At 41.1% G+C, this 69,850-nt stretch overlaps 7 protein-coding genes across 11 annotated transcripts in view; 3 read left to right on the forward strand and 4 right to left on the reverse strand.

Annotated features, from left to right (window-relative positions):
* The first annotated feature begins 4,654 nt into the window (after window positions 1-4,654).
* Window positions 4,655-8,173, forward strand: sftpbb (surfactant protein Bb). Of its 2 annotated transcripts, none has more exons than XM_054610977.1 (11): window positions 4,655-4,830; window positions 4,989-5,041; window positions 5,399-5,473; window positions 5,845-5,967; window positions 6,073-6,201; window positions 6,305-6,385; window positions 6,477-6,660; window positions 6,767-6,909; window positions 7,136-7,216; window positions 7,551-7,661; window positions 8,082-8,173. In XM_054610977.1, exons 1-11 carry the CDS (start codon window positions 4,779-4,781, stop codon window positions 8,118-8,120), a joined length of 1,071 nt encoding a protein of 356 aa, XP_054466952.1. In that variant the 5' UTR covers window positions 4,655-4,778; the 3' UTR covers window positions 8,121-8,173. The 2 variants fall into 2 exon arrangements, with proteins under 2 accessions (XP_054466952.1, XP_054466951.1); XM_054610976.1 differs by having other exon boundaries at window positions 4,693-4,830; window positions 6,073-6,207.
* A 618-nt stretch (window positions 8,174-8,791) lies between these two features.
* Window positions 8,792-14,693, reverse strand: usp39 (ubiquitin specific peptidase 39). 4 transcript variants are annotated; one of them, XM_054610974.1, is made up of 14 exons: window positions 14,615-14,693; window positions 14,006-14,113; window positions 13,633-13,711; window positions 13,426-13,524; window positions 13,211-13,343; window positions 12,598-12,750; window positions 12,280-12,505; window positions 12,065-12,139; window positions 11,696-11,763; window positions 10,994-11,182; window positions 10,046-10,188; window positions 9,737-9,872; window positions 9,514-9,600; window positions 8,792-8,881 (listed from the first exon to the last, which is right to left on the reverse strand). In XM_054610974.1, exons 2-14 carry the CDS (start codon window positions 14,094-14,096, stop codon window positions 8,828-8,830), a joined length of 1,533 nt encoding a protein of 510 aa, XP_054466949.1. In that variant the 5' UTR covers window positions 14,097-14,113; window positions 14,615-14,693; the 3' UTR covers window positions 8,792-8,827. The 4 variants fall into 4 exon arrangements, with proteins under 4 accessions (XP_054466949.1, XP_054466947.1, XP_054466950.1 ...); XM_054610972.1 differs by having other exon boundaries at window positions 14,006-14,100; window positions 14,615-14,681; XM_054610975.1 differs by lacking the exon at window positions 14,615-14,693 and adding an exon at window positions 14,462-14,548 and having other exon boundaries at window positions 14,006-14,100.
* Window positions 14,474-16,892, forward strand: c13h2orf68 (chromosome 13 C2orf68 homolog). Its single transcript, XM_054610979.1, has 4 exons — window positions 14,474-14,678; window positions 15,531-15,664; window positions 15,747-15,892; window positions 15,979-16,892. The coding sequence occupies exons 1-4, from the start codon at window positions 14,569-14,571 to the stop codon at window positions 16,099-16,101; spliced, it is 513 nt and encodes a 170-aa protein (XP_054466954.1). The 5' UTR covers window positions 14,474-14,568; the 3' UTR covers window positions 16,102-16,892.
* Window positions 16,893-24,888: 7,996 nt separating this feature from the next.
* On the reverse strand, window positions 24,889-29,784 carry mat2ab (methionine adenosyltransferase II, alpha b). Its single transcript, XM_054610940.1, has 9 exons — window positions 29,555-29,784; window positions 28,841-28,918; window positions 28,608-28,730; window positions 28,385-28,497; window positions 28,118-28,261; window positions 27,815-28,033; window positions 27,556-27,738; window positions 27,305-27,438; window positions 24,889-26,690 (listed from the first exon to the last, which is right to left on the reverse strand). The coding sequence occupies exons 1-9, from the start codon at window positions 29,643-29,645 to the stop codon at window positions 26,588-26,590; spliced, it is 1,188 nt and encodes a 395-aa protein (XP_054466915.1). The 5' UTR covers window positions 29,646-29,784; the 3' UTR covers window positions 24,889-26,587.
* Window positions 29,785-35,077: 5,293 nt separating this feature from the next.
* inpp5jb (inositol polyphosphate-5-phosphatase Jb) lies at window positions 35,078-49,150 on the reverse strand. The gene is made up of 13 exons (XM_054610966.1): window positions 48,884-49,150; window positions 43,587-44,086; window positions 41,863-41,970; window positions 41,482-41,590; window positions 38,736-38,852; window positions 37,839-38,014; window positions 37,556-37,667; window positions 37,112-37,221; window positions 36,633-36,840; window positions 36,164-36,301; window positions 35,963-36,046; window positions 35,777-35,881; window positions 35,078-35,595 (listed from the first exon to the last, which is right to left on the reverse strand). The coding sequence occupies exons 2-13, from the start codon at window positions 44,072-44,074 to the stop codon at window positions 35,263-35,265; spliced, it is 2,088 nt and encodes a 695-aa protein (XP_054466941.1). The 5' UTR covers window positions 44,075-44,086; window positions 48,884-49,150; the 3' UTR covers window positions 35,078-35,262.
* A 4,102-nt stretch (window positions 49,151-53,252) lies between these two features.
* selenom (selenoprotein M) lies at window positions 53,253-56,328 on the forward strand. Its single transcript, XM_054611357.1, has 5 exons — window positions 53,253-53,460; window positions 54,482-54,517; window positions 54,734-54,768; window positions 54,888-54,966; window positions 55,569-56,328. Exons 1-5 carry the CDS (start codon window positions 53,365-53,367, stop codon window positions 55,797-55,799), a joined length of 477 nt encoding a protein of 158 aa, XP_054467332.1. The 5' UTR covers window positions 53,253-53,364; the 3' UTR covers window positions 55,800-56,328.
* Window positions 56,329-56,530: 202 nt separating this feature from the next.
* The window catches only part of smtnb (smoothelin b), a 45,984-nt gene continuing 32,664 nt past the window's right edge, over window positions 56,531-69,850 (reverse strand). Inside the window, exons 11-20 of the mRNA XM_054611304.1 lie at window positions 63,878-64,063; window positions 63,538-63,613; window positions 62,377-62,556; window positions 62,064-62,126; window positions 61,867-61,951; window positions 61,598-61,774; window positions 61,379-61,505; window positions 61,058-61,209; window positions 59,316-59,493; window positions 56,531-58,187 (exon numbers count right to left, since the gene is read on the reverse strand). Of these exons, the coding sequence (XP_054467279.1) occupies window positions 59,346-59,493; window positions 61,058-61,209; window positions 61,379-61,505; window positions 61,598-61,774; window positions 61,867-61,951; window positions 62,064-62,126; window positions 62,377-62,556; window positions 63,538-63,613; window positions 63,878-64,063 (1,194 nt within the window). The 3' untranslated portion in view covers window positions 56,531-58,187; window positions 59,316-59,345. The remainder of the gene's footprint in view (window positions 58,188-59,315; window positions 59,494-61,057; window positions 61,210-61,378; window positions 61,506-61,597; window positions 61,775-61,866; window positions 61,952-62,063; window positions 62,127-62,376; window positions 62,557-63,537; window positions 63,614-63,877; window positions 64,064-69,850) is intronic.

Below are 69,850 nucleotides of genomic sequence, written 5' to 3' on the forward strand. Positions count from 1 at the left end.
CCCAGCACACTGCTGGCCTTCCTGACAAGCTTGTTCAGTCTCTTCTTGTCTGCTGCTGAGATGCTGCTGCTCCAGCAGACCACTGCATAAAAGATGGCTGATGCCACCACGGAGTTGAAAAAGGTCTTCAGGAGTGCTCCCTGCACTCCGAAGGACCTCAGTCTCCTCAGCAGATAGAGTCTGCTCTGACCCTTTTTATAAAGTGCATTTGAATGATTAGTCCAGTCCAGTTTATTGTTCAAGTGAACTGATCAAATCTGTTAAAGAATGAGTTCAGATCATTCACCCACTGTTGGTCCCCCACAGGTTGTTGGTTGGGCCCCTTGTGGCCAGACATGGCCTTGCCCTGATTACCTATTCTAACGTCTACCATCGAGGTTAATGTCTAACTTTAACCATCTCACAAGAGTTTCACACAGACACTGCGTTCAGTGGGTATATTCTAGCATCTACCAATTAACAGGGTTCCTACACGATGTCTAGATGGCCACTTTGTTTTAGTTAGTGGTAGAAATTATCTCATTAGTTGTCCCAGCTGAAGGCTATGAACTGTTTGTGAGAAAGGATACATTTTCTGTTGAAAACCTAAGTAACAAGAAGGCTGAGCCGACTGATGTATATTTAGTTCGGCCAGCGTACAACATAGTGCATTTTCACATTGCGTTAAATAACATTTACGTGTCTGGTGTTTGTATCCAAATATTGTAACTACAGAATGCAGCAGAGGGGAAGGCCTCTGGAAAACAATAATCACAGGTATAGTTTAGTGTTAGCCTGGCTGGATTGGTTACCTATTTGTCGTAGAATTCAGTTTAGAAATCTTTTAATTTATTTTAAATATATCTGATTATATTACACCTCATTCTGCACCAGGACTTCTCAACCAAATGTTGTAATTGTTGTCCAGACTCAGGACACAGCCATATCTGGTTCATTAATGTTTTAGCTTTAGTCTTTTCTAGTCAATGGACTATTTGATTGAGAGGCATGGAGCAAAACACAGAATGCATGAGAAAATCAAAGATGCTAAAACAGAAAAGCCAATTAGTAGTTCCCCAGTATTGCCTGGTATGAATCTGGGCTGTTTGGAGCAGATAAATTAAATAGCCACTGTCCAATAAGTGTATCATATGACAGAACGTTGTAAAGAATTGATTCTACTCCATGTTTTTGGGGAAGAGGTAGAAAATTGATGGTACGATAAAAGTTGATATAAACACTGACTTTCCTATTCCTGTGCGCTCCAGGAAGTATAAAACGCCTGCTTGCAGTCAAATACATTTAGATGAGAAGATTAGGCAAGACAAGATGCCAGAAGGTAAACATGCCAATAAATTAAAAAAACAAGGAAGAAAGGTTACTTGAATCTGAAAGTGAGAAGTGAGAAGTACTAATGTTCATAAGAGAAAAATAAAATCAAGGCACACGGATTTAGTATTTAAATATGTAAGTAAAAAAGCCTTTATGATTGTGGCTAAATGATTATAAACCTGGTTTTGTGGATAACAATTTGGAGATGAGTTTGGCATTATACGTTAAGATATTTCCTCCATGAAGGCTGTTCCATGATTTAATAGTTTCTGAACATGACTACTGTGTTCTGGAATTTTTTTATATTGTGTCTGCGTTTTTTGTTTGTCACACCTTTGTCATTCTCTTGGCATATTTTGTCTGCAGTTTGTTTTTCTTTCAGTTACACTACTGACAGTAACAGGAAATACAAGTCATCTAATTTATAATGGTTGTTTCCTCATATTTGGTTCTATCTGCCTTTACCTGAAGTAAATACTATTTCCTGCAAAGAAGCGACACATAACTGATAACTGACTGTGTGCTTTCTCAAGATCTAAAAATAACCTCCTAACTCTGTGTTTGCATATGAAGTTCTATTGCAAGATACATGAAAACTGGTAATAAGTTTACATTTTCATAATTCATTGCCTTCAATTTAGTTTGGTTTGCACATTTGGGACAGCATGGTGCAAATTGTTTGATCAGTGCTGTTTGATTCACTGTTATAATCCTTCATGTATTTGGTAATAGTCTGCTAGTTTGTAGTGTTTCCTTATGCATTAATGAATGAATGCTTTTCAATATCTTTCCAAATAATCCATGTCCAAAACCATTTTAATGTAGGTTCATAATAAACATTTGTATAAAGTTAATTTATGGACTGCAAAATACGTACATAAATTTGATTAGAAGTTAACATTTGTAGAATTTGTTTAGTTTGCACATTTAGGACAGTATGTTGCCAACATGCTAGTTCTGCATGCTTTGGATGACATTTTAAAGTTATGTTTCATCCTGTTATTGAAACAGCGTTGGTTGTTTCCTTATGTAATCCACCTAATCCAGGGTCGCGGGGGTGCTGGAGCTGATCCCAGCTGACATTTGGCAAAGGCAGAGTACATCCTGGACAGGTCGCCAGGGCTGACATATAGACAGACAAGCATTCACGCTCACATCCACACCCACGGGCAATTAAGAGTCATCAGTCAACCTAAGCTGCATGTCTTTGAACTGTTGGAGGAAGCCGGAGAACCCGGAGAGAACCTACGCTGACACAGGGAGAACTTGCAACTCCACACACAACTGAACCCAGGCCCCTCTTGCTGTGAGGCGACAGTGCTACCCACCGTGCAGCCCTCCTTATGTAATGCCAAGTGATCATTTTCAGTAAAGGGGGACAGAGAGGGGATGAAATGCAGCGGAGGCCCACAGACTGGACTCAAACCCGGGCTGCAGTAAGAACTCAGACTTGGAACATCCTCTGTATTATTTTTAACACCAAAAAATTTTTGCAGCCTCTTATTAATCCTGTGACTACAACAGTAAACAGACAGGGGATACAAAGAGATGATGCTAATTGAAACTGATCATTTAAATATTACTGTTTCATATTTCTATGAGAACAGGTAGCCTTCTGTTTATGCTATCAGAGAGGCTGATTAAATATATGGGTCAGAAATGTCCTTTCCTATTTAACTGAATCAATCTTATGTGGTGGCATATAAATCAATGTATGAAACAACTGTGTGTTAATGTTCATTAATTGATGATCCATTAAGCATTAATTAATTTCATTAGCTAAAAATTACTTGATCATGTCTAAATCGTGAGCAAAATAAATTTGTGGTTCTTCCTGCATTAATTCATGCATTAGTTGTACAATCCTTAACAATGTGTTTTCTTCCCTTATTATGTGAACTGAAAATGTTGCTCTGTCAGATCTGTAAGAGGACGAATAGGCTACTTGAGTGGGAACATGTTTAATTCATTTGAGAATACCTTTTTCGAAAGCCCACCATGAACCATCCTATCGGTGTTGTTTTACCTTTGACTATGAAATGCTTCCACACAATAAAAAAAAAAAAAACATTACATAACGTTGACTGATATTTTATCTAAATGTACATGTTTGTTTTCTTTCTTATTGGTCCCCAACTTCATATAGCTCAACCAAAGATAATACATGACCAAACAAGGCAGGTCCAATCTATTATTGCTGACCGGACAGCAATTACAACCAGATCAAGTTATTAATGGTTCTGATTATAATTGGCGGGACTTAATTATAGGGTCTGTCAGAGTTAGGAAAAAAATGGACTTGACCGTATGCTGCAATATCTGAGGTTTGCCTCTGTTTTAGTCAACTATCTAGCCTGTATTATTAGCTAGCGCACACATAAGTCATGACAGCGATTAAGCTAGAGAGGCTTTAAAATTCACCAACACAGCATCCTCCTGCCTGTTTCTTCTTACTAATGTAAATGGTTTCATCTACAAATGAATGCAGGATGTCTCAACAGAGCTATCGCTGACTATCGCGAGCTAAAAAGAAAGTGCAAATGCTCACTTAGTTCATTGACTAACAAAGTAACAATTACCGGTTAAAAAGGCCAGGTTTTAGAGCCATAAGTTGTTTTTTATTTGGCCATTGGCGCCACTTCCTGACACTAATTGAGAGAGCTGACTTAAGTTAGCTCTGCTGAAGATTGTTTAATATCGCTAGAAGTATGATGTTTGGTAAGTTATTGATGACAAAGATGCTTTCCTACATAGAGTACATATTGAATACCCTAACCCTGACCCAATGTGAGTTCAGTGACATAATGGACCTTCCTTCTTTTATAATTTCCTTGGTTTTAGGAATAATTCCTGTGTGCTGCCAGAAAAAAGATTGAGTATGTTCCAATGCATAGTATGTGGGCGGCTGTGGCGTAGTGGAGAGTAAGGTAGTTCTCCAATCAGAGGGTCGGTGGTTCAATACCTGGCTTTGGCAGTCGATGTGTCCTTGGGCAAGACACTTAACCCCAAGTTGCTCCTGAAGGCTTGCCATCGGTGTGGACTGGATGTTGCATGAATGTTAGTTAGAGTCTGATGGTGGCACCTTGCATGGTAGCCTGTCATCAGTGTGTGAATGGGTGAATGATATGTAATATACTACTGATTGTAAGTCGCTTTGGATAAAAGCGTCTGCTAAATGACTGTAATGTAATGTAATGTATGTTCAATGCAGCATGTCCCAATTGCATCCTTCATGCCACAGTAGGTACTTAGTTAGGCCAGCTGCAGTGTGTACTAAGTGGTTTTAAGTGGCTCAGGAGGTCCACACTCCGAGGCAGAAGGTGGCGGTGATGCACCCATAGGACGCACCTTATACGCTGTTTGCTCACCGCCCAGAAGAAAAACAGCAGCACGGATGTCATTATGTTTCTAATAGACCTATAGACACAATCATCTGCGCTTCTCATCGCTTTGTGCTCCTTCACACCATGGCAGCGTCCGGCTTCATCCTGGTGATCCTCGCGGTGACTCTGTGGCCCGGTAAGATGAACATGCGTCCCTGTCAACCTGACAAGATATCAGGTTGTTGTCGTGGGATTTATGACATGACTTAGATTAAAAACAGGGTGTAACGTTAGCTGTATACTGACCAGTGCTAAAGTATTAACATGTGTACGTGTTCTGTTTCTGTTTTAAAGGAGACTCCATGTTCATCACAGACCCGCTGTCACTTATCAGACAGAAATTGCTGGTAACCCAGATTTTTTTTTTTTTTCATTATCATCGTTTTATTAGATGTTTCAAAGGCCAAATCACCAATACTAGATTTCTTTACATTAACTTAACATCAAAATGACTTCCATTTATGTTTTTTTAAAATGTGTAATTTTATAATTGAGTGAAACATAATGAAATGTGTGTCCACTGCAGCTGTATTTTTGATTTCTTAGAAACCCATGAGGGTTGGGCACATTGTGTGCATGACGTCTATATCTCACTATTAAAAAAGGGCAGTTGTTGACGTTTGTTTATTTTTGAATGAAATTCCTGCTGTCCTGCATGTCTTCAAGCCCAAATAAATAATCTCCCTGTGGCTTTTCCTTATTAGACATTAGATATGTGTTCAGAGTGCAGCCAGGTCATCCAGCTGTCCGCCAACATGATTTCCAGCAGAGACACCAAGGTGAGGATGTTGATGCTATACTCCCCATAGTGTCGGTTTAATTTCACTTCCCTTTACTGATTTGGGGAATTGGTTATTTAGGAAACTGACAGACACACCCATCAGCTGGTATCCCTGTTATTTCTTTAAAAGTTCAACCTTAATATGAACGTTCACAATGAGGTAGTTGCCCATTTTAAGAACCTATGCAATGAGAGAAATGCCGACCTTCGAATGTCAGGGCGTTGAAATGTGACTTTCACCACAAAAGTTTACGTTTGTCCAGCTATTTTGTACATGCTTGCTTGTACTGTTACTTTACACTTTACCAGGTAGACCCAAAATATTCTTGCTATAACATAGACAATGCTCTAACTTCTCTCCCTTTGCAGGAGACTGTATATGACACCTTACATGCTCTGTGCCAACGCCTCCCAAAAGAACAGGCCTCAAAGTGTGATTCCCAGGTGAAGGCGTATTTGCCGAAAGCCCTGCATCAGACACATGGTCAGCTGGTAAGTTTACCCGCTTTTTAGGCTTCTTTATAGACAGCTGCGAACATAATTAACAATTTGGCCTTCAATGATCACCTTTTGAAGCAAGATCATGTGTTTATGTAGAAACCAGGAGAAACCTGTATGGTTTTTGGACTTTGTGCCGGCCACAAGGAGGAACTGCTTAAACTTCCCGACCACACCACCGATACAGACGCATCCGGTTCTGCACTCGGCTCAGCCACCAGAAGCCAAGTTAGTGTGAGAAAGCAGAAGTTGATGTAAAAATGAAAGTTGAAATAAAACTTTTTATTTTCATACTTTAAATGTCTCCCTTATCGGCGTATTCTCTCTCTAGGGGCAGTTCAACCCAGCTTGCACCCTGTGTTTGTATATTATCAAGAAACTGGAGACCCTGTTGCCCACAAATAGGACTGAGGTGAGTCTTTTTTCTCTATCACTTTGTATTAAATCCGGCACATATTCCTCACCATACGTCACATCATGTAAATATCTTCTCTGCCCTGCAGGATGCTTTGATGAAGCTCATGGGAGAGGTCTGTGATCTCGTACCACAGAGCTATAAGGACCGATGTGATGAGTTTGTCGAGAAATATGGCACACAGATAGTGGAATTCCTCTTGTCGTCTGCTGCACCTCACACAATATGTACCCTTTTGCACCTCTGTTTGTTCAAGGAGCAGCCTGCTCCCGGTCAGTCACATGTTTATAATTAGTACATTTGGCCAGCATTTGCTAATAGGTTTGACATGAAAAACAACCCTCTATCAACACGTTTAACGCTCCCCTGATTCCCCAGAGTTGTTCCTCCCTTCGGATTGTGAGTCTTGCCGCACGCTGGCTGTGCTGAGCCGACTGCACCTGGGTCTCAACGCCACCGAACCTCAAACTTCCTCTTTCCTCCAGTCTGTGTGTGACCATCACCCCAATGCCATCCCCAAGGTCTGACCCTCAGCTCCCACTCACTCTAAATATCCCTCAGTACTCAAAAACTAACAAGTCATTCACAAATCACTAGAACTAAAGAATGTATGGCCACTCCTTGTTTATTCAGCAAAATAAAATCCCTTTCCCAGTAAAGGGATTTAGCTGATTTTAATCAGGTAGACTAAGAAGAAAAATCTTTGTCACATTGCATAAAAGTAAGTCACTCTCGTGCTCTTTTCAGTGTGGGGCTTTCGCCGAAATCTACGGCTCCCGACTGCAGAAGGTTTTGGGAAACCAGATGGACACTCCACATGCTTGTGAAGTAAGAATAAACAATTTTACATAGACCTCTCTCACTGCAGGGACAAAGGAAAAAACTTTTTTTTTTTTTTTCTTTTAAGTCTTCACACAGTACTACAGATCCATAAGAGGATTTGTCTGCAGTAAATGGTGGAGCAACCATTGTTAGTGTGTCTGCAAATTTTACAAATTTGTATCACTTGCAGTAGTGTACTTTTTATGGTGTCTTAAAAAATGTACAAACATTTGTTGATTTACTTACAACAGTATGAGGGGCTCTGGTCAATGCAACACTAATCGCATTGAAGCCACATGAATACTCAAGAACATATTATTTTGTCCCATCCGTCCCGCAGAGAGCTGATCTGTGTGTTGCCGTGAAGAAGTTGGAGCCGCTGGGAAAGAATCGTTGTACCTGGGGGCCGAGCTACTGGTGCAAAGACATTGAAACTGCCCAGAAGTGTGGTGTAAGTTAATTTCAGGAAAATTGCAGTGTGTAATGCGTAATGTATTTCAATTAAACTGTCTTTTGCCATTTTTAGCAGTGGCCAACCAAATCATCACACATATTGAGAAGGATATTTCACAATCATCAAACCTGCTCCAGGCTTTTCTCACCTGCAAGACTTGATAAACTCTCAGCTGTTCTTCCCATTATTTTAATCTACTGTATGATTGTTCCAAGATGGAAAAACTAAGTCATACTGTACTTATAGTAATCAAGCAGTTTAACTATTCAGGTCAAAAGAAACACCTAAAAAGTACACATGGGTCTCTTCCCCCACTACGCTGGCCAACTGAATACTTGAAAAACAGTTTAAAGTACTAATGTGATTTTGTGAATAATCAATTTCTATTTCACACTCTGTTTCTGTCTTTATCTGCAGAACCAAGCCTTCTGTGAGAAGTACATGTGGAAGGAGTGAACCGCACTGACTGTTTGAGACCACAAAAAGAACCACTTTGTTTTTACAAACGTATTGCACTGATAAACTCTTCTTTTTTTCACTTTTTTACTTTTTGGCGAATTCAAATCATATGCCATTTTGGTCAATAAGCATTAATATTTATCCTGAAATTATTTGGTTTGCATGACGCGTCACAAGACTGAGGCTGGTATTCAGTCTGAAACATCAGTTTCTGCAGTGATTAACAGTTTTGTGAGCAGTATTATTCATTAGATTGCTAAATATGTCAGTATGAATGGGAAAATTTCAAAGGAACATCATTAAATAGGATGAGCTTGCAGTATGAATAAAAAATATTATTCCAGTATAATATACTATTTGCTTATTAATCTATGATCCCTGGTGCACATACAGATGACAAGCTCGTATACCTTCATTATAGTCAAAAGATTTGTCATTAAAATTCAACATAAAGACAGAAACACGTGTCCTGGAATTTGTTTATTTGGAAACATCCACATGGTAAAAACATAAAAACAGTGAAAAAAAATGATGGGAGTAATTTACATTTATTTGCTTCTTTTGTTTATAAAGAATACCTCCTGATGCTCTTTTACCTCTCACTCTATATTCCTTTGTTATCTTTAAGCACTTAAATACCCAGTTCATTTCCAAAATGAGGACAACGCTTCTTGCCGTTCAAACTGAGGAAACTGCTGCCTCACTTACACCCCTGTGTGGTTGTTTGTGTCATCGTCACTCTCTTGTCTCTTCCAGATCTAAGAGAAAAAGAAAAAACACTTCTTGTTACGTTCAAAGTAAATGTTTTACTTAATGATTTAAAACCGCAATCTGGTATGAAAAAAAAGTATTAAACTGATAAAGGTTTTTGAAAGCTAAGATTTATTTTTTATCTTTATACGGAAACTTGTAATAGTTTTATAATAATAATAATAACTATCAGCAACTATCACCACTGAAACCCCAGATTAATTTAATTATCTTCAGCAGCTACTTAGGGAGGTATGGTCTGTTTCTTCATTTGATAGTATTGAAGATATATTTACATTACTCTTTTATAGGAATATCTTTACAAAAAGCCATTGCACAACAGTTAAATTCATATATGCAAAGAAAAATAATGATCATAAGATTTGAGATATTTGTATGCATCGATGATTGCAAAAGATGATGCATGTTGAAAAGAGTAATATGATCTATTCATTGTTTTTTTCATAACACAACTATTACTCCCCCTTACAAGTTAAATGCACCTTTAATAGTCCATGTGAGTGCCATCAGATGAAGGGTGAGGAACTTTTAAAGTCACTTTAAGTCACAGAGACATATGAAGCCAAGCCTCTGCAACAATTACATTTCCGACATGCTCAGAATAAGTTGGAAGACTTGCCTGGATGTAGGCCTCTGACAGTGTAATCATCTGGGGGAGAATGTCAGTCACCTGCAGATCCTGCATCTCATACCACTTCCCAGTTCCCTGATTGAACACAAAGGGAGATTATTTTAAAGTTATAACACAACACTCCCTTGGTGAAATAGAATTTGATACATTTTAGGTTGTTTGGTACTAATGACACCAGAAAATATTTCAGAAATATCTGGCTGCAACCTACATGATGCAGAACATGTATTCTGTACGCTCCCTCGGTGGGTTTCCCATCATGCACTACGTTGGCGACTAGGTCATAAGTTGTGTTTTTCTCTGTCAGTTGAGCTTCTTCTGTCAAGTACTCACGGAGGTCTACATTCCTGTTGAAGCAAATACAAAGTGACAACGTAAACAAGTACGTATTCATACTAAGGACAAAATACACACATCACAGGCTTCTCACAAGAGCTACATTATAGAACCACTTCATGGTTCGGTTAGGCACTTTGAATGATGATATTTATTCATCTTACAGTATTTGAACAACACTTACGTGATGGGGAAGTTGACAATTGTCGGGTTCTTTTCCACAAAGAAGTTGTTCTTGGTGAATCTTTTGATGCAAAAGACGAGGTACGGGGGCAGTTTGGTCAGCTGGAACCTTTTGAGAAAATTCTCTTTGTAGGTTTTGTACTCCTGAATGTAAATGAGACGGGAGAGCATGCACATGTGCTCAATAAAAAACAAACAAAAATGAGAGTGGGTGGCACAGATATGATGTGGGGCTTATTGCCCTATGCCACACTGCATTTTGATTGTCTTTTTGCAAAGCACTGTTGTATTTATTTGTTGTCAAAAGTTAGTATTTCTTTTTTTGAGAAGATAGCAACTGTTGTCACCATGAACGATGCAAGTTATCTTCTACAGCACACGTCTGAAAGTGTGCCTTTCAAATAAAATTAACAGATTTAACGTGGAGTTGGGTCCACGAAAAAAAGTAGCTTGTCAGAGAAGAAGCTTCTTTTGATTCCTGTGTGTGCTGTTATGAGGGGATGGTACGTGGTCAGACACAGGTTTTCAAGATCTCAAGCATCCTTCTGAGAGGATTACCAAACATAGAAGCAAAAGGACAACATGGTAAAATGGGTTTGCTCGGCAGAGGACATAAAACTGCCCAAACTGACAGCGAGGGGGCAGTATACCAGCAAAATTAAGGAGAACAGGTATGTACCCGGTCATGTGTGAAACAGTGCATAACCTTAAACTGTTCATTTCTGGTGTGGCATCTGTTCAAAGTAGTTGTTGCTCTACCATTTTTTTTTTTCCCAGCTAAAAACACCATAGGGTGCGACTATGTCAAAATGTATTCAACCAGTTTTGGTCCAAAAACATTCATAGACACCAAAGCTTTCCGTTTAGATAACTGCTTTGCAACATTGCTTTAAGTTATTTTTCCTTATTTTTATTTTATATTGCACATTATATTTAAGAAAATTAGTACCTTCTCTGTGTTGCCATTGAACTTGCCCAGGATGTTGAAGAGCGGGACCTGTGGGATAATGAGCTGCTCCTTCTCATCCTTGTACAGTGGAGCTGTTGGGAGGTCAAGGGTCAGAAACAGGAAGGTGGACTCAGACATCTGCTCCTGGTACTCCTCTGTCACGAGCAATGCCTGTTTCTCCTCTGGTGTCTGGGAAATTAAAAACAAACAAAATAAAACGTTGATTCTATCAAAGGACTTAAAATCATGTTATCACAGGGATTCAACTGAAATAGAACACGCAGTAAACAATTGAATTATCTGTTAGCAAAGTTAGATTTAAGGGCATGAGGAAATTCACCCTTTGCCTTGTATCTGAATATCACATTCGCCACATTAGGCTATTTTTATTCCTCCTTATGTTGCTTTCATTTGGGATGAAGTTTATGACCAAGTGTTTAACATTGCCTCAGAGAAACTAAAAGCTTTATCAGAGAAACTTTTAAGTAAAATACATTTAATATTATGCCAAAACTCGTAGATTTAGCGTTCATTTTCACAAGAAAACCAATTCAGAAGGAAAAGAGACCATTCGAAAAGCATAACTATCATTTTATTACAAAACTGGTCAAATAATTGAATAAACCTGAGCTATTCAATTAGCAAAATCATTCATATTCTAGATGTCAATAAATGATTTCATAACACAAGCAATAAACTCACTAAATCTGGGTGTGGAAGTTTCTTCGAGAAGATACGCATGGAGCCTTGAAATGCTTTTGTAATGATTGCTATGGGGGCAGAAAAACAAAGATGGGCAGAGGTTAATGACATTTTTTAAACAATCAATAATATATGAAATTTGATATGCTACGACTAAATTGAATTAAATCCTAAAAGGGATTTGAAAGATATGAATACCATTCACATTTGGTATAAAACTGTATCAGTGTTTTTTCTTCATCTCAGAAATATTTACCATTAAAATACCAAATAGCTATCTAAATGTCACATTAAACACTTTGATTGCGTATATATATAATGAAACCTAACAATTAGGGATTAAGACATTTTGATTATCTTCTAACTCACATGTTTTTTTCTTTGTGCCTCCAAGAGCACCATGCAGAGCATTCAAGAACCACGTCATGAAGTCCACAGCATCTCCTGCAGAAAAGAAAACAAACAAACAATCAGCATCGAAACCTAGTTTCCAGAGAGCAGCTTGTGTTAAAAGCCTATCGGAGATCAGCAGTCAGAAGGATAGTACAGTACTGAGATTCAGTTTCTGGCAATAAAAGCATTACCTTGCTTGGTAATTTGGAAGTTCTTCTTGCTGCACAGCACAACAGCCTGCAGCATCTCATGTGGAGATACATGAGCCTTGAAGTTTCTTGGATTCCACAGTTTGCGCATCAGCTCACCAAACCTCTGCACCAAGAGGAACATGATGTCCCCCGGCGGCCTGCGGATTCCCCTGTAGTTTTCCTCCTCCAGGAAGTAGTTTCGCAATGGTGGAACATTGGAAAAAGCCTTGGTAGAAGAGGCCAACATGAAATGGATGGGATTGATGAAAACCTTTATGACAAAGTCCAGAGACGGTACACTGTGTCAGCTATTCATACCTGTAAGACCACATTGGCGTAGTCATTGGCTTTGATGTTGTTCAGCCCTACAATGCCTGGCAGGTAGGTCGTACCATCGTAGGCTCGATATAGTTTACCCTGCTTGTCCAGCCCTCCAATGTGCTGCTTGGTGAAAGTTGGTTTCAGCACATACTGTAGAGAAAGTGAGGAAAGTGTCAACAAGATTACAAACACAAAAGCACCGTTTGTTCAGTCCAGTAGTTTAGACGCAGTACCTTGATATTGACAGTGTGATACTGATTGTGACCCTCTGTGGTTGCAAAAAATATCAATTTATGCTATCGGAGCATGATGCTGTCTCATGCAAAGACGATATGAATATTGTCTGACTTGACTGTGGTGCAATCGTTCAAAACCAGGATCAGATGACAGTTAAAATCCTGATACAAAATCTGAACAACTCCTAAATATGTAGTGTTAGAACACAATATCAATAGTATAGGGATTCTTTACCTCTCTAAACAAAACAAGATTAAGAGTGGGATGGAAGTTGGTCAAATTTTTTAAAAAGTGAGGGTGCAGAGCATAACAATTAATTAAATCAAAGATATAACGACATGCCACAGGCTGGTAACAACATGACTTTACTTACGGTGATATCTTCTAGTGAAGAGTCAATGATTTCGTAGTTGTCTGGCAGACAGTAAAACTTGAGAGTGTGCAGATTGAGGAACACATGATGGGTGAACTGCACACTGTGGGTGTAGGCATGGGACTTCAAACCTCTACCTACAAGGATGCATACATGTTTAAATCTGTCAAAGCACAACACATTTTTGATCCCTGGTTGAATACCAGATATTTCACCTACCTTGAAAGTATTTCCCACATATAAGGCAGGCATAAACATTGATGTGGGAGAGAGAGATGGAGCAGAGTTTCTCAAAGTCAAAGTCCAGCACACTCCTAGGGGGATAAACAGACAAGCATGGGAATCAGCTGAAGAGCTAAAGAGGACAGGGCTAACTAGCATTTAGCACCAACACTAGCTATGCACATTCAACTTTGTCTTGCCTGTTTATGGTGTCAAGGTATGGACAGTGGCGACTTCTCCGGTCTTCTATTACACGTCCTCGGCCGATTTTTGCTGCCACTGCAACATCAAGTAAAACAAAACAAACAGAGTCGGACCAGATTGTGTTCAAGCAGTTGAAGGTAAGCTAGCTAAGCAGGCTAGCTGGCATAGCACTCAGGTTGTTTGACACATAGAGTGGTATTGGGTAGGTTCATATGTTTGAGCCAGTAACATATCAACACTGTAGTGGTGCTTGTTGGCCTGCCTGTGCGACTGAACAGATGAAATGGAGCTAACTTGTATCTGGCTCCTGGTAGCATCAGGCTAACCAAACGTAGCTCACACGTTACCAGTAAATAGACGCAACGTTACCTGTGCCTTCGTCGTCGTCGCCGTCCTCCTCCTCCTCCTCCTCCACTTCCTCCACTTCAGCCTCTCTTTCTCGCTTCAGAGAAATCATCATAGCACTTAGCTTGCGAGCTTAATGTCAAAACAACGGAGAGGGTGCAACTTTATTTGGAAGAAATGAATGGGGTCAAGCGCCGTGCGCGTCGAAACTCGCGGTGGTTGAGCGGTTGTACGTCGAGCTACAGGAGAGGCCACTCAAAAGTATCCCGGAGTTTGAGGCTAGCCACATCGACCCACGGGCTGCTCAATGGCAATACCAATTTCATGAAAGCATAACTTGGTGTTGTTATATTAAGTTCGTGTCAGTGTTCCGTTTGGCTCTGTCCAAACAAATGTTTTCTCAATGAAAACGATGTGTATTCTTTAAATATGTTATTCATGCGTAAACTCCGGGAGTGTTACATTTGGACAACAACTTACCATTAGCTAGCATGTAACGTTAGCTTTTTGTCAGTGGTGTCTGGGGATCTGCTTGTTGCAACCATAAGCTCACACATACTGTCACCGTATTGAAACTGTTGGTTACAATGGATATGTTGGGCGACGATGAAGCGAATGATCCGAAATACAAACCTGGCGGCCGCTTGGATATGAGCCACGGCTTCCTGTACCATATCCGGAGGAACCAAATTGCTAGGTGATTTCAGCAGCTACCGTTAGCCAAAGCTAGTGACGTTAGCTAGCACACCAGCCAGGTCCTCTCGTCCAGCCTCAATCTTCACAGTTGCCACTACGTAACCTTGTGTAGAAGTTGATCTGTTGGTGAAGGAAAAGCCAGTGGTGGGGTTGGGTAACTTAGTCGTTTACGCCTTCCACGAAAAGACAAATAAATGGCCCATTGAGCAAAGTTATGCTTGGTTTAATACACTGGAGGTAATATCATATAGCTGTTTAATTGGGTCTTGCAGAAATAGGCTGCAAGTGCTTATCTATCAAAGAACAGTCGATTCGGCTTTCAGTCAGGACCTTTATGATTTATGATTCATGAATAAATAAAAAGTACAAAGCGCCTTTAACCTCACATTCTGGTGTTTAACACTTTGCCTGATCTTTATTAATATATTTGTTTTATCTACTGGTTGGTTATAGTGTTAGATTTTTAGGGGTATGTAATGCATGACCTTAAGAAAGAATAAAACATTTGCCTTTGTTGATAACCACTGACACAGCATAGGTATATGCAGAGAAAAATCATTTGTTTCTGAAATGTATTGCTTTAAAGCAAATGTATAGAACAAAACATGAAACATGTTAATAAATAAGACTTATTGATTTATTGAATAGTTGTTTGTTTGTTTCAGGGATACAGGATTGATACTCACAATCCTTATGCAAACTGCAGTAATACAATAACAAAACCTTATTGCTGTTTAACTAACTAGGTGAGAATTTCAGAGATATGTAAAACTGCAATTTTATTAAAGGCATATGGTATATTGGTCATTTCCAAGCAATAACAAAATGTTGATTTTTTTTTGGGTTTCTCAAGAGATGACTATGATAAAGAGGTGAAGCAAGCCAAAGAGGTGAAGCAAGCCAAAGAGCTCCAGCGGCGGAGGCAAACAATAACCCCTAGACGACCCCGGCGCCCTGATATTCAAGTGTACCATCCTCGAAGCAGACGTAAGTTTGATGCACTTCGGTATTGTGTGTTTGCTAACAGTAAATCCAGTTAAGAATATGCATGTGTGTGCTCAATTTTCAGATGGATCAGAGCCAGGGGCCGGTGCTGAGGCTGAAGAGTCTAATGAGAGTGGGTCAAGCACCGAGACAGAGACCCATGGTACTGAACTCTTCTGGCTCGACTATCAGGCAGACTCTGGTACCCTTACCTCCTTCCTGGTGCACAAGGTTAATACAGATCCCTTTGACTGGTATTTATAGTTCTTCTATTTTACTTTGGTCTTAACTAGCTCATGTTCTCTCTGTTTCTTCAGGAGGATAAGCCGGAGAAGGTGGTGGATCGTGTCGCAGAGAAGAACATCCTGGATTCAGCAATGAGGGCAGCTCTAGAGGCTCGAATTCGGAAGGAAATTGACAAAAGACGAGAAAAACGCTGAAGGATATTTTCAAACAGTTGACTATAATCACAGAGGGGCAACGGGCAAAGAGGAGCAATACTTCATTTGCAGTTCTGCACTTCAACATAGCATTAAAGCTGTTGACAGTGTTGGGGACATAATGTGGACTCTGGGATCGTGTGCGGTGACTATTAGCAGAGATCCAACTTGATGAGCCACAATTAATGTCTTTTGTTTTTGAAGGAGAAGGAACAGCACTTATCAAAGACAGTATGGTTGGGTCTCGACTGTCAGGTTCATGTTTACTACATTTGTCTTGCCTCCTATTGTTACCTCAAACCCTTGTGCATAAGTTTAAGAACACTTTTTACACCTCAAGTTGACTGGACCTATGAACTGATATTGTTGCTTTCTAACAGTTAAAATTCAGAAAAGGATCAATATGCTCTTTGAAAGAGAACACTGTTAACCTCCCTCCTCTGTTGAACATGTTCTGTGTTCTTGTGTTTACAAAGATCTAGCTTTTATAAATAAGCGTAACCATTTTTTGGGGGTAAAATGCTGTGAACGTAACATCAGTCTATCAGTGATTCTATGTTTAGACATGTGAGAATATAGTTTTGTTTCGAGTGTGGCTGTAGCCATGATAATGTGTTCGTGTGGCAACAGTGTTTCATTGTTTTGAGTATTCTAATTTATTATGGATTTTTGAAATACTTTTATTTTTGATACTGAATATTTTTTGAGGATTCTTTATGTACAAAAAAATGACAAATATATAAAAGCCATTTATTTAGTCCAATTGTGTCTGGATGTGCACTTATGGACTTGAACAGCCATAACATGTGAATGCTTTTTCTTAGTGTCTTGATGTGTTGTAAAACACTCAAATGTGTGGGGAAAAATACTTTGACTTTCACTTCTATCCTGAAATATACATTTGTGGGAATACACATAGTATTGGGGATACAAAACCATATCAATTGCTGTTGACTGATAGAAGTGTTTCACATCATGTCCTCAGCAGGTGGCAGTATGAATCAGCGTTTCAAATCTACAGGCCTATCTTTTGTGTCCCAACTTTTGTCTCAATCGTTTATCAAATTTGATTTGTGTCTATAAGTAGAGCATAGTAACATATTAACAGTGTGTTCTAATTTTTAGGACAAAATAGCCAAACTGTCGTTTTCTATTCACAACACATCAACAGTTATCTCAGTCATTCTGAAATGTCACACAGGTTCTTCTGTGGGCAAGGACCCTTCAGGCACTACTTGTTCAACATTCTATTCTAAAGGTTACAAAGAAACTGGAATGCTAACTCTTGGAAATCTACTTAGTTTTCAGCCATTATTTCATTGCTTTTACTACCCTCCAACTCTGTGGACTAGGTTTTTGATGTTAACTTGTTTTCACTGTTGGAACAAACCCAGCAAGTTAAACCAGCCAAGGGTGTAGCCCTCCTCCTGTCAAATGATCTAACTATGTGAAACAGATAATCCTTTTATCTTCAACATAACTGATGTAAAGGAGAGGGATGTCTAGTTAGGGATCACGAACACTGACAGAATGGCCCGGAGACAAAATTCTTCCCATCCCCATGATGAAACGTGGAAACACAAAGTTTTACTCCCACCCCAGGTTCTGGATATAAACAAGGCTGAGTTGACAATTGAACAGACAAGCTGTCGATCCACACGGTAGTAGGATATTAATTCATGTTTTTATGAATGCATAAAAATATGCAAACTTAATCCTGTGACCACATTGCGGGCCAAGTCCCCACAGTGTTATGCAAAGCCTAGTCAAGGAGGAGCGTCCTCTGCTGTGCTATTGGTGGAGAGAGACACTCCCCTTTAGGTTGTACACACCCTTCTCCAGCTCACTTTTCATCTCTCAGGCGGCATGTGACTGAGGTTATGAGAGAAGAGACACATTCCGAAGCTCAGCACATTATCTCCAGTTTCACCACTTCTCAATTGGCTGAAAATGACCCAATCACAACTCAGGCATTCACACCTTCCCCTCTCAGTGCAGATTCCCATTAACAATGTTGTATAACACACAACCTGTCATGCAGTTAGATACGCCCAGGAAACACTAGTGGAATGTTTTGAAAGCTTGAAAATATGCAATTAAGTGATCCTGAGCATGTAGGGTACCTGTTGTGACAGGTGGGCTGGCAGTTATGTATTCGGCAATATGTGAATTTTGAATAATATGTTGTATCTGACATATAACATCCATTTAGACATCATGTGCTTATATGGTACTGTGCTGTACTTATTTATGACCCACTGCACTATTATCTAGAGAAATGGAAAGATAACTACCACCCTGAACCATCTGTTCCTTCTTCTAAACAATCCAAAGGTTTGCATTAAAACTATTGTTGGTTATTTTGACCCACAGTGGATACTTATACAGCTAAAGCTTCCGTCTTATCATGGCCTTTGTCACCTTGTTAGTTATGATTTATTTATTCATTATGTTAAGCTCCATTGTTAAACACAAAGTACACAACATATTTCTACCCTCTGTATCTTGGAGTTAGGTTTACATTGTGGTTGAATGTGTATATTTACCTTCTGTGATTTTTTTACTCTTTTTGTTTATTTTAACTAAAATACCGCAATCCCAGTTTTTCTTCATCATCCTGCTTTGTCCCTTGATTTTTATATTTTTTAGTGCAAATAAATCTAGTGTTACAAAACACACATTTTTGGAGTTTTAAATAGGATCAACATGTCTAAACACATCATATTTGGACCATTCCGTAAGTGGCTTTTAAACTTACTCAGCAAGGGGAAGTCCTCTCCCAAAAGGCAGAGGACTTGTGGCATGTAGAGGACTAACTGTAAATTCTGTAGAATTTAGTCTGGGCTTGGTTCAATGACAAATGAATGCTACTTTAATAACAGTCTAGATCCAATTTTGGAACGTCTCCAGGACTACACCATTGCATGGCTGTGGAGTTGACAATGACTCAGGTTGATTCAAAGGTGCATTTGTAATTGGATGTACCTTTGTAACAGAAGATTGTCATGATGATATAGTGTTATTTTTCCACACTCCCAAATCACATGACATATATAGTGTTAAGAAACTCTATATATACTTAAAATGTAGATGGTTATGGTTAAAGTTTATTTTAAATGATTTTTAAAACATGTAGGCTGTGCAATAAGGCAGTATGAATGAAAAAGCTATTGCCATAATTAGGGCAAGTTGGAAGGAATGTATTAAATTTTTGCATAAAATCAGGACCATACAAACTAACGTTTATCATGAGAATATAAATAGTCAAATACAGTAACAGCAAATGTATAAACCCTTTATACCCAATGTAAAAACCATTACAAATTGCAAGACAAGCTGGGAAAATACAGTTCAGAAAACATTGTTTGCCTTCTCTTGAGTCTAAATTTGCATTTTTGAGAAGGACTGCTAAACCAACAGCAGTTTTAGATGCACCAATGTTAACAATTAGGTGAAAAATGGGTTGGTAGTAAAAAACTAAAAGAGCAATGTGTGGCTTTCATTTCACTTTCCTGCAAAAATGCAGTAGCGCACCAGCAAACTCACACAGATATAGCATCAGCTGACATCCAATCCTTACAAGAAACTCCACTGACATCAACTAAACTGCTGACCAGCTTCTGCCCTTTACACCATCACCATTCTCCATAAAGGTTTGATGCACATTTTCAGTTTATCTTTGATTGTCCTTAACTAAAAAAGACAGAAAATTATTTCCACAACAAAGAGCTCAGAGAACACCACCTGTACTCTGCTCACATCTGAGACCAAACAAAGCACTATGGAGACCTAAACAGAGCTTGGCTGTGAGACCGAGCATCGTTGCAGACTGCAAGATTTACAGCCAACACAGACTAATGAGCCCAGCAGTAACATCAACCCAAAAGGCTGTTATGGTGCAGTTCTTGTGCAAATTAAAGTTTGACACCTTGTCAGCACGTCGTTGCCTCAGAGAGCGAGTGTAGTGCAATGCTCTTGAGGAACAGTTCCCCAGATTTTATTACCACCCCCCCACCCCAGTGCATTCAGCTGCCTCCATCAGTGCTGTGATACTGGTGCACTAGTGAATGATCTTGCCCATTCAAGGCTGTGGAAGACTAACCCCCGACCAATCAGAGTTAAATATAGACGTTGGACTGAGCCAATGTGGTAGAGGAAATGCACAGCTGCAGTGCTCAAACTGCAGACAGACTTGAGGTCTGAATGTTACTTGAGCATGAATACTACTCGTAGCTTGATATACTGTAATTGTAGTGATGTACTTTTAAAAATGAGCTGGGCTTGCTCTCATTGACATGGAGTACTTCTAGACATTATTTATGAAGCCAGCTTGCAGATGTATTTAGAGTTTGTAATTCAACTGCGAAATGCAGAATGCAGTTACTGGCAGATTCAGTGATTCAAATCCAATAACACAAACAGTCTACTGAGTCAAACGGGCCGGCAGGCACAGCTAGCAGATACATGCAAACAAATAATTCTTCCAGCAATGAACATCGCACCGACAAAGATCAAAGGAAATGAGGTGGTATGAGTAGTGACTGACTAACCAGGGAATTTCGGAACAGGTGAGCGGAAGGTGAGATGAGAGCAGGACTAGTGAGGGGCCGGTGAAACTGATCAGGGCAGACGGCCAAAAATTTGGTAAAATTAAAAAGAGAAACAGGAAGTAAAACCATAACATGACACATGAGGAGTGAAATTCAAATAAAACAGATTAAACAAAACCCAAGACCATGACAGCTTATGTATGAAAATAAAACATATTACAAAAAATGTTGTTATAAATCACTGCCTTCCATTAACTTCCTTTAGTTATTAATAATAATAATAATAATAATAATAATAATAATAATAATAATAATAATAATAATAATAATAATAATAATAATAATCAATCCTTTATTAGTCCCACAATGGGGAAATTATTTCTCTGCATTTAACCCATCCCGGAGGAGCAGTGGGCTGCAATGAAGCGCCCGGGGAGCAACTTGGGGTTAGGTGTCTTGCTCAAGGACACCTCGGCATGTTGCCGGTAGAGGGGTTTGAACCACCAACCTTGTGGTTAAGCCGCCCCTTATAAGTGATGCATTTAAAATAAGCATGTCTCCTCCTGTCTGTCTCTTTGGTGTTGCCATGGGATGCTAAAGTACCTGTAAGTATGCACGTCTACACAACCCTAAAACTAGGGTTAAAAAACTATTACTGGGGCAGCGACCACATGTGCAGACCCCTAAATTAGCTGCTCATTGATTTACAAGGCTGCAGGATTTATGTGGCAAACACAACAAATTATAGGGAAAAAGCTCTCTGGATTACCGATCAGCACTGAAAAGGCTTCATAGATCCTCCGCATTGACATGGCATTGATGCTAAAAATCTATCTGACTAAATAAGTTTCAATCCGGATAAAAACATTTTTGAAATAAGCAAATGGAAACTTTTACTTCTTGGATCAAAACAGGGAAATTAGTTTAAATATATGTATTTGTTGGTGGCACGGAGAAAAGAGACCAGAGACTATTTATAAGCATATTAGTTTATGGTTTTACTAATTTTTTAATTTAATTTTAGTCTCTTTTAGAAAGGTAGATTTTTTTACTCAACACTACAACATAGCAATTACCTTTGCTAAGCCCTTGAGGCACTGACAGGAAAACCCAAACTTATTTGAATGGATATTTCCACCCCTTTCTTTCACTGTATTTGAATGACTTGGAATGAACTGTAATCTAAAATGTAAAACTTGTTGCATTCATTTAATTTGAAAGTTCTCATGTCATATTTATTCGTCTTAAGATTTCTTATATCTAAAAGTTGTGTACATTACACTATTACTAATAAATAAAGGGATTTGGTGTCACAATAAGAATTGTAAGATTAGCGGCTGCACAAGCATTTGAGAAATGCATCTCGGAGTTAAGACGGGTTGCAACATGTTCTTTGTTAAAGCTCAAGTAGCAGTATTTGGAATTAGCTGCTGGGCTTAAAGGGTCTGATTATGCACACCAGAATACCATGCAGTATCATCGTGTGTTTATTGTATCTGTCCAAATAGTTTTGTAGAGACAATCTCAACTATTGTTATAATTCATTTTTGTCCAAGAATGTGTTGATTGTATGAAAAAAATGGGCCACTGGCATCCACTTTGTTCATTCTGCACAGTTATACAGTTCAAATTGCTGAATGCCTGAGGTCACTTTCTACAAAGATTTTTGCTTTTACACTTTGCTTTTACACTTTCTCTGCTTAGCGTCTACCTTGAGAAACTGCTTAGTCACACTTTGCCATTTGCTCCATTTCCCATCTCCACAATTGTTTTATTGTTATGTTACACAACTGTTTGCTTACACCAAGACCAAGGCCTCCAAGAGCCCTTTGTGCTAATAGGTAACAATATCTAAGTGGCAATGGGCCAGATGTCCTTGCTGAAGAACTGTAACTGCAAATGGCCAAAGAGTCACAAAGTACACATTTCTGTCCTGTTGTGTCTACTCTGTTATCAATTCAAGGTTGACTTTTGACCAGTTTGATTTCCTCTATTAATCGAGATAAAGATCACTCAAGAATCCTGTCCAGTCGTCACTGTTCCTAATTGTTGAAAGAACCTTTGAATAAGTTTACTATTGCCATTGTCTGCTGGCATCTGAAAGTTGTCTTAGTATGTAACGGGCTTATAAAATCTACATGTTTGTCAGATTATATGATTCTTTATTGACTGCAAGCCATTCTGTGAAATTAGTATCTTTTGGACTTTTCTTTTTAAAGTCCTTTTAAAAATGTGAAAACATACTTGTTCAACCCAGGCATGTAATTAGGCATCTGTAAATTCTGATTACACAGATCTACCCTGTTACTGACAACAGCTGTATATCACTAATATCACACAATGTTTGATTTAAGTAGGTAATGGGACAAAATTAAGATAAAACATATTTATCATGTAATCAGTGTGTGTTTTGAAAACTGGCTATTTTTGTTAGATAAAGAGCATAAATGCTGAGTCATTTGGTGGAGGCAGAGACTAGGCCTCGCCTTAAAAGGTGGATGTTGATTAAAAAAAGGGCTGTTGGTAGAGGTTGCAATAATAAATTCACTCCTAACACAAGACACTCCTAAATTCTGCCCCAGTCACATTCAAAGTAAGTAAATATGGTGCTCATGTCATACTGGAAAAACAACAAAATACACAATGAAGCTTCGTGTCAAAGAAAGGTGGAGAAAAGACCTGGGAGTCATCCTTGAGACCAACCTCATCTTTCACAATACAATTTCAGTAAACGTATTCAACAGGAAAAGCCTGCTTTGAACCTTAATGCAGATGGATGTGCTGTTAATCTCCAATCCAAGAGCTCTTATACCTTTCACACTAAAAGTATAGTGACCTTTTCAAAAGGTTCAAGAAGCTCACCCTACCTCCAATCCTGAAACCTACTACCAACTATTCCCCTCAAGCAAGACACGTAGGCCTCAACAGGGAACCAGCTGATGATTGTAAAACTACTGGGACATTAACCCTTTTTTTGTCTAGTGCACGAAAAAGAAAAGCTTATCAGTTTCTCAAGACTATCTGGGCTGTATGTCATCATGGACAGACATTTTTTACAAGTCTCCAGTGATTGATCTTATGCGTAACAGTATCCTGGAGGCTATGACTAGATTTTTGAAGGAAATGATTGGTCACAATTACATTCTAAAGTCTTTTTGTATGGGAATTAATGTGTTAGGATTGTTAAGCAACATGTTGTTGGTGAATAACAATTTAATTCATGGGACACACTTGAGATGATGCAAAGTAACTTGGGGTTAGAGCAGTGTGTGTGTGCTGCTGAGCCCCTTTATAGGGCTTTGCCAATAACTTTACATATTTTTACGTAATTATCAGTTACCTTAGTGAAATCTAAAACCTAATTTCAAAGGTGAGACTAAACATTACACCAGCAGCAGCAATAGTAACTCTGAGTATTAAACCATGCAAGATGTAGACATGAAGTTGTTCTTCCCTTTTAAATTCAGAACTGATAACGTTGTATGTGATCTTATAGACGTAATACATGCCACAAGCAAACACTTTAAAGGTGTGATATAGAAAGCTCACTGTCCATGTAAGGTCATTATAGTGGTGACAATTTCAGCATGGCAGGTTATAAGAAGGTTACATGCGAGATATCAAATCACCTCCGTCTTCACTGATATACGATCATGGTTTTCTTGCCAGGTACAACTGACGCTGCGGTCCAAATTGCATAATTTAGCTTGCAACTGGATGCAGCAGGACATCCTCGTACTGTATCATTCAACAAGTCCATGTATGGCATACTTAATAGAAAGGTAGTCTGGGTATTGGAACAAATATGTACTTCATGATAATGACAACTAGAGGCATTTAAAATATTTTTTCACCAACTTCAATGTCTTTGTCGATTAACCGTAACTTCAAAAAGCAGTATTTTTTTTATGTTAGGAGAATAGACTGTTTAAAGGTTTGGAGGGTTACCACTATAACCAAGCACTTCAAGTGGAGGCAGCATTTCTCATTACATGTGGGCTTTTCCCTTTGTCCTCAGTATGCTCAGAGTATAGTGATACACAGTGTAGAGGGAAGCAACCTCACCACGAACTCTGAAAATACATACCAAGAAAGTGATCCAACAATTCTGAATACTGATAAACAGTGTGAAACGTCAACAAATTTGCAACAAAGAGTGTCGCGTTGTTTCCCTATTAAAAATAATAAACATGTTACGGAGAAAAACAAAACAAATCAATGACACAGACATTTGAAAGGAGTAGTTGTTTATTACAGAGCATAAGGAAACTACCCAGTCTAGACATGAAGCACAATACAGTATGAGCTACTTGTTCCTCTGGAAGTTGAGCGCATGTTGGTAGGAAGGGAGGAAAGCAAATGGGGAGTAGAGGAAATAGAAAAGGCACTCCTACACTTACGGTAGCCAACGGGGGTCCTCAGAGTGGTATAAGGGAACAAAACCCAAACGTGAACCTATGCCACAGCTGGGATGGCCGTGTAAACAAGGCTGGTTTCTCTGTACAACACCAGCCAAATGTTGCCATTCCATTGAGGATAGGTAAGAGCTAAAGAATTGCACCAGAGATTTTAATGGGATTTCAAAACCGACCCACTTAATAATGTGATCTGTAGTCCAAAAATAAAAATAGGTTGTAAAAGAGTCATTAATAGTAGCCAGTGACAACTTTTGAGTTGAGGCGGCCCAGAGCTTTTCTGTACAACACTCTGGAGCCTCAAGCCAAACACTAAAAAGTGATCAAGTCAAAAGGAATTTCAAGATTCAATAGCCAGGTATGTTTAAAGCTGCCTTCTGAAACATCGGCTTCTCTGTATTCACGCCGAGTTTCAGGGAACAAATAAATAGTGTTGAGGTTTTGACTTCAAGCCAATAAGACTGGCAAAGAACACACTCCATTAAGGATAAAGACGGAGACCAGGTTTCTCTGTAGCTACACCTGCCATCAATATACTTAAGGAGTACAAGGGCTGTTAGTTACTTCAAACCATAAAAAGCTAGTGAAACTACATTTAAAAAACGGGACTTTGAATTTCAATGCATAACAATCCAATTTTGCCATTATTTTCAAGTACAACAAAAACCACTGCAGACCAGAGCAGTGACATAGCAGCTTCTGACTTTTCTGTATTACGTCAGAAAACAGCAACGGTCTGTAGGGGCGTCTGAGGATTTATACTCATTTTAGAGCTTGAATAATTAGGATTTGGTTCTCCCATTAGCCTGCAATGCATAGCATTTTTTTTTTTGAAAACAGCAACAACTGTTACATTTTAATTGTGCCATTCTAGCATCCTCCACAAAGAAGCAGGAATAAAGCTAACAAATGGGATAAACAACACTGACTGGGTCTGGGAATTATTTTACCAGATTGACAAAAGGAGGAATGTTTAGAAATACACTAAACTGTGTCAGATGTCAGATCAGAGAACACTCCTACTATCAAATGATGCTTCTAAAGGGACCTGACAAATTTAGATATTGCGCCTATCCTTACATCAGTAGCACCAGTGAATTAAGAGAGAGATCACATATAGCCTAATATGCCATTGCTATGACACTGAATAAAAAACTGACGATATTGACGGGTGTGGAATGCCAAAATGAGAACTTAACGCAGCTATTCAGGGACTATCAAAGCAAGAATCAGGCGAATTTCAAGACGTCGGACAAAATGAAGTACTGGTGGATGAGTTCATGGAACCCATCCAATTCTTAAAAACATCAAGTTTCTGAGCCATGTCTCCTACGACCAAGTATGATACCGCAACCAGCAGAAAACAGCAAGAAGACAAGGAGGGGGTTGAAGTGAGAGAGGGGGTCATGTGTTAAAGGATACCATTACTATGAGAGAGATAAGGGCATTTCACCCCCGGAACCTTGGAGGCTTCTCTGTAGTATACACCAACAGGCCTGGGGGGGAAAAGCTTAACAGTATTTAGTATTTGAGTTTTTTGGGCACCTCCCATGGGAAGGAGTCTCGGCCAAAGTGGCCATAGGCTGCGGTCCTCTGATACAAGGGCTTCTTCAGATCCAGCTCCCTGGAATACATAATCAACATACTTAGCAGCAGTCACACCCAGCTACCTCAAATGCACACAATCACGCTCACGCTCACAATTAGCCAGTTAGGACTGTCGAGTGCCACCAACATTTTTTTAATAAATATAAACCACAGAGGTTTGTTAGACCAGCTGGTTTGGAGGAAATGTTTAGTTTTGACACTTACCCTGACAACCAACCTCATCCCTGAGCAGTGTGGTGACTGCAGCTGGAAACCACACTCTACAATTTGCAAAGGATGCTTATATCTAACTATGAGCAACAGGGCTTCGTTACAAAAAGGTATCATGATTTCTAACCTGATAAATGAAACTTTTGCGCCCTCCAATTTCCTTAATTTGTAACCTTTGCCACTATGTCATATAATTCAGTAGGAAGTGATAAGGTAATATCAAAGCTTTGGATCACAGAAGCCACACAAATGCAAGTTGTAGCATAATAAAAAAGGGTATTGGCTCTGCAGAGTCTCAATATACATTAAAATAACTAGATCCTGTTCAGGGCAATAAATAACTAGACTAATCGAAGGCATCAGGACCGGAGGGATCTGTGTTTTCACTGAGAACAGGTGGCTTCAGATGTTCTACATTACCTGACAATGACTCCAGGACGGAGATCAAAGTTCCTCTTTACAATGTCAAGCAGCTCCCTCTCACTCTTGTTGGAGGTCCCGTAGTGGAAGATAGAAATGGAGAGGGGATGGGCAACTCCAATGGCATAGGAAACCTAATACAACATGCACACACGTATTATATCAATAATAATAATAACACACGTCATACTTCAGGTAGGAACCTCTTGCAGCCCCTCTCACTAAAAACAAGAGTGGGCTCTAACACTCACCTGGACCAACACTCTCCTGCAGAGCTCAGCCTTCACCAGAGACTTGGCCACCCAGCGTGCAGCGTAAGCAGCAGAGCGGTCCACCTTTGTGTAATCCTTCCCAGAGAAGGCACCACCGCCATGAGCTCCCCAGCCTCCATAAGTGTCAACGATAATTTTACGCCCAGTCAGGCCAGCATCACCCTTTGATGAAGAGCAGAGGTCACACATGTGGCTACAGGCTACATATTTTCTGAAAGGCACACCCTCCGACATTTACCTGTGGGCCTCCAATAACAAATCGCCCGCTGGGCTGCAGGTGGTAAATTGTGTCATCATCCAAATAGATGCATGGAACAACAGCCTTGACGACTTTCTCCTTCAGGGTGTCTCTCATCTCCTCCAGGCAAATATCCTCATCATGCTGAACTGACACGACAATTGTGTGCACACGCACTGGAAGCATGGCACCATGGTCCTGGCGGTACTGGACAGTAACCTGTGAAATAAGTGAACACATAAATGATAATCCAACGACAAAGATATGATTCATCCTAGTTATTAGCAAGTCTAACAACTTTACCTGTGTCTTTGAGTCTGGACGGAGCCATGGAAGAGTGCCATTCCGACGCAACTCAGCCATCTTAGAATTGAGTTTGTGGGCAAGGATAATTGTCAGAGGCATACTCTCCTCTGTCTCATCAGTGGCATATCCAAACATCAAGCCCTGTAGAGCAAGAGACATTTACTCTGTTTAAAATGCATACGTCTCATTTAAGGATAATGAAAGACCAGTTATCCAACTACAGAACACACATGGCTAACCAATACATTGATAGCAACTACTGACCTGGTCCCCAGCTCCAATGTCCTCCTCATTGCGGTCAATGTGAACACCCTGAGCAATGTCAGGAGACTGCTGCTCCAAGGCCACAAGAACGTTACAGGTCTTATAGTCAAAGCCTGTGCAGGAGACAAAACAGAAGCACATCAAGACACCAGTGTTAGAGCCCAAACAATCAACTGACTTGTCAATAAAAAGCAAAACTCAGAAACACAACTCCATGCCACACCTTTAGAGGAGTCGTCATATCCAATTTGGCGGATGGTGTCTCGAACAACTTTCTGATAATCTACTGTGGCAGTAGATGTCACCTCACCGGCCAATAGGATCATCCCGGTCTTGGCAACAGTCTCTGCACAAGGCAAGAAAGACACAAGTATACAACAGTCAATATAAACATCTGATTTGAGCAAACATATAGCAAAGTAATAATAATAATAATAATAATATTAAATTGCATACCACATGCAACTTTGGCATCAGGATCCTGCTTAAGATGGGCATCCAAAATTGCATCGCTGATCTGATCACAGATCTTGTCTGAAAAACAAAAAACAAAAAACAGAATGAAGAATGAAACATAACACTGGCAACAATAACTGCAGCAGAACCGGTCCTAATGTACAAGCCGGTACGTCATCTCTCAGTGGGAGTGGCTCAGAGACAGTCGCCATTTCAGCATGTGCACATGTGGTGGGAAGGAGAGGGCGCGCAAGTTACATTAACCAGGGACCGGAAGGCAAGCCTTAAACCAGTAACACACTACTAACCAGTAACACACTACTAACCCAGTAACACACTACTAAACCATTAACACACTACTAACCCATTAACTAACGTGGTCTGTGGCCGGTCACTACATAGGAAAGCTACAGGCCACCGCTGTTAAGGCCAGAGGAGTCTGCTGGCGGTCATTGTGCCGCATGGACGTGTTGGCACGTTTACCAGTTAATAAATACCTTTATTGTATCATTAAATGAAAGCTTACAGTTCATGTGTGACACGAACAGGCGAGAACACCACCTACTCAGCCTAAACATTAGCCTGCTAAGGTTAGCTAGTAGCTCGCATAGCGGAAAAGGCCGTCACGTTGAGATGTGTGTGTGTGTGTGTGTGTGTGTGTGTGTGTGTGTGTGTGTGTGTGTGTGTGTGTGTGTGTGTGTGTGTGTGTCTTACCGGGGTGTCCTTCCCCGACCGACTCTGACGTGAACAAGAAGCAGTCCTCGTCAATGAGGGAGTTGTGGAAACCGTTCACCTGTCCGTTCATGGCTGCTGCTGCTGCTGCTGGTGTGTAAAGATGTTAATATCAAGCTGACTTTGTATCTTTTTTTCTTTTGCAAGCGTGTCTCGGCGTTTTGCAGCCCCGGTGTCTCGGTATGTGGATGATGGAGCTTGAGCCTCATGGCGCAGAGCAGCCACTATTTATGCCATGAAGTCAGCCGCTCTGACGTCACAAGGAGGTGGACCGTACCATTTGAGCCTGCCGAGGGGGTGGCAGCGTGCTGTCGCAGAATGGCAATCATACGAGGAACATGTGCCATCAAAACGTTATAGTGACACACGATCCTCCTCGCTCAATCAGCACATTTTTACCTCAGCAAGTACTTCATCTCACCTGTGTGTGTGTGTGTGTGTGTGTGTGTGTGTGTGTGTGTGTGTGTGTGTGTGTGTGTGTGTGGGTGTGGGGGAGTCGGACTGAAGTTGGTGATGAAAATGGTGATGTAATAATAGAGGTAGTTGCACCGTGTGTTGTGTTGTCATTTTGCATGAGATGTACAAGCTATAAACCATACCAGACTTGAATTTAAAATTGCTAGATCCGACTTTAAAACAGATGAATTGGAATTATGGACTTCTCCTGCAACCATGCCCCACACACCCAAACCCATCCTTCTTGTATTTCTTCATTCCACAGTTTAACACTGGGATGACTCCTGCATAGACATTACATTACATTACATTACAGTCATTTAGCAGACGCTTTTATCCAAAGCGACTTACAATCAGTAGTATATTACATATCATTCACCCATTCACACACTGATGACAGGCTACCATGCAAGGTGCCACCATCAGACTCTAACTAACATTCATGCAACATCCAGTCCACACCGATGGCAAGCCTTCAGGAGCAACTTGGGGTTAAGTGTCTTGCCCAAGGACACATCGACTGCCGAAGTCGGGTATTGAACCACCGATCCTCTGAATGGAGAACTACCTTGCTCTCCACTACGCCACAGCCGCCCCTCAATATAAGATTGAGTGGTGCTTGACACTTGATGCAGCTCAGATTGACTATCCTACACACTGTTGTGTTCTAAACAAAGCCGGCTGGCTGTCATTGTGGTTACAGAAACATTCAGTTTAATATCTTTATTGCTTATTAAGGCCTAATAAAAGTTACAATGTCAGATGGTATTCAATATGATGGTGCTCATGATGTGTAATATAAAACTGTGTCAACAAATACATGTTTCCAGGAAACCATTATTAGAGTTTGCTATAAACCCACACTGGTATATAATCTGATAAATTAATTTGATTTTACATGAGAACATCAGAAAATGTGCTCCCTTGGAGAAACAACCAGATTAACCTGGAAATAATTGCAACAAAGTGAAAACTGGACAGTGGAGAGCAAGCAGAGGCTGTGTATACTTTATCTCAACATAATTTAATTATAATTTACTCAAAAAGCTTCCATCTCCCTCTTACCCTTCAGGCACTGTTTTTTAATATAATCAAAAGCTCTGATTGTGAACACGTTGTACCTTTGTAGGCAACTGATGGGTTTAATTGATGCTGCTACAAGGACAGGCTTACCATGGTTTTAGGTCCAAAGCAGGACCATTTTGTTCATTTGAGAAGAGGAGTTTTTCTAGTTTCAGTTCTGGTCCCAGTGTTTTATCCAGAAAACATGTTGAAATTGGGATATTGTGGTTTCACAGTTTGTGACTCCTACCACTGCTCCACCCAGAAAACTAATTTACAATTTCTGCTTGTCATTGTGAGTATCCTGCACCTATGAATCAACTAATTCTCAAGATATCTTTAAATATGAAAATGCTTTGTCACATTATATGAGGTGTACAGCAAACAAACACAGTGGTGCTACAGTCAAGGTCCAGTGTTATGTTATTAAGCAGAGAGACCTGTTTTGTATGTTCAAGGTGCTTGATCCCAAGTCAATGCCAGTCACCGTGACTGATAGACAAACTGGGTCATTTGGTTAATAATGTGAGATAAAGGATAAAAGTGGCATCAATATTCAACTGATCAGGGTTATTCCACACACACACGCACACACACACACACACACACACACACACACAGTGGCTTATATCATCAGAGGTTACGAAAGGTCAAAAATCAAAGGTTGCCTTCAGCACAAACATACTGCTCTTACAATAGAGATTATACGCGGAAATTAGACCTGTCAATTTTGCGATCTTGATGGAAAACCTAGAATAAACCCGTCACGCTTATGACATTACAGGGCCATTAGTATTGTCCGTTTGTACCCTTTTAGTCAGTTAATTTAATGATGCTATTATGGTGTCTATTGTCACTAAACCAAACAACTCAATCTCTGACCAGTGTTGCATCAGAGAGGTACAGTCATTTGAATTTGCAGGGTGGACACTTTCTTTTCAGAGAGCAAAAGCATGATGCAAGATGCACCTGCTGTTGCCTTCTGCAGGATATGTTGTTATGTCTGTTACCCACATTTATATAGAAAGTATAAAATAGCAAGCAACATCCACTGTATCCAGTAATAAATCACAAAGAGCCGAATGGCCTTCCAAAGACCAATAACAGTAGACTGAAGAGCCACCCTAACCCTGGTAAACATTGAATGAAGTTCAATTCTTTTACATAATTGAAGAGAATATATGGGCAGTACTTGTGATTAATTACTTTTATATTCATCATGAAACTACTTCTTGCACTTTTCATTTAAAGGTCTAAGCAGAGCAGACTGCTTTCACTCAGTGAATCGTATTTATATTATTTTAGGCCATCACCGTTATTTACTTTGTAAACCCACATTTTAAACTCAGTCACTGATACTGTTTCTTTAGCGCTCTCTCACTCTGTTACACCTTTCAGCACGTTTTTACTTTTCTTTTGATATATAAAAGTAAACAATAGATTACACTGTAATTAACACTTTTTTTCAGCCAAAGACAATAAATATGAAGAGACTCAGGAAACACACAGACAGCACAATTTGAAGGGGAGTATATTTTTTTCTTTGGACAGTGTTCCACTAGTTTTGGGGTTTGAGAACAAAGCAAGCAACCCCTAAAAAACCTTCTCACCTGACTGATCAGATGGTTTCACAGAGAAAAAAAATTCTCATGAGCCAACAACTAGTATCTCACAGGCTTACTATATTTTTTTTGTCAATTTCATTCACAATTATATAAAGACCTGTAGACTTAATAAACTACACTTCAGACAATAAAAGCAACATTTGATCTGGATTTACTAAAATGGAAACTGGAGAAATCAAACTCTCTCTTCATAGTTCCTAATAGAACAAGAAAATAATCATCAATATTCTGTAATAACCATTGAAATAATGCTCCCTCACTGGCCAGCAGAATTCAGGCTCATTTAACAATTAAATAAGAAAATAAATACATCATTTAAGTAAAATCATCTTTGTGGCATAGATTGTCTCCTATATTGTGTTTTCTACCATACTTAATATTTTTCCTTTACATACATATTTCTTCTATTTATCCACATAATTATAAAACAATAACATTCTGGACACAGATCATTTTTTTTCCATTAACATTTCACAATAGATAGTCACTGGTCATGACAGCAGAACTGACCATACTTATCTAAATCACCTAAAGTAGGACAAAGTCATACAATCTTAATCTTTTTTAAACATGTTACTCTAAACAAAGGTCCATTAGGTTTTCCATGTCAAAGACAAGACAATACAAGAATGCTCTATGAAATGTTTCGAACAATTTCAGATTTATGCAAGCATAACTGTCCTGCATTTTCTTACTAAACACCAACAGTTACATTTTTATACTGTTCTTACCAAGTTTTTCACATCCACGATTATAACAAAGAGGAGTCAAAAACAGCACTTTACGGCACAAAAATCACAGTACCGGAATGTATAGTATGTTGAGCAGCAAACCATGCAAACACAAACACACACACACACACACACACACACACACTCACCTTCCATCATCAATAACACACACGTCCTTAAAAACGCATACGCACAAAAACTGATTAAAGACATACACACTTACTTACAGCTACAACAGTATACACTGTCCTACGCTAACAGCCCAAAAGTACAATGTGTCTAAAATGGTGCATCTGAGGTCACACAGTAACAATGCAACACGACTACTGTAACTATTGTCAGGGTCAATATACCACAAGGATCCGTAAGGAAGGATCTGAGCAAAAGACAACACAAAACAAGTAACAGGAACGGTGAACTTAAAAAATAAATAAATCATAAGTGAAATTCATACAAAAAATAAATCATTAGATTGGACCAGTTGGACCAGAAATATCACACTGGCATTGTGATATTTCACAACAGTGGAGCTTTGTATCAGCCAATGCAAAGCCCAGTAGGAGCTCTACATAGTAGAGCTCCTGCTTACATTTGTCAGAGATCATCAGAGTTTTACTTGCTTCTGTGTTGAAATCACACACAAATTTTATTTAAATTGAATACTTATTGAAAATAGATTAAAGACGGATAAGAATGCATTTTTTCTAGTTTTTCTATTTCCAAAGGTAACTTAAGTTCTTGGTTAAACAAGAGTTAGATAAGGCTTGTTAAATCAAATAAAGCTATGTGTGTCCAAGCAATATACTTTACATGTTTCCTGTTTCCGATATGTCTGTGGTTTTTATCACTGAAGTTGGCCAAGCAGAGTTAGTGGCCAACAATTAATCAACTGGACAGCTAGCCTTCCACACCCATCACACCCCACTGCATTGATTTGGCCATTTATTTACAGGCGCTCACATTCACTTTCTAAGCTGACATGTGCTGTGCTGCTGCCATGGGTGGTGGCCAAGCCCCCTGAACCCGTCTCCACCCACTTTGGTTCTGCTCTGTTTTTATCAAGCACCCTGGAGGGTCCTAATTTCCATTAGTGGATAATTTGAAATGCACCCTGCATGTTATGTATCATCTTGCTGTGTTTGACTTTCCAAAGCAGGGAATATCGACAATAATAAACGCATATCGCCAAGTCAAATTGCATGGCTATCTACATTTGCAGATTTACAGAAACTGCTAAAATAAATGATCGTTGACAGAGCTGGTGATGCTTATGAAGAATGTTTTGTAATAAATGCTTTTTCACATGTTCCACAACTAAAGCAAACGACTTGTGAGCAATGTTTGTGTCAAGTATGTCATACTCAAAAGCGTTTACGGTCGTTGGTATGCAGTCTGCTGACATGACTGCTACGACAGTGCAGAGTTTCAAATCATTGTCGGAATATGGGGAAGATGGTTTCTAAAGAGTATTAGGTAACCACTCTTTTACTCTACATGATCGTAGCATCCTTGAGTATTTCCTAATGCAAGATGTCAGCTCCCTGTACTGTCCACACCTGAGAACGGACAAAGGTAGAAGAAACACAGGACAGAGTGAAAGGTTTACAAATAAAAAATATACAATGCGCACAGCTCAATAAAAACAACTCAAGGCAAAGTAAGCCTTCTGGACAAACCAGATGGCTGTTCCTGAAAAGGATGGCATCAGAAAATGTATATTTTCATAGCAGAAAACATACAGTGTAATGGATGTATTTAATAAAAGACACAACAGTTGGCTATGTGACCTGTGACAACAGCAGGACCAGGTTGTGTATCACACCCCTGAACCCTCTGTGTCTTTTTCTTTCTCCTCAGGAGCAGACACCTGGCCTCTGCTGCCCCCTGCTGGACGTCCTGTGGACTCACTCTCAGCTGTTGTAGTGGTGGTGGACAGAGAATCACCAGTGACATTGAGCATTTTCATTTTGGCCTGTGCGGGGCTGCCGGAGCGGCTGCGGTTGTGGCTGTGATGGCTGCGGTGCTTGGCTTTGCATGGACTGGGACTGCGGGACCTCGTCTTCATGAGGACAACAGTGCTGTCATCCTCTGAGCTGAAGTCAGAGCTGTCTGAAGAACTGGCATCAAGACCTGAAGTGGGAAGCTGGATCTGAAGATAAAAAAGATGAGAAGAGTGGGATTTGGGAGATAAAAAGCTTGCCAATGGTAATAAAAAGCCTTAATATGCAGGAGGGAACACCAGCATACAACAGATGTAATCTCCTCCTCTCAGAGCTAATGCATTTGATTATTTTAGCCTCAAGAAAGCAGTTCCAGAGTGCCATGATTACCTGAAATGGCTCTGTTACACCCACAATGGTGTTCATGTTGTTGCTATAGTAACCCAAGATAAAGTCCCCTGAGCCTTTAGGCAATTCCTCCTCAGTAAAGGTTACCTGGAAAAACAGTAAGTCAGATATCTATTAAATGTGAAAGAAAATGATCTCTGAGGATAATTCAGCAAGCAACCAGATTACCTGATGTTCTTGTCGAGTAAAGTCAGCTTCCTCTTGCTTGGCCCACACATATCCCACATAGTCCTTATGGTGCTTGAAACCCACCTAGGGTGGCAAATTGGTAACGCACAGCAATATTTATTATAATGTTCCTGATGATTTGCTGACGTGGATTCTGCAGACTTAACATGTTATTTGGCCAGTAGAGGTAAAACTATTTACCTTGTACAGTCCGATCCAGTCCCAGGAGCTGCGTGGGTAGTTGGGCACCAGTCTGAATTTTACTATTGCATCATCAATACTATTCCACTCATCCTCCACTATGATTGTGACCAGGGGAATATCCACCTTGTATGGGAACTAAAAAGAACATTGACCACAAATATTTGCACAGTGCAAAAACAGTGTAAAGTCTCAAGGATAAACCTAAATGATTAAGAGGGTTGACTATCAAATGTCAGTACTAATCAAAATGTGTCAACAGCATCAATTATCAACAGCAGCAGGGCCTTAAAGTTGTACAGCAGTTGGAGTTTAAACAACATTAACCTGGTTGTTTGATTCTCAAACTAAGGTGTTGAAAATAGTATTGTTTTGGTTTTGGGACAGAAACAAAGTAATTTATCATTGTATTAGCACCAGTATTGAATTAAAAGGATGCCAGCCTTAAGTCACCTTTACAAAGTCTCACCTGTAGGGTAAAGATGGAGGAGACTGGTTTGTGGTCACTGACGGTGTACTCCATGTGACTTCGGTAGTAGTGTTGTGTCACTTTGGTCCCACTGGTCAGCCCCGAATTGGAGCCACGCTTCCCTGCGCTCAGAGCAGCGGCGGTAGTTGCAGTGGCTCTGAGGCGCCACAGGATCCGGTCGGTCCAAGCTGGTTTACGCTTCTTCCCGCTGGGTGGAGGACCGCTGGGTGGGAGACAAAAAAAACAGGACAGAAAGAGAGCCCCATGAAAAGAATCTTTACAGGGGAGCAAGACAAAATTTTTTGATGCTATTTTAAAAATTATGCATTTTAAAAGCAGTACTGTACAAGAGGCACTTTGATGCTACCCCGGGCTAGTGAGGACCTTTCAGAAAAGGGAGTATGAGTATTACTGAGCAAGGCTCTGTGATATCTTGTCAGTGGCCTGGAATTCATAACTGCAATCCTGGCACCACCAACCTTGTGTCATATGTATCTGTTCCAACATCAAACTTGTAGGTGGGAGGAAATTTTAGAGGCCCCTCTTGGAAACCCTCCAACACTGTCTCACTGTCTTTGGCCATATTGAGCTGAAACAAGGAAGGAGAAGATAGTGTGTTTCTCTATTGCCCTCTAGTGGCATCACCTACAAAGTGCATAGTTCACTAGAGAAGAAACAACATTTAATCATGTACTTCCTGACTTTAAAACCTCATATCAGCTTGTTAAATGTCCTCAGAAGAATTCAGATTTAAATTTAAGATTTTTTGGGGGAAAATCTTCCAATGTTTAGAAAACTTGAATGAAATTGAATTCAGAGGAGCAAAGGTTAAAGTTGCGCTTCGGAAGGACCACATGCAGAGGAGCTACATTTCTCTTCTCTCTGTCCTGTTAACGGTACATTAGACAGCCTTTATGTTTTACCTGATCCTTTTCCCACAGCATTGGAAACTTGTTGTTATCGATGGCTGATTTCACCACTTGCATATCCAGGTCATCAATGCGGAAATTGAGATCCCCAAACCAGAACACAACACTGTGAAAGAAAGAAATGGAATTCTTGAATTTAAACAAGTGCACAAGTACATACGTACTTTTGCAATGCTGATTTTGACCCCATTTCCATCTTAAAACATGAACATGGGGACATCAAGTCTAGGATAGTTTGTCACTGATATATCAGAGTGTAAAGGTTGTGCTCACTTACTCATGGTCAAGAACCCCAGAGGAGGTCTGGCCCTCAAACTGCTGCTGCTGCAGGATGCTCTCAAAGTCCTCCATGCGCTGCTCCGAGTTTTCCATGTGAGCCGGCAGGTGGCAGTTGAGGAAGCAGATGGTGTGGCCGAACGCTGACATGCGGGCACTAACACCACCTTTATTCCCCTGTAACATCGACAAGCACGAGGGAGGTCAAATAATGTTAAAAGCAGGAAAACCACACACTATTGAAGAAAGCTTTTGTATTAATCCTTTATTTTCTCAAAACAATGAATGAAAGTATAAAACTACTACGGTCAATTATGGAAAAGTGCCTAAAGTCAGTGATTGGTCTGTGAGTGTGGTGTGTGTGTGTGTGTGTCTGTACCACAGACAAAGAGGAAGTTTTATTCATTAAGGACCAGTGAAGACAGTCATCAATATTTAATTCAGTAAAGTGCACAGTGGGGGGACAGGATGAGTCTGCGGTTTTCTTCCCGCTGTTTTCCCAACTGCTCTGACCCACTAAAACACAAAAGATCTTTCAGTATAAAATGTGCAGATTGTGCTGATGCCCGTCTGAGTTCATGCAGTCAGGATTTCACTTCAAACTGAGCGCTTCATAATTTTTAAGTGAACAGGATCTTAGTTCTCACTAAAGTAAACTATCCCTCCATTTTTTTCTCACAAAACCTGCATTATTTACAAACCGAGCCACAGAAGTGTGTAGACACTGTAGTGAATACTTATTGTCCCTCAGATCTCCATACACGGTATCAGTAACAGTGATGCAAAGTTAAAGCTAGTCACTCCCACAGAGATGTCGTCCTGTGTGCAGCTAAGCTTTCATGTGTGAAATGTCCATAATAGGGTGCTGATGCCAGAATGGTGTCAGTAGCTATCTCACCCAGTAACCCCCCAGGCCAGTACGGGTGGTCTCAGTCTGGACTCCGCGGAGGAAGGGCAGATGGAAGTACTTGGCAAAGACCAGCAGCAGCAGCCCCTGCATCCGCTGGGAGGTCACCTGAGCGACGGACAGGTGAGGAGAAACGGAGAGGAGGACAAATAGACAGACATGAAGAACCAAAACAGATAACATGAATAGATGAGATATGATGATGCACTTTGCTTAATCCTGAAAAGAGAGCAGCAATACAGTTCAGGATTATTTGTATAAAATTCTTTATAACACGCACTAAAATTTCAATAAACAAATTCTCTGAGCTGCTTCGGGCTTTGCTGTGTGTCCATTTATGCTGCTCCGCTGCACTCTCTCCCCCTCCTCTTTCCAACCCCTTGCATTTCCATTTCTCCCTGCAGGAGCCAGCGGCCCAGGTCTCCCTCTACTCTACATGGAGCGCTGCACATTAAGGAGGCCATAGCTTGTGGTCTACCCTCGCTGGGGCAACGAACCACTTTGTAAAGGAAATGTAATGCACACGCTGTAGGCACTTGATGGTCAGACCTTTCCTTTCTCCGAGCCCTCCACCTTCATCTCAAAAGTACTTGCTTCTTGTTCTGCTACATTATGATTTGGACATTTATGCCACTGGTTTGAAAACAGAAGTGCACATATTTTTGTACCGTACAAGAAGGGCAGAAATATGATGCCTGCATTGTGGAACAAGATGAGCTAACTGCATGCTATGTCAAGCCCATTACAAGATATTTATGTTCATCTCTCCCTCTGCCTTTATCCAGTGGTCCACACATCCCTACCCCCAACTGCAGGCTGAAGAAGCGTGATCACACCCCGCCTGATATGCCCTGTGGCCAGCAATGGAGGCACACATCTCTGCACGTGACTTAAGACCCGCTAGCTTGTATACTAACCGGCTATTTGAACAACTTTGTTGCGTAATGGAATCTACTGAACCGTAAAGTGGACCAACTTTATGTGTGGTACGTGTGTGGACAAAGGCAATGAGTGTGTGTCTCTGTGGGTAAATTCTGAAATAGTGCACCTTTGCCTGAATGTATTGTGGTTGAAAAGCATTTCTTATCAACATCAGTGAACGGAACAATGGGAGCGCTCCCGAAGGCTGCCATGTTACATTTAGGATTAGAATAGAAAAGTAATTTAAGTCCAAAGACCAGTGTGTGAGAGAGGAGAGAGATAATAAGAGAGAGAGAGAGAGAGAGAGAGAGAGAGAGAGAGAGAGAGAGAGAGAGAGAGAGAGAGAGAGAGAGTGCATGTGTGCAGCGGTGTATGTTTGACATTTAACAGCACACACATGACTTAAGAACTGGGCTGGTTATTGTGAAGTCTGGGAATGTCGAAGAAGTTCAGTGCAAAACAACGCCTTACTCATTCCAGTCTCTGATATCGACGACCACAGAAACATCAACATCTTCCTTCACTGTTCATTACACAATATGCACATTAGATATCAGTTGATGGCTTTTTAAAGAAACTTCAAATTCGATTTATTGACATATGTGCTTAGCAAATTAGTATTCAAATGACATGGTCATTTATTAACTTGTTTTATCTAAAAAGGTAGGTCCTTGTTATTCCAGTGCCTACAAATCTAATAAATGTGTTCTAACCGAAACATGTATCATACATGAAATAAATCTATTTACTACAATATAATACAATGTCAATCCAATAAATCCTAGTGCATACAAAAAGTTGTGCTGAAACATATTGAATAGAGAGAGTGCCACGTTGCAGTTAGAGATAAGGGCTAGAAAAAAAACTGTCTCCACTAAGTGGTCCATTAAATTGTAGCTTACTCAAACATTTTGGTGACAATCAGCAACTGTGTGGTGAATAGTCAGAAAAATGGTCTTGTGTGGCTTTGTGTTTCTGCAGTGAAGGGCAGTGAGCTTTGTTGTGTTTGCAGCAGTTACAGTTTGAACCTGACAATGAGTCTTGGTGAGCTGACTATCTCAGAGCAGACAGGACCGATGGGGTGTTTGGTTACAGCGTGTCTGTCCACCATGTTGTGACTAGACAGATTTCTACTGACACCACCATCTAACTCTACTACAAACTCCAACCAACATATCCCCTTAACTTGTTCACAGCATTAACATCCACATGATGTACACAAAAAGGTCACATGGAAATGATTTTAACGAGGTTTAAGCTGGGGGACAGCATCAGTCTCACTGTCAGAGGCCCATCAACACTGACAACAACGTGATCCAAAAATAAAACGGCATCCTGGGAGACATTTGTCTAGCTCTTTCAGCTCGACAGCTGATTCACACTCTCTGGCTCACCATGCCAACCGAGCCAAGCATCGTTTCAGATGCAGCCAGACGAACACCAACCACAGCTGTGATATGTACCAACACACCGTAACAGCTAGTGAGAAAATAAACATACTTGATGGTTTCTATACAAATGTTTCAACTTCCCCGCTTTCCAAGCATTCGTTTCAATATGTGACATGAAACCTATTGCATTTTTTTTGTGTACTACCTTCCCACAGTGGGTGTAGGCATTGTGAAAAGGGGTCAGGTGTACAGTCGTCAAAGCACAAAGAAGGGAGCTGACATTACGTGCCCGTTGCTCAGGGAACAAAATGAGCCGAAGCAGCAGCAGAGAAGCAGAGATCTCATCAGCGATCACTTAATCTAAGCTGTTTAGCATTTTCATTTGAGAGTGAGCATATGTGTTGATAATAGAAGCCATTACTGACCAGCACATAACCAAAGGGGCTGAGTCTCTCCATGCAGACCTCGCTCCACTGGTCTGTGAAGAGGACATCTTTCAGCCTTTTGTTAATCATAGAGTTCACTTCCTGCAGCCTTGAAGAAAAATGACACACAACAACACACAGTGGTCAAAAGCCAACAGAGATCTAAGAGGAGCTGATGAGTGAGAGCTTTGACAATGTAATGGTGAATTCATAATTGGAAGAAAGACATATTCATAAATAGAGAAATCATCCCTGTGGTTCAGAACTGAGCCTGACTGCTCATTAGTGACATTGTTTGAAGTGTTGACGTGGGACAAGTTTGCATAAATGGACACTTCAGCTTTCATGTGGAAGACACTCGAAGCGCCACAAAACACTTACCCGATAATGTACATGTCGGTGTTTCCATCACCCACATTCAGCCCCAGCAAGGAAGTGATGTCATCAGGCGGCGTGGCCGAACCCACGTTCCAAGTGATGACGTGCATCCTGTGGGAAAAGGGTGTTAGGTAATATCTCTTATAAACTCATCACCGACACACCTCATGATCACAACATAAAGGCTGAGTGAGACAGCAGAACCTTTGAATTAACAATTAGAAATACTGCCTCACAGTTTCATGCCTCCGCCAACAAGTCTTTGCAGTTCTTCATTCATGTTTGTCCATAATGCCATCACTTAATTATTCTATCCTTAAAGACATTTATGTGAAATTTTCATAATTAGCATATGAATTCTTAATTGATGGCCCAAAACAATGTTCTTTGTGAGCTTTGACCACCAAAATCTTACAACTTACATATAAGCTGAGTTCAACAGACAGTGTTGATTTCAGTACTGTTCATTTATATAATATTTCCATTAGATTAATTAACAGTACTGAAAGAAATTGTATTAGCACCTCCTATGTTGTTTATTCATGCATTTTGATTTTATATATTGGGCAGCATAAATGCAGTATGTTGGCTTTCTGACAGACCTCTTCACGGTCTATCTTGCCTCTTATCAAGGGGTGTACACTGGGACAGTCTCCAGCCACCAACAATACTGATAAGGGCAAACAGTTTAAATTCTCGACATCCCAATCCTCCTACTGTGCATGATACACGTGCTTAAGGATCTATTTTTAATGCAGTATTTATGGTGTATTTGCAAGAAAGCTATTTAATATTTCCGGAAATTAAACAAGTGTATGATCACAGAGCTCTTCTCTGTTCACTGGTCAATGGTAGTGGCACAGGTTAAAGGACATTTAGGGGCCAATGTCACACTTCTACAGAGCACCAAAGACAATTCCAAAAATGTTCTATAAAAAGCAGTGAGCTCAGTATGCCGGCAGTGTTATCATTAAACTTCCACTTCTAAAAGACCCTTCTCACAGCGATAGCGCGCTGATATAACTTCATAAATGTTATTTAGGTTTGACCATTTTCTTGTTCATAAACATTTCATGACATTAAATCATTAATTATTTTTACTTCTGCAGCTATGTTTTCTGTGTTAAGACAAGGTTCTCGGCACTTTAGCAACCTAATTCATTTTGCTATGCAGTGATTCATTACCTATTAAACCAGGGAGTGGTTCAAGATTAACCCATATAAATTATAGAACACCCAGTGGGAACAAAAGACACAAACCTTAAACAGGCCATTAAAGTAAAAATATATCACCTTTTTATGCTTAACATTGAAACGTTATAGTCTCTAAAATTGGTCATGTTATGTAATTTAGAAATACACTAAATGCATCTCATCTATCCTGAAAAATGGGATGTAGATATTATTAAAAGACAATTACTTTAATTAGACTTATTTGGCTCCTGAATTTCTAAAATTAAAAAAAAAAAAAAAAAAGTTGAGGATATAAATGTTTTCTGACACAGAAACAAATAACTGTGTCAAATAACTATGGTCGCAGAATTCAGCAAAGATCACCACAATTGACATGTTCACTATAAACATGTAGCCTTGCGGTGTCGACTGTCAGTGTATATAAATAAATTCTGAGTGCCAGGCTTATTTTTCTCAGCTGTCTGGGATCGAAAGACGATGTTTAGACATGCTGAGACATGAATGTTAGCACAAACACTGACGAGGGAACTTGCCTGAAGTCTTCCACAGGCTGGGCCGGGGTGTCAGCTGTACCCACTACAGAGAGGGCTCTCTGTGCATGAGGGTTCAGGTGAGAAGCCACATTCCTGCTGGCAGCTGGGTGGGGGACTGACGCAGCCCTCACCGGGTGGTGGCCCGGTCCTTTAGGACCAGCTCTAGCGCTGGGTTTGACTGCTGCAGAGCGAGAGGGTTTGGGGCGACTTGCCACAGTGCCATCAGGAGTACATTCCTCCTGGTTCTCCACTGGAGTGGGTTCATCTTTGGGCTCAGCTATGGGCTCAGAGATGTCAACAGAGCCCTCTACTCTGGCACTTCTCTGTGGCCGTCGAGGCCTGGAAGGAGCTGCAGGCTGGTTGGCAGTGGATTCTGTGTCTGGAGCCGCTGTATCTGATGCTGCAGCTGGAGTGATTGTTAAAGCTTCTGCTGCTCCCTTAGGGTTGACTTCTTGCGTCTGGCTTTGGTTCGGAGTGTCTTGGTCCATTTCTTAAGATTTCTGAGACAAAGAAAACAATGGGAATGCTCACAAGATGCACATTATATTTGCATTTTAGGGGTTTAATTCATCCAGAACATCAATACACAACCAACCCTGAAGATAACATTATTGTTTAGCATCAGAATCATATCGAGGGATTCATCTAAGGAACAGTAAAAAAAAGTCTCTGTGACCTTTAAACGATGAGTAATGTAATTAGGGAAGTGAATTAAAAAAGGAGCGAAGAAGGTAGAGAGAGGATTTCTACCTATGAAACACTGGATAGCACAATGTGTGGCCTTCTTCACAAATGACAAGGCAGTTCAGCTGATGAGAGCAGGACTGTCATGAGACCCATTTGACCCAGCAGGGCCACTGAGTGAGTCATTCAGGCTCAAATCATAGTGACTTTTCAATTACCTGCCTCCGCATGGCCTTGAAAACGGATGAATACAGCCAACGTAATGATAGAAGAAGACATCTACAGGACCAAAATACATAAAAACAACTCCTAGATATGAGAAGGAAGAGCGAAGGCAAGACATATTTTTCTACTGTCCTAACCTCTTAGAGCTTTAGGTTGGGAGATTTGGAGAAAAGCAAACCTGAACACAGTTTATCGTCCTCTCTACTTGTGCCTAAGCCGCCTGCCAGTCCTCCAGTAACCAGGGAGATGCTCAGTCAGTTCATATCAGCTCAGAGCACCTGCCACACACTAACATGAGCAACTGCTGCACGGTCCAGAACGGCAAAAACAAAAAAACGGCATGGAATAAACAACAATACAGGGAGAGGGAGCTGCAGAGAGATCAGACAGACACTGAGCACAGAGGACCGAAATAAAGGAGGAAATGAAACCCATTTATTCAAGTAACAATCCATCTAATTATTGCGAGAACAAATGGCCGCATTGCTTTTCTCTACTGCTCATTGATGGGACACAATAGCAATTTAGGCTGCTGTACCCCCAGTTTTACAAAAGCTTTAAAATGTCTGATTTAAATACAAACACACATTTTACATCAGAGGCAACTGCTTCAATGAATTGATGAAAAAAAAAAAAATACTGAGTAATTTTAATGATAACATGGCCAACATGGCTGAAGACAAAAGAGGGTCACTTGAAGAAATTAAAAATTTCATGGAAATATATATATATATATATATTTTAAATCGTGCAAAATCTAAAGAAAAATAGATATTAGGGAGAATGTAGTCCATAAATTGTTCATCACCGAAGATGATTTAAAAAATAAAAACAAACAAGGATTTCTTGGATGTTGAAAGCCTAAAACACAAAAACAGCCTCGTACAGTAGATGGGGACATGTCCTTGTGCTTGTGGACATGTCGGATACTTAGAAGAGCTAATTAGGGCACAAAACTGTGGCAGCCCGACCCAGATCCATCAGTCCGTGATAATAGAAGTGAAACACATGAGAAGGGACCATAAATGTATTTGATGAGGGTGAGAAGACACCTAATCTTTCGTTATCAGGTGGTGCACAGCCAAATCATGGCAGGCACCAACCCATTATATTCTCTACATGGTTTAAATGATGTCCACTATAATTGACAGACAAGGCTATCTGTTTAGGGACGGAAAAACAACAGAGCCCTCTCATAATTATTCACATGACCTTGAAGAGACGGAGGCCATGAGAGGAGGGCTGCCTCTGTGCTCCGCATGTTCCCAGAAACATGCTGGTCTTTCAGTCCACCAATAAACTGGTGCCTGGCCGGGCATAATGTATTCCTATGGTCCATGTATGGCATTTAGTGTGTGTGTGTGTGGGGGGGGGGGGCAGCAGGGCACACGTGGGAGTGGGTGGGTGCAAAACGAGCTGAGGGAAGCGAGAGGGAGAGCCGAGCGAGACAGCCCGTTCAGCGACAACACTGTCTCTCTGCAGAATGTCTCCAAATTGATCCTCTCACACTTCCCTCCGGCTCTGTCTATTTTTCCCAGCTTTAATCCCCCTCTCTCTCTCTCTCTTATCGTCCCATTTCTCTAATCCTTTCTCTCTCCCCATCCTCTCCCAGACTCTGTTGTTCCATCTTACCCACCTTCACTACATGGGCATTGAATCGCTCATCCCACCAATTTGTTTTTTTCCCAATCCTATATTTTTATTTTCACATCAAGCTGAGCGCCTAAACTATTCCTGACCTAAAATCTTTTCATTCCTTTGCTTCTTCTACTCCCCCTGCACTCTGAGGTGACATTTGTGCTCCTCCAGCGACATCCTCAGTATTGTTTCCTTTAGCCAACCACCTCACAGTCACTATCAATGACGTCAAGATACCACAGTCCCAGCCGCTGGCGCCATAACAACCGGACGTTGATCATAATCAGTGGTAAGATGCTCGGGAACATGGGAAAATAACTTGAGGCCGAGGACTTGTTCAAGGAAAAATAGCTATGAATGGGGAGGTCCAGTATGTAGGAGTGAGTGTAGATGATAAATACTAAAACGTGACAAATGAACACTGATCGATGTGGAAACAGAACATTCAGAGACACAGAGGCAAAAAACGACAATGCAGTTTTTCTTTCGAACACAACTTTTTTTTAAATTTTCTTCCAAATGTTTGGCTTTCTGGGAACAGTGAGGACAGACACCACTTCTTATTCCAATCATGTTCACCGAGGAGAGAGTGGAATGATTTGATAGTAACAAATGTGTCATGGTGTTTACATGCGCCCTCCTGAGGGGGTGAGAGCTGAGAGAGCCAGGAAGGATGCAGTGAAACCCAAACAGCAGGCTCCAGCCAGCCTTCTTAATGGGATTATTTAACAACACGGATAGTTTTGGATAATCAAGTCTGTTGAATGGTCAGAAGCCATATTGTATGTCTTTTTATTTAGAGGTGCATGTAAATGGAGTCATTTATATCCTCACATTGAATTATCTATTAACTTAAACCCCCTGCTCTGCATCGCCGCACTACAGTGATTCTAACCATAATGTTGATCACATTTTGCCCATCTCCTCGATGTTTAATGTTGATATTACAGGCAGGCCGAAGTGTTGGTGTTCAGGGCCTCCAGGGCCATATGCCCCTGTGACAGGGATACTAATGATGACCTGGACAGAAATGACTCCGGCAGCTGCTGCCACAGCTGTAAATGGCTCCTCTAGGTCCTAGTGCCACTGAGTATCACTCCGCTGTATCCAGGGGGCCTCATTTTTATGATCAGGTCAGAGCCAAGGCAGTAGGATGTCAAAATGAATCTGTTTACAGTCTAACGCTGACAACATCGAGTTTAATGTGTGCCCTGCAAAAAATATATTGTAAGTTGCCATTTCAGATTCTGTCAATTAATAATTATAAAAACCAGCCAAATGGAAACAGTTATTTAGGCTTCATTCTGCTTAAAAGGCCCTCTGTAGAGGAAAACAATCACCATGTTGTTATCTGACGCAAAAGCAGCATCTGGTTCACCAAATAATGGTCATGCATACATTGCACATTGTTAAGTAATTGGGATGACGTTTTCCATTGAGTCGGACATAATCTGTCTGTGAATCTGGCTATGCAATCAAATGCAACGACAAAAACTCATTAGGGAGGATGTAAACAAATCAACTGGACTTGGACTGGCACGTGAACAAGGCCAAGGCTATGGGTAATAACATCTGCATGTGCATGAAATTAAAACACAAAGTCACAAGTCAGTTCATTGCCTGCATGTTCCTTCCTGCCCTGTAACTGGTTTTTAAATAAGAATGAAAAAATACGCGCAAAAAGAAGTTGCTGTTCCAGTAACTAGTGAGAAAACTTGTTAGGTGAGTTATAATCAATGAATTAGGACTTAAATCTAATGGAGCGTTTGGGAATTCGATGTGGCTACAGATTATTATGATTGCAGATGAATCCTCCCTCAGTGCATCAGTCACATTACATTACACCGTTGGATGTTACTGTAATCTGAATACTACCAAGCACTGACATGTAAGAGAAAACCATTTTAGTAGGCCATAATAAAATGTTGTAAAGTGAGATTGGTATCTGAAACAGCTTCTGTCATAAATATGCAAATATTCCTGACAACCAAGATAAATGCTTTTTGACAGGATGTGTCCTTTGATATCTGTTATGCAAACACTAGTACTCAAGTTCTACATTGCATACTTTCAGGGAAGCGGACTCTGGTATTTGGCCAACGGTAGGTAGATATACAGATTTACAAAATGACACAGAAATGACTGAGGTCTCGGCTGAAAGAGGACAGTAGCCCACGGATGCAGTATCTGGCCTAATTACACTCCTGCTTCAAGGACAATTTTTGTCTGGCTGAAAAAAAAAAAAATGTTGAAGGTCATTTTAATTCAATGTTTTGCCATCAAATAATAACTCAGACACATGGGTGCCTGTGTGTGCATGCATTTGTGTGTATATGTGCCAGAGATGAGGGAGGAAAATATCAGAGTCTGTTTGTACACAGATGTTTGACTCCCTGATTATGATTCATCAGCATGATCTCCAGCACTGGAAATGTGAGAATTGTGATTGGTTTATTTATAATTATCATGGTTTACCGTCAAACTAGTGTGACATCATTGACCACAGTGTCAATACTCCTCCTCATGTAGACACATCCACAGTATGAGGATCAGCTGTCAGGGATGCTTTTACAGATGATGTCAGTATGAAACAGAAGTAAACAACAGTATTTCCTGTCAACACAGGTGTTTCTTTTGTCAACACCTGTGGTGATTAATAAAAACACGTCCTGTTACATCATAAATGCAACTGTTATGTTTCCAGACCTAACACAACGCTTGCCTGCAGCTGCTTTAATCATCACCTTTACCTGTTTGGGTTCTTCTGTGTGGAGGATCTGAGCAGCTGATGGACCTTCAGTAAACCGGTTCTGCAGATGTGGCTGTCGGTCAGTCTCGAGTGGAGGTTGTGAATTTACAGGAATCACAAGATGTAGAAAAAGGAGAAGTGAATCGATAACCGAAAACAGGCTGAACTTTCCTTTCCAGTCGCCGCCCAGATGAAACCATCGGCATCCCAGCGCCCTCCTTCCTTCCTAATCAGAGAGATGACAGGGAGGTTTGAAGCGATGCTGACCACAGACCTGCCGGGAAGGCTGCATCTCAGAAACACACATTTAACCTGTGAGTCCTCTGCCTTTACATGTGCCCTTCAAATTAAAGAAATCGTCCGGGACTGCACAAGAGAGAGAGAGAGAGAGGTAGAGAGAGGTAGCTCTTCCGTGAAGAGCCGCTCCTGCCTTCTTACGGTGCTCGGTTGATGATTACAGAGAGCGTCCGGCTGTCAATCCCACAGATCTAGAGCAGGTAGACGGGACACATCATGGCAATTACACAAACAGCACAATGCTCTCTCCCCGTTACATGCCCGTGCACCGACTCGACATTAGTTTGCATTACACCAACATTACATTAGCCTTTGTTTGGGCCGATGCCAAATTACCTATTAACCATACGGTGTGGATTTTAATGGCCGTTCTATGTAGTCTAAGTCTATGATGACGCCCTACTGCCCCCTAGTGGTTGGTTTGGAGAAGTGCGTGGCTTAATGCCGAGCAGTAGCTTTTCAATTAAATAGAAGCACCTGCTTCATCTTTAAATTGGTCTTTTGTAGTGGCACTTTATCAGAACCCCCCCCCACTGAGAATATTTTTGTTGGTGGAGGATGTAAGATTTGAAGCAGCCCCCCTCAGATCTGAGAGCAGGAGCATCATGTTGGGTGACGGGTAAAGGATAGATTTGCTTGATGTTGTCTTAGCAGAGCTTTATACTTTTAACATACTAGCCAGGCAAACATTTGCTTTGGGCCTTCACTAAGCCCACACTGAACCCTGTCCTTGCCAAATGAAGACATGATTTAAGACAACACTTTATTAAAACCACTTTGTAGAGAGTTCTTACTCGAAATGTGTTCCAGATCACAGTCCCGTCTGTTAAGGCACTCTGTTTGAGCTCTGTATAGGCTGATGCACCTTCATTGTCTTCTAACTCCATGTTAACATGGAGTGTATCCCTCTACTAGATGTGGCTACATTGTCATTATTGCAGGACACTCCAGCTGGGAGATGATGATGAATTTTAATGATGCAAATTCCCTTAAAATTAATTGTAATTAATCAAATTACCAAAGCCAATATACATGCATAATGTTTTTTTCTTTCTTTCATTTTCAAGTCATACTATGTATTTCCATGCTTGTAATGTAAAACATTTGTAACATAACACAGATGAAACTTTTTGTTAAAGATGCACCGACACCAATACTGACTCAAATAGCTTGATAGGATATCTGTGACAATTTTAATAAATAACAATTCAGGACATTTATATCTATAGATTTTTATTGTTACATTTTGTGTTAAACACTTAGGAAAGCAATGTTGAAGTCAAGCCTGATGCTGCCTTAAACGTTAAAGAATGATCCCATTCCCAGTGTCTTTCACAAAGTGAGGCATACAGCTTATTGATTAAACAATGCTATAGGATCGGTACTCGGTACTGGCCAATACCCAGATTATAGCCTTTGAATTCTGACACCAGTTTGCTTCTGGGAAGCCAAAACACCTCTACACTGAGCCAAATGTAAGATGTTGCTGTGGCAACACCTGGGGGTACCTCATCAGTCTCCATGACATCTTGAATGCCTGTGGCCTTTATAAAATGAATGAGTCAAAAACTGTACACACACTGTGTGTGTGTGTGTGTGTGTTTGTGTTTGTGTGTGCGTGTGTTTGTGTGTGCGTGCGCCCTTTAAGGCCAAAGCGTGTTGGGTGAAGCTGTGCAGTACAGTAAATGTGGTGAAGATGGTCCCCTAAAGCTTCTGGAGGTACACAGAAGTAAATTCAATACTGCAGAATGTGAGTTATGACATAAGTTATTTTGCATATGAGGATACCCATATATGTATCCTCATATGGAAAATAACTTAATAGCATATCTACGCAACAATGATGTTACATTGACTGTAAAAATCTATAGTTTACTGTTTTTTTTCCTAATGTAACATCGATGATATATAAAAATACACAGAGGCATTTCCAACACTGCTTTGTCACACAAACTGACAATTTTTTTGCAAACTTATGGTAGTTTGGGATTCATAAATTCATAAATATGGAGTATATAATACATAATAAAGAAGAAAATATTTTGGCCCAGTAACTACTAGTTAGCTAAATACTAAAAATCTTGAATTATAGAAATATTTTTCTTCCTTTCATTGGGCCTATTGTACTGTGGACCAGGAGCGTCTGTGTCTTTCTCTTCTGCAATGAATCACACTGACGACATCGTTTTTGTGCAGTATTTAGGTCAGTGTGTGTGTGTGTGTGTGTGTGTGTGTGTGTGTGTGTGTGTGTGTGTGTGTGTGTGTGTGTGTGTGTGTGTGTGTGTGTGTGTGTGTGTGTGTGTGTGTGTGTGTGTGTGTGTGTGTTATAACCTGTAGTCTCGGTTATTCTTTGCTGCTTTCCTCATTATATCCCTTCAGTTTTGCTCTGCCTGATGTCCATTTGCAACTCATCAAACCAATTACACATCTGTGGTTTCCTGAAAGGCTTCTGAAAACTTTGACTTACGACGGCTAAAGTTCAGTCTCATGGAGTAACATTTGTAAAATCTGAAAAATAATAAAAAATACTTGTCCACACTGTAAAATATAATACAACCCAGAAGCCCAGCATTAAACTGCCTCTGCAAATACTCTCATATACAGTTTTTTATTGAAACTGTGTCACAGATATTAGTTCATCTTGTGGTGATTCATAAGCGTGTGGTGTTGCATTACACGGAAATGTTGACATCAGAATTTAGTGTTCAGCCATTATGTTTGTGTTTGGCCTAATATTAACAGAATCAACTTCTGAATCTGTTCATGTGTACTTTACCTGAGTAACGGTCAACAATTGCATCATTGTTCAAGACACACACACAAACATGTTACATCTTTTTGAAAAATGTTCAACTCAGCTCAGGCACCAATGTTCTAGGTCAAACAAAATATGTTAAATTGATCTTCTTCAATATAGCTTACTATTGATAAAATCACCTAACAAGTAAAGATCACATTTCATTAAAGGGTTTTTCTTTTTTAATTAAAGTTAACTCCTCCTAAATGTAGGAACGCATTTGTAAAGAGTTTCTCTCTAGTGTCTCATTACCCTCAAATTCAGTTAACATATCCAGGCCTACATAAAGGGACTGTTTTTATTATATATTTACTTCAATAGCTCTCATCATTGTTTCTGGATATAAAACAGCCAACCTGCCATCTTCTGCTTGCACGGTCTTGAAATAAGTAAAGACAAATAGGTCGACGATATTTCATCTTATGTGTGTTTTTTTAAAGTGATTTCTTACACACAAGGTCGACGATATTTCATCTTATGTGTGTTTTTTTAAAGTGATTTCTTGCACAACCAACTCTGCTCCCAGCAGACCACATGACACATGACAATAAAAACATGACAATAAAAACCTGTGCAATACATTACACTGTGCAATAATAGTTGTGCACTCGTATTAGTTGTTGCACTTACTGTATTCGTATCAGTTCGCTGCACTTATTGAATTTGTATTTGTTTACTGCACTTATCCTATTCGTAGTAGTTTGTAGCACTTACTATATTCGGATTAGTCTGTTGCACTTATTGTTTTCGTAGTAATTTGCCTCTGCACTATACTTTTGCTCTGGTTTATGCTTTAAGATGCTTGTTTAAGAAAGGAGATGCACTTATGACTTCTGGTGACTAGTAGTTCTCTTGAATACCTATGTTGAATACACTTATTGTAAGTCGCTTTGGATAAAAGCGTCTGCTAAATGACTGTAATGTAATGTAATGTAGTTAAAATAGTTTTTTCTGTCTGTAAATATAATATTTCAGTTATTGTTGATTTTCTACTGTTTTTCATTGCTTATTTATAATACTTGTTTTTTTATTTTCATTTTTTATCAGTCTTTCTTCTACTATGTCTCTTGTGTGCACTTTAACTCTATGCTGCTGTAAGCCTGCACATGACTAATAAAGGATTATCTTATTTTATCTTATTTTATTTTAGGATTAACCATAGTCTGCATATGAAACCTATGGGATTAACAGTATCTGGATGGGATCTCTCAGATAACCAATGACCACGCCTCTGCCTCCCTCTCTCTCTCTCTCTCTCTCTCTCTCTCTTGACGTGGCAAGAGGTCCGGACGTGACATAGCTGCACATCATCTCTCCTCTCTCTCCTCTTCTCCTCATCTTAGTCACGTTACTTACCTCCAGACATCTGCAGGTACCGGTCAGAAACAATGTGGCTGATCGTGCTGGCCACGTTACTTCACCGCGCCTCGGCTTACGACGTGGACCTGAAGAAACTGGACGGGCTGGCGAAGGCGAGGGTGGAGGTACAGTAACACAGGATTCATACGAGGGTGGAGGTACAGTAACACAGGATTCATACGAGGGTGGAGGTACAGTAACACAGGATTCATACGAGGGTGGAGGTACAGTAACACAGGATTCAGTAACACAGGACGAGGGTGGAGGTACAGTAACACAGGATTCATCATACAGTAACACAGGATCCATACGAGGGTGGAGGTACAGTAACACAGGATTCATACGAGGGTGGAGGTACAGTAACACAGGATTCATACGAGGGTGGAGGTACAGTAACACAGGATTCATACGAGGGTGGAGGTACAGTAACACAGGATTCATACGAGGGTGGAGGTACAGTAACACAGGATTCATACGAGGGTGGAGGTACAGTAACACAGGATTGGTTGTGTTTACAGACGATGGGTCGAGGCTCTTCACTCATTTTCTCATTTCAATTTTGGTTAAATGTGTGAATAGACTCGATAGATTGCTCAGATTTACGCGATGTGCGCATGCGTGAGTGAATCTTCAAGGGGGAGAACCCAATTAAGCAGACAATACATGTATTTTATGTAATAACGATAAAAAAATGATAAAAGTGACTTAGGGTAGTTGGAAGTTATCTGATAATAGACTGAGGGCGTGTAACTGGAGGTCTAAATCCTGAACAAAAGTTGATGAAACTCAACCCCTCTTTCCATGCAGCTGTTCCCCCAGGGTGTCACCAAATCACCACCCTGCCAGCATCACAGAAGAAAAGCAAGTTATCTCTTGCTATTGTTGGGTTAGTCACACCTGCTGCTACTCAATACCTGCGGCCCAATTCTTTTTTTAAATGCTGGGAGGCAGCCATCCCAGAAGCCCGAAACTAAACCAGGGCCCTCAGGACAACGCTGCAACCAGAACATCATAGAGACCTGAACAAAGGAAACTATTATATGCATTAAGACACATTCTAGTGGCTCAGTCAGGCGATAGCTCAGTTCCAAATTATGAGAGCTGCTTATAACCATATCCTGAATCTGATGTTCTGTCTCTTTCCAGACGTGTGGTGGATGACAGCTGAACAGGCTCAGTGAGGTGAGTTACCGTCTGTCATGTAATCAACAGGTAAAAAATGGACAGAACACTGGGAGCCAGAGTCAGAGGCAGACTGAAGCCTAATCCCTGCCTTAAAGTGCTTTCTCACTGAGGAACATTTGGCGTTTCACATCTAGAGTTTCACTTAATCCCCCAGAGATCTGTCACGGAAACCGTCTCTGAGTGAAAAACATTAATCCACCCCTCTGTCTGCAGGTCAAAGCCTTTGTGGTCCAGGACATTCCTCGTTAGTATCCTTTGGCTCAAGTACACTGCTGCTACTTGTTCTTATATGTCTGTTAATAAATTGCACACTGCAAAAAGTACAGTGTGTTCTCTCTGTGCCAATCCTTCACCATCACTCCCTCAGCCATAACCTGGTGATGAAGCACATTCCTGGGGCCGACCCTGAGCTTGTCCTCCTGAACCACTATTTTGAAGAGCTGGATGTAAGTCTTTTGTTTTGCAGCGTATCTATATTTGCATTGTTCTTGTTTGAAAATATGTCGAAGACTCTATATGAAGACTTTAAATGTGATTATAGCATCTATAATACAAAATAATGTGACAATTATGGTGTCAATCAGTCTATGTGTTTGTTTTAGCACATTCATTGTCTTTGGAAGTGGAAGGATGGGGTCTTTCAACACTAATTATTATGGTTCATTCTAAAATCCTACACACAGGGGCTCAAAGCAAAATGCAAAACAGCTTTTTTCTCTATAAATATTGCTTTATTTACTTTCCAAAAGCGAAATTAAGGCTAAAAGGTATAATTTATAGCTGCATTGATCTTTTATTTTTGGCCACTTGAGGGCAGAATTTACACCAAGCCATAAACCCACAACTCTACTCACCTTTTAAAATTTCCTGGCAAACTGTTGCTAAGTAACACATCCAGCAGACACAAAGCCACATTAACATTAAGAATAAGTCGTGTGTTGGGGACCTGATGTGTAGTTACAGGTCATTGCAGCATCAAGCAGCATCAACAGGGAAAAGTACATTTAAACTGGAACTATAATTTAACATATGTGTCTGCCCTCCACAGCGGATCGCCCTGTCTGACATGACTCGCTCTGATATCAACAAGCTGCTGGGCGAGCTGGGTTTCTACAAGAAGAGCGAACCTGAGGACGAGGTGCCTGAGGAGTTCCGCTTTTCTCCTGCCAAAGACAGCCCGTTTAAAGACGAGCCGCCCTACAAATCCTCAATTGCCTCCCTTGCCACAGACAACGCCTCCTCAGAGCCCAAACAGGAAGCCCAGCATACCGACCTGTAACCTGTCACAGTGGTGGAAATTAAGAATCTCACAGTACCATTAAGCCCCATAGCTACTCCACGACCAGCTGGTTAATGCAGTTGATGACAGAAATGCTTGTAATTTCAAAATAAGACCAGCAGATCATGGATCAGCCTTTAGGCAAGGGCACAATCTCAGCATTGGCAAAAGGCCTTTAAAAGCTCCACAGTCTGAATTTGCACATATTGTTCTTGCCGTTTGTTCTTAATTTAGCAGCAATAATAACCCAACGCGCTGCTTTGTGAGTGCTTTTCTACTCTCTACAAAAAGACTGGAAGTGTGTATGTTGTATTTTGATTTTTGGTCCATCATGTGTCAGCTGTCTTCAGAATATTTGCCTCACTTGAGTTCCCCTTGTGTGTCTGAATGCTTCCTTCCTACTGTGAAACCGTATGAAACCTCAGGCTGAAAACTTTCTTACTGGCCTGAGGCTGATGCTACATGTTCTGGTGGGTTGGACTGATGCACACAAGAGGATGCAAATGGAGGAAAATAATAAAATATTAAAACAAAGGTATATCATCCCCTGTCTTTGCTGTGTTGAATGTTGTCTGTTCCTTTTAAAGTGTAGATATAGATAGAGTAGGAGTATGAATGAAAGCATGTTGAACACTTGAAAAGGAATAATCTGGTGTTGAAAATGCAAACGTTAAATGTTTTACGAGACAAATAAGAGCAATAATCAAAACAAAACGCATTCATTTCTCAAATTGGTTTAATTTTGATTCATTAACAGTGGTGCACAGACACATGAAATGATGTGCTTGAGCTCTTATTTACAGCACTCACTGCTCTGTGGAAGGTTTAGTTTTTTTCAGTTGGCAGTGGTGAAATAATTCTCACATAATTTGTCTGAATCTACTTAAACAGAGCTTTTAGAAATAAGTTTCATCAAGCTCATTCAGCTCTGAAACGGTCAGATTTTTGACATCTTCTCAGAGGAATCTTAATCTTACAAGCAGAATAAAAATCTTGATTAAAAAATTTCCATTAGCTTCACGTTGTAAAATATACAATTGGCAGTTATGTTCAGTCATGATTACTCATGTTTAAACAGAAAGCCGGCTTTCATCAGGCCCTTTAACTTGTCCAAAAAGTGACCCCAATTATTTTTTTACAAAACAAGGTGATATCTTATTGACACACTTTAAACACAACTTTTAAAGCATAATGTACACACTGACAAAATAAAAAATATTATACTTCAACAAAAATCTACTGGCATAAATAAAGAGCCCTCTAAAAGAGCGGTGTGTGAGTGTGTTTGGCAGGGCAAGTGATGCTGCTGGATGATGGCAGCACTGCTCTACACACTTTTCTCTGTACAAAAGCTGCCAGTAAAGCACTAAGAAGCATCAAGTAATGATAAAGGTCAGCTTTATGATGTCAGGCTGCAACCCATTCCTCTAGTTGTTCTGCCTGAATTAAGAATGTGTTTCACTGCAAGCATTTTTCCTGTAAGAATAGTGTGATGATACAGTGATACAGGAGGACTACAATGTTCAAAAACAAATTGAAACAAGGTGAGCTTATTCAAAACAATTGAACAATGAAGAAACAACATCTCTGTGATCATGTATTAAATAGTCATATGAAAATTGTTTACATCAACATGACAATAGTAATAACTTAATTAAAATACTTCAAGCAGCCAGAATTTGGTAAAAGTTCAAAAGTACCGAAATGAAAACCAAATACTGCATCATATGGTTGGGTTTATTTTTGTGGAATTACCAACAGCAATGACAGCAAATCGAAAAACTAGCAGTAAAAATGCAGGTATAAATAACTTACAAGAAATACTATAAAAATATTTCTCTTTTCTCTCTTGAAGTGTTTTTTAGTACACTAATATTACCTTGTACAAAGCTAAATACAAAAACAAGATGTCAAATTTAAAATCTTAAAAAGTAGTCTAATAAAAACTTTGGCGCTGTCTTGCTGGAGAGAGGTGGACTTTGTGTTAATGAAATAATTAATACACATCACCACTGCCAACAAAGTTAATAAGCAAACACACACACACACACACACACACACACACAATCCCAACTTGTCCATCAGAGATGAGCAACTCTGTGACGCAGCCTGTCAGTGTGGAGGCGGTCATCAGGATAAGATAGAGCTGGGGGGGGGGGGGTCAGGGCTTGTGAAGGGAGCGGGAGGGTCCAGGGATGAGGCCACGTCGAGGCAGCACACTCACTGAGCACAGGTCAGAGGTCACAGGGTCGACCCATGGACATCTCGTATCTGCGCAGGTGGTTGACCAGAGACTGCACGTAGGTGAAGACGCATTTGGAGTCGGGTTTATTACCCATGATCATCATGTCCTCCACCTCCAGTAAAGGCATGCAGTTGGCGTAGGTCCTGAGGAACAGCATACGAGAGACAGGACGTGTGAGAAAGAGGATGAACAGACAGGATGGTCGAGGACCAGAGATAGAGCAGAGAGAGGGATATTCTCTTCTGATGGTCATGATTATTCATATTTAGTCATCAATTAGGTGCTTTCACAATTATGATTAACCAAACACAGACACACACATACACACACCTCAGCACTGACAAACTCGGGTCCTTCCTTGTTGTAGTTATGCTCTACTGCTTTATTTTTTTAATCCTTTTTTGTCTCGGTTTTCTCTCATGCACTTCGTAGTAAATCCCTTTATAAGCTCTCTATAAATAAATTCAGTGATGCAGGGTGTTTCAATAAACAGTTCTAGGAACCAAGACCTCAAATGTGAGTGATGCAGGGAGCGACCACAGGGTGGCATCATTCCTACACGTACTGTAAACCCTCTGAGACGTCCCACACAAACAAAGTGTAGAGTGACGGGGAACAGCACAAGTGTAAATCTCTCGCATGAGAAAATAAATGTCAACAACATAAACTTTATTTAAGGAACTGTAGACCTGGGGTCATCCTGTACTTTACTATTACACTATCTTTTAAAGGCTTTACAAGCACAAACGCCAGTAAATTCACACTTGATAAAACGTCAGAGGACAACCCGGCCTTTTCCGTTCTCTGCTTTGTTTCTTCACTCCTCTGTTTGAGATATTGTAATACAGCAGTTCCTTTTAAAGTGTGGAGCTGCAGATGGTCCTGGCTCTCTGCCTGGGCCATAGTCTGACTATGCAGAAATGCACACATGGACACACACACACACACACACACACACACACACACACACACACACACACACACACACACACACACACACACACACACACACACACACACACACACACACACACACACACACACACACACACACACACACACACCATGTTTGGTGCTTTGGACCTCGGTAGCTTCAGATTAACATGAAGGATCAAATATCCAAAGTGGCCAATAAAGGAGTTTTTCTGAACCATCATGTTTAACAGCTGCATAAAACATTCAGTTATCACACACACACTCGTACACACTCCCTCCATCCCATCTCTCAGAATCAAGCTGAGGTTCCTTCATAGGTTTGCCCCCTCTCTCACCATGGGTTCAGTTTTAGGTGGGGTGCGACTCTAGGAGGAGTTTTTGGTTTTAACCAGGCCCTTCGTCACCAGACCCCTGTAGAACTCCTGCAGGTACGTATACACACACTTCCAATCCGGCTCGCGCATCTTCACCATGTCGTCCACATCCAACAGCTGGGGACAGTCCACTAGTTTCCTGTGTCCGCACCCAGCAGGGGGTGGGGGGGGGAGAGGGTGGGGGTTGGGAGGGACAAGGAAAGGAAGGAAAGGCAGACCCAAACAGATAGAAACAAAGAGGAGGAGAAGGGTGAAATACAGATAAGAAAGAGAGAGAGAGAGAGAGAGAGAGAGAGAGAGAGAGAGAGAGAGAGAACAGGACAGAGACAGTGGACAAAGTGTGGGAAAGAGAGGAAGGAAAAAAACAGATAAAGCAGTGAGCAGCCAAACAAAAAGATTCAGGGTGAAAAGACGGAGGGAGAGAGAAATGACACAAAAAGAAACAATAACATTACATTCTCTGTGTTCACAAATATATCCATGAGTCGACATGCTTCATGAACATCATGATAGGTACAGTATGTGGCAAACACACACATAACACAAAACAAAACGTCAAATGAGTGTCAGGTGATGCTCATTTAGCCTTTTTGTTTGTTGTTGTTGTTTTTTTCGGTGCAACTTTAGACCATTTCAATACGACTACGTTCTTTCAGAAACACAAGACACGATGAAAAAAACAACAAGGATTCTGCAAAAAACAAAAGACATTATGGTGACTCTAAAAACATACTTGTGCACAGGAAGGAGTGTGTGTGACAGTGTGTGTGTTGGGATTCCAGATAACAGAAAACTGTGCAACACAAAGGTGGAAAGACGGGGGCTGTGGCTGGGTGACAGTCCAGTGTTGACAGCATGAATAATATCAACATTATCCTACTGGGAGCATGTGAGCACACACACACACACACACACACACACACATACATGTTGGTGGGGGGGCATCACAAGTGAGAATGGTGTGATGCAAGAGGGGACATTAGAAAGAGAGAGGAAAAGGAGAGGAGGGAGATTAGGAGTAAAAAGGAGGGGAGATGTTGGGGACTTAGCCGAGAGCTCAACCGTTTTTAACCTGGTGTCTGTTTGGGGAGGGTTTGCTCATGGGTCTCTGGTTTAGAGGAAATGGAGGTTGTCACAGCAGTTACTCATAGTAGAGGACAGATGGATAGTGGAGGTTTAGAGGTGGAGCAATTAGAGTAGAAGCCTTGAGGTGGTTCGCTACACCTGGGAGAGACAGGGAATGTTAGCACGGGGACATCAGTCGAGGAGATTCCACCCGTTTTCAGTCCGTCTCTGTGCTTCAGGATCAAACTGATGATGTCAAAGAGCAATACTGAATAAAAGCTAGAGTTGGATTTTTACAGAGAAACGAGAGAAGGATGTGAAAAATCTGTAAAGAAAGGGATTTGTGTTGGTTTGGAAAACTTGCTTTGATTGTTTTATTTGATTGTATTAGAGTCTATATCTCTGAGCTTAAGAGGAAAGGTCAACCTGAAAAAGCTTCTTCTGCTGGTTCTCCTAATATTCTTCGCATTTTCTCCAACAAGATTAACAAAAATGAGGGTTCACTGCAGTTGATGCGGTTTCTCCAACAAAGTCGGTTCACACTCTCACTTGGAAGTCAAAACTTACCAACAATAACTACACTGATATTGTTAGTGGACATGTTACTGGGACAAACTGTTTTTACTGTGTGTACTCACTCTGCAGTGCTGAATGCCACCTCAAAGTTTTGCCTGCGGTTGCTGGGGCTCAGGGAGTCGTAGTCAAAGGATTCAGGGAAAAAGTTGTGCACCAGGGCACAAAATGCCATGCCGTTACTCCAGCTGGATGAAAAGTTCTGAATATCCACATGCTGAAGGAGAAGACAAACAGAATAGACATAGAGGCGTTGATGGATACGTGATGGAAACATTCCCCAAGTAGGAAAATATCATCTTATCCTCTCTTGTTTTAATCATCGGGTTTAGACATTAAATATGAGCACTAAACACACAACGGGTTGCCGTGGCTGCTTGGCTCACCTCATAAGAGCGGGTTTTGGCTCGGCACCAGTCGAGCAGCATCTGCTTGATGGAGTTTGCGTTGGGTACACCAAAGCTGGTGGAACGCTGGACCTTGTTTACCTTGGCGACCGCCTGATTTCCAGGGCTGGAAGAAAAGTCAGGTGTGTGTTAATATTTACATTCTCTGACCTGCTCCTTTACTTTCTTTGGAAGTAATACCTCAAGGATTATCCTTACCCGCCTCCCTCCTTCTCCAGCTTCTCTATCATAGCTTTGCGGGCCTGCATGGCGGAGGTCTTCGGCAGAGTCTGAGCCCTCATCAGCTCCTTGCGCCTCTCGGCCTGCCTTCGCTCCACTGCGGCCAACCCGCCGCTGCCGCCGCGAGACGATGTGTCATCCTCACGGTCAAACACACTGAGGCAGGGACACGAACGGCAAGTTAATTTGTGAACATGCAGGGATTTTTAAACGTAGTGTACTTACTGCACTCGTGTTTTGTGACCTACCTGCCCACTTTTTTGCTTGTGTTGGAGGAGGACGATGATGATGTGGAAGAGCTGAAGCTGTATGATTTTGACTGGACTGTCCCTCCTGAGATAAAAACAAACAAACACATAGAGATATGAATGACATTGGTGATGTGACTGTAATAACTATACAGTATTATGAGAGATCCAGAAAGCAAAATAAAGAAAGGACTCACTGTCTGTCTTCTGCACATAACTGGCCTCGACGACAGTGCTGCGTGTTGATTTGCTCCCATCATCTAAAACCACAAACACACATTTTAAATTACAAACATATTGGATGTATCCATTTCGTGACAGTCAGTTTACTTACAACTTGTTTTTCATCTGCTTTTATTGTTTACTTTTACCTCCCAAGATGCCTATTTTGTCTTGCAATTGAAAATAAGTTTCACTTCTTTGTTGACTTGAGTGGTTAAAAACAGGTTCATGATAGGTTCAAAGTAGGTTCAGAAATGCACAGGAAAAGATAAGAAAAGACAAAACTACCTGATGAAGCAAAGCGGTCTGTCTTGGTGACTTGGCTGAGGCTGGAGCCATCTGCCGACTTCTCCACCTTCCGCATCACCAGCTCTCCTGCTCCGACCCCAGCGTGGCCTTTCTGTGCTCGCTCTTCTCTCTGCTGCCGGAGCTCCTGCAGACGGGTGTCGCGCTCCTTCTCTCTCTGGTCTAGGTTGGTGGAGAGGACAGGAGAGAGGGGACGGAGAGGTGGAGAGATGACGTCAGTGGAAAAAGAGGAGGAGGAGGAGGACAAAAGGTCCTAAACAAACTGACAGCACCTCATCTGAGATGGATTAAAACAGGGCTTCCAAATTTGAGGTGATCTTTACACAGTATTGTAAAATTCCTCTGAACACACAAACGCCCACAGGTTGGAGGCTCACAGCCAGGCCATAGCTGTCAGGGAATATGTACTGCACAAACATCACAGACCAAAGAGAGCAAACACAATCTGATCATCCTCTGTGGTGGGCTGTGACAAGTGCCAATGTCCAGGATACTGGTACCTTACCACCTGCAGTGCTTCCTCCAGCTTTTACCTGAGAGTGTTTTTAAACACACTATGCAGTGTACTATTACTAACTCTCTCTTTAGCTCTGTCTAATTAGATATTTTTTCAGCTTTTTATATGCTCAATGCCACTGATTAAGAAAGGTTAAACTGTGAGCTCAATGTAACAAGACGACGGTGAGTGCTCACTGCAAAACAGAGAATACTCCAGATGTGTTAAACGTTTCAGTAACAACGTTGCAGCACACCGAGGTGAGTGTGAAACCAGCATTCATGCACGTTAACAAAACAGTCTACATATACAACTTCATCATCCACAACAGACATCTGAGGGATCAACTGTTGTGGTCTGACAATGACAGGATGGTGCACACAAGCAGGCAAGTATCAACTGACAAAAGGTCACACTGCACACCAACCCGTCCTACCTATTTCCTCTTGAGTACATCCCAGCATCACCTCTAAGGGCAGAATGGATAGAAATCAAACAGAAATTGTAGGTAAATAAAAAAATGTTTATAATGAGGCAGTGTGTCTACCTTTGATGATTCGAAAGAAAGCAGCAGTCATGACAGAATAATTGGAGCGACAACGTTCGTGTGGTCTGTGATGAGAGAGTGTATTTCTTTGTTCTGTTACCTCTCTTTCTCTTGCGAAGGTCTCTCATGGCTGCACGGATCATCTTCCTCTCCTCAAAGTCTTTTGACTCATCAAGCTGTGGAAGAAAAAAAACAGAAACAATGAGATCATTCCTCACAGAAAGCCAAAGTGGCATGGCTCTGCTTATGCATTCAGTTCTAACATAGCTTTGATTATAAACACAACACCTGGCTATGACTTTTACAAATATACCCTCACATAGCCAGCGTGATTTAGCGTCAATGCACAAACCTTCCGCATGACTTAAGCCGCTGTATTCGTTACAAAGTGGAGCTTTCAACTCTAAATCATCCAGAATTATAACTTAGGTGTGAAGTACCATTTTGTCAAGGAGCTCTTCATCCTCGATAGCACCCAGCTGGTCGGCAGTCAGTTTTCCGGAGCGCTTGTCAGGTTTGGCCTGAGTGCTGGAGCCGTTGGGGATGGCCAGGATGTGAGACACCACCTGCGCAGACGGTCCAGCTGAAAACACCGGCTCAGAGGCCACGACCGGCTCTGTCTCCATCTGCACATGACACATAACGCAAACATACACAGCATGAGCAACAGCACATACCTACAGATGTGCAAGAGGATGCAAGGTTATACTAATTAGATTCATTTTCTATATTAATTTATTTTTTAAATAAATAAATTGTGACCTTAACTGGATAGGTGTCTTGCCATATGAGAGCTCCTGCACAAATAATCCCCTAAAAGTTCAGGATTTTAAGTTCTACACTTAAAAAAACCAAGATGAGGGTTTAAAAACAAAAACACTAAACTGAAGGTTTACTAACTACTTTACTTCTTACTGACATTTAGGACGTAATAAGCACAAGGGGATTTTGGTTAAACACGCTGTTGCCATAATAGGCCTTCGAGTGTTAAGCAGGCTCCCTCTAATAATCTCTTTTTGTAACAAGGCTGCCAGCTCACCACATCTCATCATTTCTTCCATCCCCTCCGCCTTCCAGCCATGCCAGAGAGGGTGACAGTAAGCACATGAGAGCGAGCGCAACCCTGCCAAGATAATGTTAACGTAGTGTGACTGACACACAGATGATACTGAGCTGCTTTGAAGCAGTAGTTTATGTGACAGGTACGGTACACCATTATGGCCCGAGGATTTGAACAATGCATTAGCAGATATAAACTCTGAAGAAATGGTATGTACACCACAGAAGGAGTGAGGGAGCAAGCTGAAGAGGAAGTAGAGCACCGAGAGAACAATCATAACATTATAGGTGGTTGATGAAGACCTGAGGATCTACCAGAATATTTGAAGTGACTATAAATCTAACAGAAAACACCTCTTAAATTTCCCTCCCATGTAGAGCTAAATGCCTGTGGCAGACTATGAGCTCTAGCTGTGGCTTGAATGCTTTTGTTGTAACTGAGTCCAGGTCCAGATTTAGCTCAGACAGCTGGCCCCGTCCCTCCTCCCTGTGGGCCCCAGCAGGACCAGCTCTCACCAGGGAAGGACAATGGTCAGTGCAGTCACAGCACTGTGTGATCAAGAGTGGACACTGGTTTTAAGACTTTTCTGGACATGGAACAGACTGGACTGAGACGCACTTGACCTAGGAGGAATGTTTTGGGACACAACACATCCCAAACAAGGGCTTTGATTCAGGCAAGGAGGGAATGTGAGTGGGGTTCTCTAGTTTAATTCAGTTTAAGGATACTTTTCAGCATCTGAGTCACTGTGACATACAAACGCTCTTTTTGTTTGGTTCTTCTCTAATGGGAGAGTGGCAAAAATCTTTCTGTAAAAAAAAAATTAAAAAAAATGTCATCCCTTAAACCTGCAAAACAGTCTTAGCCAGCTGAATTACAAAAGCAGGCATGAAAGAACTAGTGGATATTGCACAAATGCATTGGAGAAAAAAATAGTAGAAAAACAGATAAGTTGACCCCTCATAATCACAATCATCTGAGTAACATTTGAGAGTCCATCACCTTTACTGGTTGACTGGCAGGCCCAGCTGTCTTTGCCGGATTAGACAAGAATATGAACACAGGTCGGTTATACAACAGGAGATAATGTCGCAAATACTCCATCAAAGCAATCTGTCACAATTTACAGCTGAGATGGTCAAGCTTTTTGTAAAAGGAAGAGAGGACCTAGCGTACGATGAAAACCAATGGAGGGCTACGAGAGATGGAACAGCAGGTGAGCAAGAACACAGCTTGTCACTGGCATGGCAAGTAAAAGTACTCATGGCCAGCTGATCCACATGTATTGTAAACATCGGAACAAAAGATATTCTCATTCTTCACGCAGCTTATCTGAATTAAAAAGGGGTCATGATCAGAACCATTTACAGAGAGCAGTACCGTGCTGTTGTTGCAAGAAATGTCTGCCATCAAAGAGGGAGCAGAGAGGGAGCGGCGGGTTGCAAAGGTGGGGGGGTGGGAGACAGGTGAAGGCTCCGACTTCTGAGGTGTGCTTGTCCCAGTGGATACAGAGTGTAAGTCCGGGGGGCATGGCAGAGGTTCCTGCAGCGCGCTCGATGGAGTATCCAGAAGGTTATTAGCTGTGGTGTCCTGTGGTGCACTGGATGGAGAATCTTGGGGACTGCAGGATGAAGTATCATCTGGTCCACTGCATGATGTTGGCAAATCACTGGATGGTGTTTTGTTTTCACATGGAGTTGTAGGTGAGCTTTCTTTGCTGGGCAGTACAGCCAGCGAGGAATCAGGTAGCCCCATTACCTGGCACAGGGCCTCCACCTGCCTCACCAGCCTTTCTTGCTGAACCCTCAGACTCAGGTTCTCCTCCTGCAGCCGAGCAACAGCCTCGGCCAGAGGAGCCACCTGAGCTCCGGCCTCCTCCAGACGGGCATCCACCCGCTTCCCAAAGGCCTGCAGGTCACTATGGATCTCCCCCACAGCACACTGTAATGTTAATTCAAATTTCCTCCTGCAAATCTGCCCCTCTTCATCCTCTGCCTCCTCCTGAGCAAGCAGATCCCCTATCACCTCCTCCAGGCCGGACTCGGCACAAGCGCTATCTGGACTGCCCAAAGCCTCCGGAGCCTGTGAGGCTGGGAGGAAGTCCAGGTTCACTCCAGGCATGGCCAGACCAGCTGCACTTAATGTTACACTGGGCAAAGTCCTTTTAGTTTAAATCTTCTCGTGTCCCAAAAACGTAAGTTTGGGTGTAAAATCAGAGACTTCAAAAGGTCGAGGCCACAGATGTGAAGGTAGAATGTGTCCACTCTGTCCGTCCGTCTACAGAGACCTCTCAAAACAATGCACGCTCTTTATAGTCCCAACAAATCTCCCCTCTTTACAGGCCAACACCCTGACAGCCAATGAGCATGAAAGGAATCCCGTTTCCCAGGCAGCAGAAGCCCCACCCCTTAATTTCAGGTGCCATGGACATGTCTATTAATCTCCAGCCCTGCCGTTATTCCACTGAGCCATTGAGTCCTGGGGCACTGGTGGAGGCTAGAGGGGGAATGGTAGTGGCAACAATTCAGAAAACTCACCCCTCCCTCTTTCAACTTTCTTTTTTTATTTAGAGCTGTTGTCCTTCACACCTCGATGTCAGGCGACGAGGGGTTTAGCTGAGTTTCTAGGACTGGGTTGAGTGGAGTTACGTGTCAGTGTTTCACTCCTCATAAAATTGCATTCTGGCAAAATGCAACTACGTCGTGACTAATCAGGTAAATTGTTTTGCATGACTGGGATCTAAGGCAGACCTCCAGGGGGAAGATTAGTCCATGAAGGACAAAGTCTAGTTTAGAGACATGACACAGCAGACTGGCAGACCGGTAAAGGTGAGCACGGGCCCAGATCTCCACAGTTCTCTCTGGGCAAGGATGTTGGGAAGGACATTATAGCCCTTCCAAGGTTTTGAGTTACTCCTACTGACAAAGCAGCAGGGGCCCATCTGCTGCTCACGTGGATGCTTCAAGTGCCTTTGTGATAAATTAAGAGCTTGCCAAGAGCGCTGAAAGAAGTCTGTGTGTGTGCGCTGTTTATAGTGTAATATGCAAAAGTACATATTTTAGATGCCTATCGATGATTTATTGGCATACTGCAGACCATGCAGAGAAATCCATTGGTACTGTACATACTGTATCTCTGAAGGTAGGGTGATAATAAGCAACATGTAATAAGCCTGTAATTCTTGAGGACATGCCATTACATCACAAGCATTAAACTGATTCTAAAAAGTGCAATGGAGGACAATGTGTCAAAGGGCAACTGGGATAAATCCTGGGATTTACAGGTAAGGAAAACAGTTCCCAGGAAGAATCTGGCCTCGAGGGAGAGTGGAGAGAAATGTGACAGCAGGGAAATGGGTCAAACCCCAAGAAGGACATGGCTCTAGTCTTCCCATGCATCAAAGCACTAAAACACACTTTACCCACAGCAAAGCAAAGTGGAGTAGAAAGACCGGGAGCCTGACCTATATAAAGACTATAAAGTACATACACTATATGTTTCTGCATATATAGGTCTGTGTTTCTGATTATTATGGCTGAAACTGATGGAGTAGAACTGTATCATCACTCCTATATGTGACCGCTTCTCTGGCTATCATCAACCCTTTGTTTTTACAAAAATAATTGAGTGCAGCTTCCTACAGAGCTAAAAAAAAAGAAGCAATGCAGAGATGAGGGAAAATAATCGTAATCTAAGCAGGCAATAAAACATCATCCAGACATGTAATTCTCTCGCATCTTTTTCTCCCCAGTTTTCACCGAGGTCTGCAGAGCAGGCTCAAATCTGTGACACGTGAGAACTGGTTGTGTAACCAGCATGTGTCATGGATCAGCGGTATGGTAACAATGGGTTCATTCTCCCTCTGTGTGACAGTGAGACAATCTTTCATTGACCGTGGACCTGTGTCTCCATGTTCCCGCAGCAGCACCTGACCAGTATGTGACTGGCCTGTCATCACCCTGGTAATAAAGCTAAGGCCTTATTTATATTTGTGTTCAAGGCCCAGCGCAGTGGTCGCAGGAACGGACGGACGGACAGCTGAGATGAGCAGGAACAGCTGTGATAACTCGGAGAAGAGGGCTTCAATAATCAGCTGCTGGCCTCACCTGTCTGAAATGAACTCTCATCACTTCACTGCAGCACTACAAGCATCTTGACTTTTCCATTGACGTTATCTTCATCTCGCTTTCTTAATAAATAACAAGGAGTAGCTCTGTCTCTTTTAATAACTTTTGTCCTTCATTGTTTTGAGTATTTCCATTGCTTATTTTACCTAAAATGTTTCTCTCTATTGACTCTCAAATGGATTGAAAAGGTAATTTGCTGCAAGAACTACATGTTTTATTAGAATTTAAATAAATACCACTAAAGAAATAGGAGAGGTTGTGAGTGCTGAAGTAAGACCACCGAGGAGAAGCCCAGACCACCCAAACAGATCAGAGTCCCAGACAGGAACCACTGTGGTCAATAAACAACAATCAGCAACACTAAACAGGAAGAACTTATAAAACTCGTGTTTCTCTGCTTCGTTATCTGCACACGCTTGTTCTTATAATGAACATATACACTCATTTGAAAAGTGTACTTATGATGTTCTAATTCTCCCCTGACCCCTGGAACTTCAACTAAACCAGGAGAGTCAGAGAACAGGTGTCTCTGGATCAGTTTAAGGTAACAAAGCTTCCTCCCCCCTGGTTGATGCTGACCAACAGTGTCTGCTGATGTTTTTAACAATCTCATTAGCCACGTCGCTCAGGCTCAGTGTCTGTATCGGAGAACAGATCCGGCCAAAGCAGATGAAATATCAGCTGAGTGACGACAAGAAAGAAATACTTACCGTATTTTCCGCACTATAAGCGCGCTTTAAACTTGGGCGAAAAAAAGCCTTTAACCTTTTCTCGAACGTCAAAAACAGTTACAGTCCTTATAATCCGGAGCGCTGATTTATATATGGATTAATTCTGGTTGCTGCTTACTGACCTCAGTAAAGCGGCTTTAATTTTTGTGTGCTCTGTCAACATGTTTTAGTAGACTTAGTAAACTACAAAGCCGCACCGCAGCAGCATCACGGCCACCGTAGTCAGGAGCGTCAGGAGTAATACATACTGTGCTTCACCATCACATTACAGTGTGTGTGGATAAGGACCAACATGGCTCCTGTCAAGAGACACGCTTACGACGCGGACTTCACGCAGGAGAACATGGGAATAGAGCAGCTGCGAGAGAATTCAACATTAATGAATCAATGGTAGGAAGTGGAGGAAGTTTGACTGACTGACTGTTTTGTTTCGCTTAATGCGCCTTATAGTCCGGTGCGCCTTATATATGAAAAAAGATCGAAAATAGACCATTC

The sequence above is a fragment of the Anoplopoma fimbria genome, chromosome 13 (genome assembly GCF_027596085.1).
Source record: "Anoplopoma fimbria isolate UVic2021 breed Golden Eagle Sablefish chromosome 13, Afim_UVic_2022, whole genome shotgun sequence".
NCBI classification, from domain to species: Eukaryota; Metazoa; Chordata; class Actinopteri; order Perciformes; family Anoplopomatidae; genus Anoplopoma; species Anoplopoma fimbria.

Excerpts from the sequence above, each read along its gene's own strand:
- mat2ab (XM_054610940.1), bottom strand. The coding sequence starts at position 29,645 with ATGAACGGACAGGTGAACGGTTTCCACAACTCCCTCATTGACGAGGAC. Across the intron at positions 27,739-27,814 it reads TTGTTATTGGAGGCCCACAG|GGTGATGCTGGCCTGACTGG; the intron begins GTAAATGTCGGA and ends TCTTCATCAAAG. Across the intron at positions 26,691-27,304 it reads CGTCCTGGAGTCATTGTCAG|GGAGCTGGATCTGAAGAAGC; the intron begins GTAATGTAGAAC and ends TATGTATTCCAG.
- inpp5jb (XM_054610966.1), bottom strand. The coding sequence starts at position 44,074 with ATGGACCAAGACACTCCGAACCAAAGCCAGACGCAAGAAGTCAACCCT. Across the intron at positions 41,971-43,586 it reads CAGCCTGTGGAAGACTTCAG|GATGCACGTCATCACTTGGA; the intron begins GCAAGTTCCCTC and ends CTTTTCCCACAG. Across the intron at positions 35,596-35,776 it reads GTGTAACAGAGCCATTTCAG|ATCCAGCTTCCCACTTCAGG; the intron begins GTAATCATGGCA and ends TTTTATCTTCAG.
- c13h2orf68 (XM_054610979.1), top strand. The coding sequence starts at position 14,569 with ATGGATATGTTGGGCGACGATGAAGCGAATGATCCGAAATACAAACCT. Across the intron at positions 14,679-15,530 it reads CGGAGGAACCAAATTGCTAG|AGATGACTATGATAAAGAGG; the intron begins GTGATTTCAGCA and ends GGGTTTCTCAAG. Across the intron at positions 15,893-15,978 it reads CCTCCTTCCTGGTGCACAAG|GAGGATAAGCCGGAGAAGGT; the intron begins GTTAATACAGAT and ends CTGTTTCTTCAG.
- sftpbb (XM_054610976.1), top strand. The coding sequence starts at position 4,779 with ATGGCAGCGTCCGGCTTCATCCTGGTGATCCTCGCGGTGACTCTGTGG. Across the intron at positions 4,831-4,988 it reads CGCGGTGACTCTGTGGCCCG|GAGACTCCATGTTCATCACA; the intron begins GTAAGATGAACA and ends TCTGTTTTAAAG. Across the intron at positions 6,910-7,135 it reads ACCCCAATGCCATCCCCAAG|TGTGGGGCTTTCGCCGAAAT; the intron begins GTCTGACCCTCA and ends TGCTCTTTTCAG.
- usp39 (XM_054610972.1), bottom strand. The coding sequence starts at position 14,655 with ATGGTACAGGAAGCCGTGGCTCATATCCAAGCGGCCGCCAG. Across the intron at positions 14,101-14,614 it reads CATATCCAAGCGGCCGCCAG|TGCTATGATGATTTCTCTGA; the intron begins GTTTGTATTTCG and ends TCGCAAGCTAAG. Across the intron at positions 11,764-12,064 it reads AGGCACAAAGAAAAAAACAT|CAATCATTACAAAAGCATTT; the intron begins GTGAGTTAGAAG and ends CTGCCCCCATAG.